This window comes from Malania oleifera, chromosome 1 (assembly GCF_029873635.1).
Source record: "Malania oleifera isolate guangnan ecotype guangnan chromosome 1, ASM2987363v1, whole genome shotgun sequence".
Lineage (NCBI taxonomy): Eukaryota > Viridiplantae > Streptophyta > Magnoliopsida > Santalales > Ximeniaceae > Malania > Malania oleifera.
Window position 1 is genome coordinate 12,771,372 of NC_080417.1, and position 72,089 is coordinate 12,843,460.

The window sequence follows — 72,089 nt, forward strand, 5'->3', positions numbered from 1 at the left end:
ATGTGTCAAACATTTGTGGCAACCCTAAAGAGGAATGCTAAAGCATGGTACCGAACATTGAAGTTTGGCTCCGTTGGGTCTTTCTCTAAAATAGAGCAACAGTTTGTGGGGCATTTTGTCAACAACCGAAAAATGACAAAGAGTTTTTTCCACCTTATAAGCCTTGTTCAATTAGAGAAAGAAAAATTAAGAAAAAATTATTCATCATTACGTTAACGCGGCCCTATAAATCAAAAACTTATATCATGGAGTAGCAGAAGATGCTTAACAGCTCTCCATCCCTGTGACTTTCTAAATTCCTTATAGAAAAAACCCCCAGTTAACATGGGGGAGCTATTGACGTGAGCTAGTATATTACCCTAGAAGATGTCATCACCATAAGAAGGAACAGAACAGACTTGAAAAGGAAAATTTTAAGGGACACAAATGAAATAGTCAGAGAAGGTAAGAAACAAAAAGTTAATAAGCAAGCTAGTTATTTTAAGGATGTGGGATTCACCCCTAAATTCCACTCTTACACCCCCTTGAATGTCTCTTGAACCCATGTGCTGATGCATAGAAAGGAGAAAAACTAACATGGTCTGAACCCACGCACACCCTATTATATAAAAGAAACACATCTAAGTTCCATAGAGTTCATGAGCATAATACAGAGGAATGCATCCACCTAAAATATGAGATTGAGGCTTCAATCCAACAAGGACACTTGTCCAAGTTCATAAAAATAACGATTGTAGGATAGAAGCACGCAATCAACAAAGACCGAGAAATTCTTAGAAAGGGGAACAAGCCATTGGTGAAATCGCTGTGATATTCGAAGGGCTTTCTAGTGAAGGTGATACTGGTGGAGCAAGGAAAAGGTACGCTAAACAAATCTTCTAGGCAAATAACCACACATCGAATAAAAAAAAACTTCAAAAAGATGAAGTTATTATCTTCACAGAAAGGGACATGAAGGGGGTTCAACAATCATGTGATAATGCTCTGGTGGTATCTTTGTCATTGTTAATTATTGGGTAAGGAGAATTTTGATAGATAACTGGAGTTTGGCAGATATAATATTTTGGTCAATTTTGTAGGAGATGAATATAGGGGTGGAGCATTTGAATCCAATCTTGACGCCTCTAGTAGGATTCAAAGGAGATGTGGTCCACCCCTTAGGAACCATCACCTTTCCTCTAGTAATAGAAACACCCCCTCAACAGATCACTCTTATGAAAAACTTCTTGGTGGTCGACTTTCCATCAGTTTATAATATGAAAATTGGTCATCCAACTCTTAATGCAGCCTAGACCATCACCTCCACTTGCCACCTAAAAGTGAAATTTTTTACTCCAAATAGGGTGGGGGAGGTAAGGGAAGACCAAATGGTAGCTCGCAATTGCTATGTGATGGATTTGAAAGGAAAGATGGAGGTGCAAGAGACTTTGACCATAGAAGATATGGACGTGAGAGGCACAAACTCACATATTGGCACCCCAATTGCGGAATTGGTCAGCATTCTATTGGAGGAAAAAGAAAAATAGAAGTGCATCCAACTAAGGTCTCAACTACCTTATTCGCTACAACAACAACTTCTGAAGTTATTACAAGAATACGTAGATATCTTTGTTTGATCTGATGATGACATGTCAGGTATCGACCCCATGATTCTTGAACATAAACTCGAGGTGGACCTTAGCCACTGCCCAATGAAGTAGAAGAAAAGAAACTTCGATCTTGAGTGAGTTAAGGTAATCGATGAAGAAGTGACAAAACTTTTGAAAGTTAACTTCATCAAGGAGGTTTATTACCCAAAATCGCTTAGCAATGTAGCGCTAAAGTACAATATGCCTCGAGGTTGGAGTTTACTACAACCAACAATGATGTAGAATATAAAGCCTGGCTAGCAGGGCTATAACTTTCAACATCTATAAGAGCAAATAAATTGCAAGTGATTAGTGACTCACGACTGGTGGTGGAGCAAGTAAAAGGTGATTTTGAAGCTAAAGAACCAAAGATGATAAGGTACTTGGTCAAAGTACAAGAATATGCAAAAGCTCTCTCAGAGTTCAACATTAGACATATCCCTAGGGCAAAGAGCACAAAGGTTGACACTCTATCAAGGTTAGCCTCCACCTTAAAACCAGACTAGAAGAAAGTAATATATTTAGAGCTGATAAGAAAACCTATTTATAGGGAAGTTACTACAACAACTGCGGTTAAAGAAGAAAGTTGGAAGACTCCAATTTTAAAACACCTTAGAGAAGGGTAATTACCAAAAGACAGGAAAGATACATTGAAGCTTAAAAAAAAGGTTGCCAGATACACAGTAATTGATGAAAGGTGGTTACTGCTAATTTTTTATGTTACCATACTTACGTTGTCCAGATAAAAGTAAAGTAGAGTGTATCTTAAATGAGATCCATGAAGGAATTTTCAAGAACCACTTAAGAGGAAGGGTGATAGCTCATAAGGCTCTACGATAGGGTTGTTATTGGCCCACCATGAGAAGAGATGCTTTGGATTTAGTAAAGCGATATAACAGAATACCAAAGGTGTGCTAACATATCCTATTTACCAGCTTGAAATCTCTCTCTATTGGCCAGCCCATGTCATTTTGCTCAATGGGGAATTGACATATTGGGCCTTTATCTCAAGTCACGGGGCATAGAAAAATTTTAATAGTCGCTATAGATTACTTCACTAAATGGGCTGAAGTTGAGGCACTATCCCATATCGTAGAGAGAAATACCTCTAAATTTCTTTGGTCCTTAGTCATATACCAATATGGGATACTGCACATCTTAGCGGCGGATCATAGAAAGCAATTCGATAACCATTGCTTCAAAATTTTATGCTTTGAGTTAGGCATAACCCTGCATTTTGCATTAGTGGCATACTCACAAAACAATGGACAAGTGGAGAACATGAATAACATAGTCTTGCTTGGACTTAAGATGCATCTTGAGTCTATATAGAGTAGGTGGACAAAGGAGCTCCCTTTGATACTTTGGATATATCGCACCACTCGCAGAATAGCCACTAGACAAACGCCTTTTATTTTAGTCTTTGGATCAAAGGCAATGATTCTAGTAAAAACAAGCATTCCTTCATGGCGAAGGCAACTTTTTAATGTGGAAGAAAATGATAAAGATTTGAGAACAGAATTAGATTTGATAAAGGAAAAATGAGAGTAGGCCCAAATTAGGTGGCATATGAGTAGAAAGTGGCTAAGAATTATAACTCTTAAGTGATGGCTCGAGTGTTCAAGCCTAAAGATTTAGTCCAAAGGAAGGCACTTGTAAGCATAAGAGAACTAGGACCTAACAAGCTCATATCAATTTGAGAAGGACCGTATCAAGTAGCAGTGGAAATCAAGCCAGTGGCTTATAAATTACAGGACTTAGAAGGAAAGGAGATTCACAATACATGGAATTTCGAGATTTTGAAGAAATATTATCAATAATTATGTATTCAATAGGTAATTAAAATTCATCAAATAAATACAATCATTTGATGCAAAAAAATAAAATACTCTTCAGAACTGTATTCCTCTTCCTCCTGGTCATCATCTAATGAAGCCACTCATAAGGCAACAAGATATGGATACTGCTAAGCAAAAAATTGGCCCATCTGATGAGCACCATTAATAAGGCCCCAAAAATGTCCATTTGATGAGCACTGCTCATAAAAAGCAATAAGGGACGGACACAACTTGAAAAAAAATTGGCTCATTTGATGAATACTACTCATGATTGTAATAACCCCAAAAAGAGTTATAGAAGATTAGTAGAGTGATTCTCAAAAATAAAAAATAAAAATTAATTAATTAATTAATCGGATTAAAAAGAAAAATAAAAAATAATAATTAAAATTTATTTTTTATTTTTATTAATAAAAATATATCATTATTAATATTAATTAAATATATTATTATTATTATTCTTACCCTCCTAAAGCTTGAAGCTTCAGGAGGCTTCTATTCTTCTTCTTCTTCTTCTTCTTCTTCTTCTTCTTTTCTTTTCTTATTCCTGCGCAGCTCTGAACTCTCTCTTTTTCTCCTCTCATTCTCTCTCCCTCTCTCCTTAATTTCGTGACGGATTTTCGCCTGATCGAAAATCTAAAGATACCGCTGGACTCCATTCTCCGCTGCCATCATTTCTACCGAAGTGGATAGGTGGTAGGAGCGGTGTAAGTGTATCCCCTAGGGTAAGCCAATTTTCCCTTTTTATTTAATTTCTTACAAATTATAAGCCCAATTGACGAACGGACACTATCACGAGAATCTAGGATGATTCTCTACAAGTCTAGCAGGACGGCATTCTCGTGGGGGTGTCGGACTAAACCCCAAATTTGCGGTATGGGGGTTATTAAAGGGCTTATTTTTAATTAATTAGAATTAATTTAGAAATGCTAAAATATTGAGCATATGGGGCTGAAGTAAGATTTCTAAAATTTAGGGTCTAGGTGAGCGCAGCGAGTGTAATTTTGGAACCCGCAGGAAAAATTCAAAAAATTATGTGGGGGTGTTAAATAATAGTTTAAATATTAATTTGAGGTATATGAAACCTAGGGAATGCTAGATGAGTATTATTTTGGAGAAATAAATTAATTAACCTGGGAAAAATGTAAATTGCAGGAGTTGAATTTCGGGCGCCAAGGGCGTAGGATTTGGGATTCTAGCGAGACTCTCAGTAAGCCAGGTAAGGGGAATAAATTATAACAGTTTTTTATGAAAATTATGGGTTGAGAAATATGTGAAAATGGCGTATGTTATTTTACCTGAAATTTATTATGATATAAATATCAGATGAAATTTGTGTGACATATGATTTATATTGAGAAATGTTTAAACTTACTTAGATGATTTACCCTGTGAAATATGTGACACTGAAATGTGTTTTAATATGAGAATTGAAATGTGGGAAAATGATGAAAGTGAAATGTGCAAGAAATGTATTATCTGAGGAAATGAAGAAATGTGAAATATGGAAATGTGTTTTGAGAAATATTGAGTAATTGTGAAATAAGATATGTATATGATAGTATGAGATGAGATGAATTATGAACTGATAAAATATCATTTAAATAATGAAATGTGTTGAGAATACTGATATTGAAATGTGAATATGTGAAATGAAAATATTGCAATCTTAATTTTGTAATATGAAAATGAGAAATATGGAAATACGTGAAATATGAATGATAAAATGACAATACCACATAATGATTGCAGGTATGTGGTGGTAAACCCTGTTGGATGGTTATGATATTAAGCACGGTACCGTTGCTAGTGGTGTTAGTGCAATCATACGGACTCTTAGAGCGTGTGGCGTGACAGTTGATTGTGTCATTGTGTAGGGTTGTTAGGCCCCCTGAGTCCGAATTAGGGTTATAGGCCGGCCAGTCGTACTACAGACGCGATATGTGATATGATATTTGATCTAACCGGGTCAGCCAACCGCGGTTAGATCCAGCCTTCGGGCCGCACAACCTTGACCATGGGGGGAAGCATGGGGTGGATAGAAAGATCCTCAAGATGGCCATGTGTTACAGACGCGATGTTGGTATTTGATACTAAGGATACTCATGAGTTGGAAAGTAAAATGAAAATGGAAAGTGAAAGAATGATAAAATTGGCTAAAATGAGAAATGAAAGAAAGAATGGAAATTGAGAAATAAAGAATGATAAAATTGAGAAATGGAATCATGTGAGTTGATAATATACATATTTGAGACGAAGTGAAACTCTCCGCCTGAGGGCTTGCTGAGTAAGGTGAGTACCCTGATAGGTATCAAATGTGGTCATACCCAACTGCATAACGTGTTAGGGCAGAGGGAAGCCACCTGTATGGGCAGGTAATGTTCCCTATTCTCAGGAGCTTCGCAGGTAAAAATGTGTTGGAATGATTGATTTTGAGAAATGATTTTTAAAGCTTATAAAAGCTTGTGTTATATATCTATATGATTATGAGAATGTGTATATCAGTGTATTTTCTCAGATGAAATGATGATTTGAAAAGTAAGGTGTATTATAATTGAACTCATATGGACACACACTGTGAATAATTTATTCCTTCTTACTGAGATGTGTCTCACCCAAATTATCTAAATTTTTCAGGAAACAGGAATAGACCAGGTAATAGAGCTCCGTGATAATAGGGAGCTGGAACCCTAATATACAGGGTGAGTTTGGACTAGGGTTGTATTATTTTTGGGTATGAGATAGTATTGTGTATATATGTATATTGATACTCTGGGTATTGTATTCTAACTAATATGTATATACTATCTTCCGCTGTTAGGTTGTATAATAAAATAACTTTTTATCTGATACCCAATGCGAGTCTGGTCGTACGAATGATAGTAGGATTGTTGACGTGGCCGATTTGTGAATGTTATGGATGACATATGATTATTTATTTATTATTAAAAAAAAATATTTGTACAAAAATCGGGCCGTCACAGTTTGGTATCAGAGCCTAGGTTGCTAGGTTCTGTAGACTTTACAGTGGAATACAATACCAGAATATATGAGTGAATTTTAAGGAAAATAGGAGATGGGTAGATTGAAATGTGAGTTAGTGATTGTTAGAGGATAAGGTGAGAATTTAGGATTCTATCTTGCGGCCTAGAGACAGGAGTACCAAGATTGTTTCTGTGTTTTTCCTAGGGTGACGATTTCAGGAAAATCATGGATACTATCGCTAGGTCTTGTTTTTGAGTGGTGGGACTAAATCTTAAATGGGGATTAAGGATGTGGATAGAAAACTAATTTATGAGTTATAGCGGTGTATGGGTTGTGTGATAATAATTATACACTGAGATTAGCGGCTTCCTTTGCAGGATAGATCCGGGGAGCAGTAACACAAATGCGGGAGGTGATGGAGTAGGACCTTCCAGTATGGGTGGTGCAGACTCTGACGCAATATTGCGTAGCGTCACTCAGCAGGTGATGGCTGAGATGGCCAGGAGCTCGGGGGAGCGGAGTTACACGATCGAGCAGTTCACGCGTATGTGACCTCTATCTTTTGCTGGAGGAGCGGACCCACTAGTAGCAGAGAACTAGGTTTAGGACATAAAGGACATATTGGCAGTCCTCTCATGTATAGACGAGCATAGGGTGTTATTTTCCACATTTAAATTGACTGGGGAGGCAAAGCGCTAGTGGAGGTCAGTGAGAGTACTGGAGGAGCAGAGACTGGATCCTATAGCGATGACATGGAGTCGCTTTAGGGAGATTTTCTTCGAGCGGTACTTTCCAGCTACAGTCAGGAACGCAAAGGCATCGGAGTTTCTGTATCTGACATAGGGGTCTATAACGGTGCAACAGTACGCAGCGAGGTTTGTTGAGCTATCCCGGTTCGCCCCGTATATGGTGCCAGATGAGGAGAGGAAGGCGAGGAAGTTTGAGGAGGGCTTAAGGCAGAACTTGTATGAGCAGGTGGTAGGTTTTCAAGCTCAGACCTTCTCGGAGATAGTGGACAAAGCTGTGGTGATTTGAGAGCAGTATACAGAGAGGCGCAGCAGCTCAGAGCCAGAGGAAGAGGCCTGCGCCTTCTGATTTTTAGGCATGGCCCAGTCGAGGGTCGTGGAGGAGATATGATACCAGGGGGAACGACGACAGGGAGGAGGAGATCAAGCAGTATAGGGCAGATAGATGCCCCCTCCTTGTCCCGGATGTTTGAGGAGGCACCCAAGAGCGTGTTGAGCGAGAGAGGTTGTCTGTTATCGGTGCCACCAGCCTGGGCATATCGCGAGAAATTGCCAGGCACCACCAGCGGTAGCGGCTGCTCCTCGACCATACAGAGGAGGCTATTAGGAACCTCGAGATGGACAACAGAGGAATACTGTGCCAGCGCGAGTTTATGCACTAATGCTGGGAGATGCTGAGGCGGCGGGAGATGTGGTGACAGGTACGGTTTCAATACTGTCATTTAAAGTTACTGTTTTGTTTGATTCTGGGGCGACACATTCGTTTATTGCCCGGGATTATGTTAAATTGTGTGGGTTTAAGCCTCAGTAGTTAGAAATTAGTTTGTCTATTGCTACGCCGACTGGGACTATAGGGGTATGTAGAAAGGTACTCAGGGACTGTCTAGTGGATATTCAGGGGAGGTCTTTTTTGGCTAATATGGTGGTTTTAGACATGCATGGGTTTGAGATAATCTTGGGTATGGATTGGCTAGCTGCCCACTATGCTAGCATTGATTGCCATCAGAGAGTGGTAGTATTCAGACCTCCAGAGGGACATGAATACAAATTTGTGGGATCACGTGTGCGCACCCCACCTCAGTTACTATTTGCTATTCAGGCACGTAGGTTTCTATCAGAAGGCTGTCAGGGATATTTAGCCTATGTGAAGGTAGTATCAGAAGGGGAGCTGAGGGTGGAGGATATCCCAGTGGTGAGAGATTTTGCTGATGTATTCCCCGAGGATTTTTCCGGACTACCTCCTGATTGTAAGGTAGAGTTCGTCATTAATCTGGTTCCAAGGATAGCGCCGATTTCAAAGGCGCTGTATAGAATGGCACCAGTAGTGCTAAAAGAATTGAAAGAACAATTGCAAGAACTATTAGATAAAGGGTTTATTCGGCCTAGTGTGTCGCCCTAGGGAGCATCGATTTTGTTTGTGAGGAAGAAGGATAGCTCGATGAGGTTGTGCATCGACTATCGATAAATAAATAAACTAACTATCAAGAATAAATACCCGCTCTCACATATCGATGATTTGTTTGACTAGTTATAGGGGACACAGATCTTTTCGAAGATAGATTTACGCTCTAGGTACCATCAGGTGAAAGTCAGGGCAGAAGATATTTTGAAGACGGCATTCAGAACACGGTATGGTCACTATGAATTTCTAGTTATGTGGGTTGACGAATGCTCCTGCAGTGTTTATGGATCTGATGAACAGGGTTTTTCACCAGTACTTGGATCAGTTTGTGGTAGTATTTATTGATAATATACTGGTGTATTCGAAGAGCCCAGAGGAGCATGAGGAGCATCTAAGTATAGTGCTTCAGGTATTGCAAGAGAAGAAGTTATACGCAAGCTCAATAAGTGTGAGTTCTGGTTGGAACATGTTACCTTCCTTGGATACGTCATATCCACGGGTGGTATTTCTGTTGATCCGAGTAAGATTGAGGCGGTAGTAGACTGGGTATGACCAAAGAACGTGCACGAGATCAGGAGTTTCCTGGGATTGGCTAGGTGTTACCGCAGGTTTGTTAAGTGCTTCTCTAGACTATTAGGCCTGTTGACTAGATTGACTAGGAAAGGAGCGAAGTTTGAGTGGTCTGATGAATGCGAATAGAGCTTCCAGGAATTGAAGTAGCGACTTATCACTGCACCTATGTTGACGATTCCTTCAGAAGAAGAGGGGTTCGTAATTTACAGTGATGTGTCCCATAAAGGGCTCAAATGTGTATTGATGCAGCAGGGGAGAGTGATAGCCTATGTCTCACGACAGTTGCAAGAATATGAGAAGAACTACCATACCCACGATCTGGAGTTGGCGGCAGTTGTTTTCGCGCTGAAGATTTGGAGGCACTATCTATATGGGGGTAAGTGTGAGATATTTATTGACCATAAGAGCTTAAATTATTTCTTCATGTAGAAGGAATTGAATATGAGGCATAGGAGATGGTTGGAGCTAATATTACGACTGCACTATCAACTACCACCCGGGGAAGGCTAATGTGGCTGCTGATGCTTTGAGTTGGAAATTAGTGGATTCATTTGTATCTGCAGTGGAGATTCAGCATCTGATTCAGATGGATCTAGAGAGGCTCAGCATGGAGCTGGTAGAGGGCGATCCCCAAGCGTTCATTACTAACTTGGTTTTGCAGCCGACTCTACAAGAGAGGATTAAAGCAGCCCAGAGGAATGACGTAGAACTAGTAGAGCTTATGGGAAAAGTACAGGATGGTCAGAAACCGAGTTCAACATTTCAGATGATGGAGCCTTGAGGTTCTGTACCACGTTATGCGTTCCTACCGATCCTAAGATTAAGAGGGTCATTCTGGAGGAAGCACATCGATCCCTACATACTGTACATCCAGGTAGCACTAAAATGTACAGGGATCTTCGAGAGTCTTTCTGGTGGAGCAACATGAAGAGGGAGATAGTTCAGTATGTGGACCAGTGTTTGACATGCTAGCAAGTGAAGGCTGAGCTTCAGAAATCGGCGGGATCGTTGCAGCCACTCCACATTCCTGAGTGGAAGTAAGAGCATATAGCGATGGATTTCGTCACAGGATTACCGCTAGCGTTACGTGGACAGGACGCTATTTGGGTAGTGGTGGATCGATTGACGAAGATTGCCCACTTTTTTCCAATCAGTTGAGAAAGTGGATCCAGTTGCCTATCGTTTGGCATTACCACTAGTCCTATCTAGGATCCATGATGTATTCCACGTTTCTATGCTGAGAAAATACGTCTCAGACCCCTCCCATGCGATCAGATATGAAGCACTGGAGTTGGATGATACTTTAGCTTATGAGGAAGTGTCAGTGCAAATTCTTGACTGGAAGGAACAGGAGCTACGCACGAAGAAGATTCCACTGGTAAAAGTTCTGTGGCACAACCATGCCATTGAGGAGGCTTCCTGGAAACTAGAGGATCAGATGCACCAGAGATATCCGCACTTATTCAGTGGAGTTTAGAGTTGAGTCAGTCAGAGTAAAAAGAATAATATTGTGTAGTTTTTATTTGTATAGTGTAACATAGGATAGATAGAGTTTTTAATTTTGAAATATGAATGGCTTTGGGAGAATTTTGGAAAAGTTGTAATCTCCCAAAACCCTTGTTGTAACCAATTCTCCCAAAACCCTTGTTGTAACCACGGTATTATTCCGCCATAAGTGAGGGAAGTTAATAAAAATTGAAAGTGTTTTCGCTAAGAAAGGGAAATAGGGGAATGGCAAATTTCGAGAACGAAATTTTTATGAGGGAAGAATGTAATAACCCCAAAAAGGGTTATAGAAGATTAGTAGAGTAATTCCCAAAAAAATAAATAAATAAATAATTAATTAATTAATTAATCGAATTAAAAAAAAGAAAAAAAATAATTAATTTTTTTATTTTTATTAATAAAAATATATTAGTATTAATATTAATTAAATATATTATTATTATTATTATTATTATTACCCTCCTGAAGCTTCAAGCTTCAGGAGGCTTCTTCTTCTTCTTCTTCTTCTTCTTCTTCTTCTTTTCTTTTCTTATTCCTGCGCAGCTCTGAACTCTCTCTCTCTCTCTCTCTCTCCTCTCATTCTCTCTCCCTCTCTCCTCAATTTTGTGACGGATTTTCGCCTAATCGAAAATCCAAAGATACCGCTGGACTCCATTCTCCGCTGCTATCATTTCTAACGGAGTGGATTGATGATAGGAGTGACACAGACATATCCCTTGGGGTAATCCAATATCCTTTTTTTTTTTTTTCCTTACAAATTATAAGCCCAATTGACGAACGAACACCACCACGAGAATCTAGGGATGATTCTCTACAAATCTAGCAGGACGGAATTCTCGTGAGGGTGTCGGGCTAAAACCCCAAATTTGGGGTACGGGGGGTTATTAAGGGGCTTATTTTTAATTAATTAACATTAATTTAGAAATGCTAAAATATTGAACATCTGGGGTTGAAGTAGGATTTCTGAAATTTAGGGCCTGGGTGAGCACCGCGGGTGTAATTTTGGGACCCACAGGTAAAATTCAGAAAATTAAGTGTGGGTATTAAATAATAGTTTAAATATTAATTTGAGGTATATGAAGCCTAGGGAAGACTAGATGAGTATTATTTTGGAGAAATAAATTAATTAACCTGGGAAAAATGTAAATTGCAGGAGTTGAATTTCGGGCGCTAAGGGCGTAGGATTTGAGATTCTAGCGAGACTCTCAGTAAGCCAGGTAAGGGGAATAAATTATAACAGTATTTTTATGAAAATTATGGGTTGAAAAATATGTGAAAATGGCGTATGTTATTTTACCTGAAATTTATTATGATATAAATATCAGATGAAATTTGTGTGACATATGATTTATATTGAGAAATGTTTAAATTGAATTAGATGTTTTACCCTGTGAAATATGTGATACTGAAATGTGTTTTAATATGAGAATTGAAATGTGGGAAAATGATGAAAGTGAAATGTGTAAGAAATGTATTCTTTTAGAAAATGAAGAAAAGTGAAATGTGGAAATGTGTTTTGAGAAATATTGAGTAATTGTGAAATAAGATATGTATATGATAGTATGAGATGAGATGAATTATGAACTGAAAAAATATCATTTAAATAATGAAATGTGTTGAGAATACTGATATTGAAATGTGAATATGTGAAATGAAAATATTGCAATGTTAATTCTGTAATATGAAAATGAGAAATGTAGAAATACGTGAAATATGAATGATAAAATGCCAATACTGCATAATGATTATGGGTATGTGGTGGTAAACCCTGTTGGATGGTTATGATATTGAGTACAGTACCATTGCTAGTGGTGTTAGTGCAACCACATGGACTCTTGGAACGTGTGGCGTGACAGTCGACTGTGCCATTGTGTAGGGTTGTTGGACCCCTTGAGTCCGGATCAGGGTTATAGGCCGGTCAGTCGTACTACAGACGCGATATGTGATATGATATTTGATCTAACCGGGTCGACCAACCGCGGTTAGATCCAGCCTTCGGGCCGCACAACCTTGACCATGGGGGGAAGCATGGTGTGGATAGAAAGATTCTCAGTGTGACCATGAGTTACAGACGCGATGTTGGTATTTGATACTAAGGATACTTATGAGCCGGAAAGTAAAATGAAAATGGAAAGTGAAAGAATGATAAAATTGGCTAAAATGATAAATGAAAGAAAGAATGGAAATTGAGAAATAAAGAATGATAAAATTGAGAAATGGAATTGTGTGAGTTGATAATATACATATTTGAGACGAAGTGAAACTCTCCACCTGAGAGCTTGTTGAGTAAGGTGAGTGCCCTGATAGGTATTAGATGTGGCCATACCCAGCTGCATAACGTGTTAGGGCAAAGGGAAACTACTTGTATGGACGGGTAATCTTTCCTATTCTCAAGAGCTTCACAGGTAAAAATGTGTTGGAATTATTGATTTTGAGAAATGATTTTTAAAGCTTATAAAAGCTTGTGTTATATATCTATATGATCATGAGAATGTGTATATCAGTGTATTTTCTCAGATGAAATGATAATTTGAAAAGTAAGGTGTATTATAATTGAACTCATATGGTCACACATTATAAATAATTTATTCCTTCTTACTAAGATTTGTCTCACCCAAATTATCTAAATTTTTCAAGAAACAGGGATAGACCAGGTGATAGAGTTCCGTGATAGTAGGGAGCTGGAACCCTTATATATAGGGTGAGTTTGGACTAGGGTTGTATTGTTTTTGGGTATGAGATAGTATTGTGTATATGTGTATATTGATACTTTGGGTATATTACTCTAACTGATATGTATATATTGTCTTCCGCTGTTAGGTTGTATAATAAAATAACTTTTTACCCGGTACCCAATGCGGGTCGGGTCGTACGAATGATAGTAGGATTGTTGACGTGGCCGATTTGTGAATGTTATGGATGACGTGTGATTATTTATTTATTATTGAAAAAAATATATTTGTACGAAAATCGGGGCGTCACAATGATGCCCAAAAATATCCATCTAGTGAGCACCGCTCATGAGGCAATGAGAGATGGAAATTGCTCTACAAAAAATTGGCCTATCTAATAAGCACTGGTCATGAGACCCAAAAATGTCTATCTGATGAGCACTACTCATGAGGCAGTAATAAATAGGCACTGCTCAGCAAAATACAAACCCATTCGATGAGCACCGCTCATAAGGCAATAAGATACAGGTACTGCTAGGTAAAGTATTGATTCATTTGATGAGCATCATTCATAAGACCCAAAAATGGCCATCTGATAACTTAATCCGAATCTTATGATAATAAAAAGACTTATAGTAGTAAATGCAATATACTCTCAAGTCCAAAAAAAAAAAAATCTAAGATTTAAGAGTAAAGGGGCAACTAATATAACCTAAAATAGACCATGACAATCATTAAACTTGACTTTAACTAATGTAAGGTTAAAAAATGAAAAGACATCAAGAGTTAGTGGAAAGGAGGTAACGTCTGTTAATTAAAGCGAGGGGTTAGCACGCAATTTTCACTCCCTAGTAACATATCTGAAATGTAATCCCTGTGATATATTAATAGGGAAAACAATAGAGAGGTATCCCGAATGCCTATAAAAAGGAGGGTAAGACATCTCATTTTATCTCTTATCATTGTCATCCATACTTTTACTATTACAAATATATAATCTTTCTAAATTTTCCAACTTAGGCATCGAAGTGATTTCCTGGAGCACACATCGGGTCCTCCAAACCATTTTTCTCTCATTCTTGGTAGGTGATTGAAGTTGTGATTGATCTAAATTCTCTTGGACAAATTTTGACAACAACAAATACAAAAACAAATATGAAACATTAATAATACTTTCTTTATATTGTCAATAATGCCATTCAAAAATTTATATATTAAAATTTTTATCATTAACTTTTTTTCCTACTGCTAAGATAATTAAAATGAAAAATTGCACCCACGTGGGAAGGAGAGAGTTAAAATGAATAACATAATGTTATGGTGAAACTGATTTCATTTTTATTATAAAATAAAATGGCTTCATTCTTCCAATCATTTGAATGAAGAATGATAGGAGAGGATACGCAGATGTGTCATAATCTCAATGTCTAATATTGAGAGTGGGGGAGTGATTTTGTCTTAGCGACATTTGGGTATTTCTAAGGCATTTTTTTTAAATAAAATAAAATAAAATTTTACCTTGTTTCATAAATTTTGAAACATTTGCACAATAAATTTAGAAAATATATTTTTTTTATTTTCTAAGTTCTTCACATAATTATCAAAAAATGGGAAAAATGATTTTCTAAATTTTTTAAGAAACCAAAATAAAAATAAAAAATTGTTTTCTAAATCTAGAACCGTAAAGTTGTTTTTTTTTTTTTTTTGTATGAAGAGAAAAAAGAAAAACAAAATATATACTTTCAAGTTTTATTTAATTTGGCAAGTGAAATAAGGTTGAGTGATATAATTTTAGTATGAAAATATTGTAATTTATAAAAGAAAAGATGAAGTTATTCTGATAATAAATATGAAAGAATTATTCGCAATTTTCAAAGTAAGAATACCTATTCTTATTCTACATCATGATTGGTTGGAATATAAATCAAAATTTACATTATCATTTGTCTTAAATTGATATTATTTTTTTGTAAATAATTGTATACTTAAATAATAAATATTTTACTTTCATCAAATTTCATTCTATGCATCAAATGCAACATAAATCATGTACAACCAAATTCAAACTTGAGAAATCATTAATTTATAATAAAAAATTATTTTTTTAACCTATTATTATTATTATTATTATTATGTAAGACACTATCTAGTATATGGAAAAAAAAATTCAATTATTTAATAATAGCTATTGTTTTCATTTAACAGAAATTAAGGGGAGGCAAATGCCCTTCTTCCATTGAAGTGGGCTTTGAACACTAATGATGTTTTATTTGCATATCATTTAAAACAATAAGGTGTAGTATTTAACTTCCATTAAAAGTCTCTCTTTGAGACACCCATAAACCAAGTGAGTAACACAACTTTTTAAGAGTGAGCATTCAATGGGTTTGGTTAATTCAGTTAATTAATTGAATTAATCGAAAAATCTCAGTTAACAAATCTCATTAATCGAACAAAACCAAAATTCTATATTAACCCAACTCAAAACCAACCAAACCAAATTTCGGTTAAATCGGTTAACCATTTTCGATTCAATATTTTAATATATAATATATAATTATTTATTATTAATTCATATCATTCAATTAATTCAGTAAAGTAGTAAACTGAATTAATTGAACCAAAAACCAAAATTCAACAAAAATAAAAATCGAACTAAATCGAATAAAAATTTAACTGAACCAAATTGACTGAATTTACCCCATTAATTTGATTTTAACCAAATTATGCTCACCCTACAACTTTTTAAGGATGTAAAATGCAATCTATAAATTGAACTCACCATTCACTCCCAACCTGACAAAATTCATGGCATATGAAACTTCAAATGTGCTACTTAACCCACAACCATACATGAAGTCATCTCAAAATTATTCTGCAAACAACACAAGCCAGAAACGCAATTAATTTAGTGCTAGTGCAAACCAAGATTGACAATAAACTCCCACTGCACACAAAGCTTGATCTCTTGAGTTCACTCCAATGGTATACTTTTCTTCCCTCCCAAACTGCCTTTTGACTTTTCACATCATTAACTTGAAATCGGGGCAAGGGATACAGGATGAAGAAGCAGGTTGCCACTGCCAATCTGAATGAACGAACCTTTTCATCTTCCTTCCTCCATTGCCCCATAGCTTCAACTGGTAACCCTAGAGGCTAGAGTTGCCAATTGCCACAGCACATGCAAATATTATCAATTTAAGTTCTTAACAAAATTAAAAACACACATATTATCGATTTAAGCGAACACTTGATTTTTCCTCTGCAAATGTGTTTCCATTACAACAAAACATGCCATACACATCTAAAGCGAAGCAGCTACAGCCTACAATTCTGAACATGGAATAGGTTCTTAGAGCATGGAAGGACAGATCACATCCTAAATTGTGCTGTGAAAAAAATATCATCCCATGGAATAGTTTTGCATCTAAAGGTGCCTATAATATTTGGATAAGTGACTACATATAAGGTTGATGTTGGTGCGAGGACTGCAGCCCACTGCCCATGTAACCGCCATAATTAGATGGAGGCGGAGGCGCAGCATTATATGCCGTTGAAGTAGTTCTATCATCTTGGGAATAGTAATACAATCTTTGATCATTAACTGGCTGAGCATAATTAGACTGGTTAGGAAGTTGATAGTTTGTGTTTGGACCAGCATGAGGATATCTCTCTGGCATTCCCATGTATGCAGGCCTCTCAGCAAAAGCAGGAGGAGCATGCCTACCAGTCACAGCAGTAGCAGCAGATGGTGCACGGAATCGATTGAACCCTCCTCCAGCTCGTGGCTTCTTTCGATGATTATGTTTCCCAGGGTTCCCAAAGCCCTTCTTGTCATTCTTTGATTTCTCTAGCTGAGAGACCCTTTTCTGTAGTGTGTCAAGTGGGTACTCAGCTTCAAGTTTGCATTCTTCAACGCATCTAATTACATCCCTCAAAGCAGCAAGCTCTTGTGCATTTGTAAGGTTCTGTATTTGTATTAGAAAGCATTGATATGTATATTCAGTAAACCAAAAATTGCTAAGAAAAATCATCATCAAGTCTAACACATGCTTGGAGTTTTACCTGTGCACCACCAGTGCCACCTGAGTTCCCACCTTTTTCTTGCAAGTTTTTCCCGTGGTTCTGCAAGTACATCTCAAGGAGATGCATGGGGGAGAAGCTTTCACTAAGCTGGAATGCATGAATAAAACGTACAGCATCAATTTGTTTGCCCCTGTCAATTAATTCTTGAATAACACCTGCAGAATGGTTGGGAAAAAAACAGTCCAAGTCAAATCCACATCCAACATGGGATACTGTTTCTAACACGGACTACCATACGTTGCTAATCCAACCGACTGTTACCAATGCCTATTTTTCTCAAAGAAATTAACACTCTATGATGCCCTTCAAGGATTAAGAAGATGGACATCTAGAAAAAATGGTCTAGTCTCAGGAACCCATCAGGTCAGTTAATTAGAAGAACACCAACCTGCCATTTTGTGTGCTAACCCAAGAGAACGGCAGAGCTCAGGTGCCTGCCTGCGATGAGCAACTGCAAGAACAACCTTGCAGAGTTCTTCTTCATCAAACTCTGAAGCAATATTAAAAGTAGCAAGGAGCTGCAAAAATGCCTCTGCTTCCAATGAATTTCCATTGGCAGCATCAATACCTGCACCAGCCAACTTAGGCTTCCACTCATCAGCAATTACCTTGGCTTGCTGCCTGGTCTCAGGGTTCAAAAGGTGATCAGCACCTGGATCAGCCCTCGCCAATAAGGCGGCCATGGCCTCCATAAACACAACACAGGATTGGCGCATGCCCAGAAGGGCAGCATCCTTCTTGTCCCCTTGTTGGGTGGTTTCATCAGGAGGGTAGAACCCTTCCAGTGAACCCAGCACCAAATGGGCTGGTTCAGTTGCACTTTCCAGTGCAACAGAAAATTCATCCCGAAAGGCTGATAGATTTTTTCTATTCTCCATAGCAAATTTCAGAAGTCCTTTTGCATCCATATGCTCGCAAAATTGCGTCAGCTCTGGACGAGGCTTAACCCCGACAGTCATGCCTTCAGCATTTTCATCTGTCATATAAGGGGATTTCTCCTTGGAGTCTGTGGGGAGTACATGTGTATCACCAAGAGATCTGCTTACCTTGCTTGCTTTGTTGTCCCCACCATCAAAAGGCTCCAAAGACTTTGGCTGGTAAGTTGCCCGTGCGTCAGCAATGGCAGCAACAGCAGCATCTTTTATCTCCTGAACTCGATCAATGAAGTCTTGCTCTTTCGTGACAACAGCTGCTTCTCTTTCTGCAAGCAAAGTGGTAGTTTCAGATTTTTTGTCCTCAAACTCCTTTTCTTTAAATTCCAGTTCTTCAAATTTCTTCTTCAATGTTGTTTCAAGGTTGCAAAAGTGTTCTTCAATCTCCACCCACTGAACCTTTTCCTCAGGGGCACAATTCAGAGCTTGCAGTTCAAGGAATGCCTTGCCAAGTTGTTCTAACAAAGAAGATGCTATATCATTTCCAACAACTTGTTCTGTATCAGCCATGGCCACACAAAGTGTTGGACCAACCTGCAGCGGAGATTCAATACAATGCATATTAAGACAGGAATGCAACAGCAAACCCAAATGATGTATACCTAAACACTTCACAAAATATGATAAATGAAATAAAAACCTGTGTTACAAGAAACAAGTGCTATTAAAACAAAGAAAAGACTCTTTAAGTTGGAGTGTGTTCTGGCTAAATAAATCAGTCAGTCTCCAATATCAGGCTTTCAGCACATCGACCACTACAATAAAACTGAAACACAAGTAGTGATTGCTTTAACAATAAAATCTTATTTTGGTATAATCAAGAACAAAGCTGTCAAATTAACATGATATTTCAAATCCTGATAATATATGATATATATCAAAAGGCAAATACAAGGATCATCAAGAGAAGGCCAGACAGGACTAATCAAATGGAGTCTTGTAATCAACAGAAATAAAACAGGCTTTAAAATTAATGTACACCGGGATCTTCTTTATCCATAGAAGTGTTGACATGAAAAAAGGCCAAATCTCAATGACCAGCTGTTGCTTTTGGCCAGGGGAATGGAAATAAAATATCATGTGAAGAAGGTGGAAAGCACCACAGGGAAATAGTGACAGAAAGATGTCACCAAATCATATATGTTCTTTTACTTCAGTATCTTATAGATCTACAAACTGCTCAGTTAACTGAAAATTTTACCTGAACTCTACACAGTTCCTTATTACCGTAGCCTTTTACCCCTCCATGAAAGACACTTTTTGTCATTATTTGATATTTTTCTTACCAACAGAGTAGTAAAAGATCTCATTAGTCAGTATAACAACATAGTACACCTGTGGTAGCACCTTGAGACTATAACATGAGGGAAGTGTTCCCCGTGATACTCACCTTTGTCCTTAATAAAATTCTTTGTTTAAACAGAAAATAAAAATTATAATGGGCAGGTGAGAATCATAAGACTGTCTGGTCGCTTGTGAAAGAAACATAATACGTGATTATTAGCAAGCACATCAATTTTTCAGGATCATGTCAAATGGGAAAAATTAATTAAGGGCTTATTTGATATTGTTATTGTTTTTTGTTTTCTGTTTCTATTTCTCCACAGTGAAGAAACAGATTATAAAATGCGTTTGTTTATGTTGTCAACTTTCTGTTTCTGTTGCCGATTTTCAGCTGGTTGACAAAAAACTGAGAAAAAAAAAAACTGAAAACCAGATTTTATGGTTTTTAATTGTTTTGACAACATGTTGCCAAAAATTTTAATATCAAGAAATACTTCATTTTGGATTAAATTATTCATTTTAAAAATTTTTAATTTAAAATCAAAATTAAATGATCATATGAATTTAAATATAATTAAAATAAAAATACACATAAATTTCAAAAAATAGTGATAAAGCCAATTACAAAATAATTTTACTATTTTTCAATTGTTATGTCCAATAAAATTTTTATTGGAAAGTAAAATTTGAAAGTAGAACAATTAGAGTAAAATAATTATAATAAATTTTATTTTTATTATAGTAATTTTTTAAATTTATATTATTTGTAATTTTATTATTTTAATCATATTTTTATAATATTATTTGATTTAAATATGAAAATGAGCATTTTTCAATTAAGTTTTTAATTTGTATTAGTTTTATAAATGTTAACCAAACAGGTTCTTGGTTTTCAGTTTTTAGTTTCTATTTCTAATTTTTGGTTTTCGTTTCTCTAATTTTTGACAATGATGCCAAATGAACCCCTAATATAACAGGCCTCACCTACCAGAACTTGAGTCTGAGTTGCTCTCTCTCTCTCTCTCTCTCACACACACACACACACACTTGCTTACGTATATGACGTTAAAAGGGAGGGGGGGTAATCCTTGATGCTTGATACCTCAGTCAGTTACCTACCAGCATGCCCGTTGTTGCAAGATTGGGTTTCATTTCATGTTCTGGCCCTTACAAATATACAACTCTATCATGAATTATCTATCTAACAAATACATACAAAAAAACATGGATCATCCACCTCTTCTTTTCGCCCAAAAAATAAAAAATAAAATAAAATAAAATAAAATAAAAGGAAAAACGAAAACGAAAGTGGGACAAAAAATTATTTATAATAGTAGAGAATATCAACTCAAAGTGCTATCATTTTCTGTGTGAGCATGGAGGTTGATAAATAGGGTGCTACAAAATATATGAAAACCTAAATAGCTTGATCGCATACTAAATTCTGGAACACATCTCAAACAAAGAATAACCTTCTTCCAAGGAAAAAGGGGGAAGTGGATGGTCTCCAGAAAATAACAACCTTTGCAAACAAGCTACCTACCAAGTAATAAATTATATCCCAATTGCACGTCTATACAAAGCAGCATGAATGATGTAGATTGCATCTCATATAAGTGGAAATTCAAGAATACTCACTCACGAGCACAAGTAACCAAAGCTTAAGAAGCCTCAAATTCAGGATGACAACATTAGAACAAAATAAATAAATATTGTAAAATGTTGTATTACAAAGATAACCTAAAGTCAAGAGAGAGAAGGAAAAAAATGGCTACCATATTTTCCTTAACATTCAAATGATAATCAATAGCCTACCTATCAGAACTAAGATTGCAAGATTTATGTTATTTGATGAGGTTATTGCTGGGTAACATGTTACCAGCAAATCCACGATGATTTATTGATTTTAGAGAGAGATGCTTCCTAGACTGTACAAAAAATTATTGTTCTTCTAAAATTTAGCTCATGTTTAGTCAAGAACATTGAAAATGCTTTACAATAAATAGTTTACACAAAAGCATTATTGATAGTAGATAAGTTCTAATAACTATAGCCATTAGCAATTTAGCACCAGCTGCAATTCTCAGATTTGAGAAACAATCAAGAATAATTTGGCATTTCTTTAACCAAGGAGTAGTACTGCTGTAAAAAATTATCAAAACAAAACTCAAAAACAAAAACTAAAAGCCAAGATAAAGAACCGGCTGGTTATACTCCAAAACTGGGGAAAAAAATAGGGTGAAAAAAACAGACTTCAATAAATCAAACACTAAAATAAATTCTGAGGTTGAATCATTTAAAATATAATTACATCAATGACAATGCAAAATAAAACAAATAAAAATACACTATAGTAAAAATTGGAACTACTTATAATCATAATAGTTACTCTTTTTTTTTGGTACTCGAGGGCAATCCTATTCCGCACAAAGGTTAAAAATTTGTGAAAACCTTTTCTGAATGATTTTGTTATTACAGAAAGTTTTAGAAGTTTAAGGATATGTTTTTTTTTTTAATTTCGTTAATAAATTTGTGACACAGTGATTTAACCTACAAAAACGAATTCTGGATATTCAAGTAGTGCAGCAATAGTTTGCCACAATAAGTGAAAAAAAAAAAACTAATTTTCATTTGTTGCCACAACAATTGAAAACCAACAGCAAAACAGCAGTCCTTCAGTCATTCAGTTACTAAAGTACATTCAACAAAAGACAAGAACTTACAAAAGAACTGAAAATTGAAAAAACCTCTATTTGTTAAGTATGTCAAAAGATAGAGATGAAGATTTATCAATTTTTAATGAAAAAAATTTCAAACACTTAAAATTTCATCTAAAATCAGCAGATTTATTTAATGAAAATCTTCAACTTTGTTGCAATTTCATATGAGAATGGTCAAATCCTCAAATTTGTTTATTAAAGCTTACAAAAGAAAGGTACTATAATAGAGTTTTAATATCTAAGAGTTTAGAAACTCAATTTTCAATTTCAAGGAATTTGTTAGATAGTCAAATTTTCAGCAAAATTTGTTAGAATTTTGAGATTTTGATAAATTTTAGATGGTTCATGCAAATTTTGAAGGAAATTTGTAAGATGGAAATTAACTTCTTTCTCAATTTTTATGGTAGTATAAGGTGAAAATTTTATACAAATTTCAACAATTCATGAAAATTCAAAGCTGCATGAAAAGGATATGATCATCTTCCACAATCACTTACTCAATGAGGTTGACTGTGTCACAGAGAGATGTTAAAGTTAAATAAACTTAATTCATTCAAATCTGAATGGAAAATCTTGCCAAAATTGGATCATATTGTTCTCCATATGCTTTAAGTATCTAGTATAAGGTTCAACCATTGAAATACAACATGTAGAATTGTGACTCAGCATATAAAAAAAAAAGGGTCAACCGCCGTTTCTAAAATCAATGGTAATATGCAATGGTATTTTTTGAGTAGTTATCATAAGAAAAAGGATTTCCCTAGCCAAGTGTAATGCACATACTAACAGACCAACTTCCCCAGTTGAGCATAAGGTCCATGCTACAAGACAAGACCCATTCTAAGGAAAATGTTGGTCGTTGGTTGAGAATGCAATTGTGTTGCGAAATTGTTTAACTATGAATATATAAATTTTACGAGAAAGAATATTCAAATTAGAAGCAACATAAGTCATCAAAGTACATTATAAATCGTAGTACTTCAAATGTATTTATTCAACAACTAGTTAAAGAAACCAACTTAATATGTTACAAATATGCTTCATAACCAACAGAATTTGAAATCCTTTAGCTTTTTTTCCCTGGCCAATAAAGCTGTAAGCATTGGCATCCTCCTTCCCAAACGTCTCAATATGTCCCATCCTTCAGCTTTTCTATTAAAGTTGTATTAAAAAGGACCACATTTGATACTAAAAAGCACATGCTCCATTTGGTACCTTGAAAGGTCAACTGATGAAAAACATCATGCATGTTTTCGTGATTGAAAATTCTCCACTGATAGATATAATCAACAGGCAAATGGCACAAAATATTGTAAAATTTGGTGAAAGGAGAATACCAGTACACAGATTGTCCAATCGAGAATCCGAGATATCAAATAACCGCATACAAAATTATAAAATCCATACAGTAATGACTAATGCCAATACTACAAAAGATGAAAAATTAGATTTGAAAATTGCCATAAATGTAAATATATTAATTGATTGCATAACATTAAGGAGATTGACCCACCCCTTCCCATCCCAACTTCCCACATAAGTTAACAGAGTCCCTTTCACCGTTACGGGATAAACTATATTATAATGATATAAAAGTGTTGAGAATATGAGGAGACGTATAGGCAGCGTCGCTGTTGCCAATTTGCTCGTCTTTGAAAGCAAGAATCAAGAAATCCGTTTCCATTCTCCGGAAACCATAAACGTGTTTGGCGGTCACTGTTCTTCAATCCCCAAAAGGAAAACCAAAACATTGAAAATAGATGGAACAAAGAATCAAAACATCGAAGAAAATAACAGCCAGGTACCTTGAAAAATCAAATCAATACGGCAACAAGAACCCTGGGACTGGCACTGAGGGAGGGGACGAAACTGAAACCCTAGATTCTCCTGTCTCTTACCGTCGGTGTTCACCGTAATAAGCGAAGAACGATTGGATTAACCGATCTAAAATGTGAAGAACGTACTTACTGCTACTCGTTGTTTGTGAGTCCTGCAGCAGAGTGTGGACAGTGGAAATCAAGAACCCTAGAGAGCAAACATGAAATGCGCTCCTGTGGTTTACACACACGTTCTGGCCTCTAGGTCCCTAGGAACTAGGAAGGTATTCATTGATCGGGTGGGCAGCTCGGATCGGGTCGGGTTGTAATATCTTGGCCCGAATTAGTTCCTATACAATAAAACAATTAAGGACTTGTAGTAACTATTTTCAAATAATTATTTTTATCATGCTAATTAAATTTAAAATATTAATAAATTTATCTTACATAATATGTATATAAAAAAAAATTAGTCATGTCATATAAAAAATTTATTCAATGAATTTAATATAAAATAATAATATTATACATATATAATTATTATATAATATTATTTAATAAGTTATATAATAAACATTTTTTTACAATAAAATCATTTTGATAACCATTTACTTGATTATACTTTGCATATTATGTTTTATTATATTTATTATTATTGTGTTTCAACTATGTTGCTAATATTATATCGTGGCATATAATTTATTACATTTAAATAAAAATCTCATGTATTATAACACTATAACATAACTTATTATTTATTATAAATAATCATACAATAAAACAATCATCATAGCATTATATTTTATTACAAAATAGTATTTTATTCTTTTTTTGCTTGTTATATCATTATTAAAGTTTAAGATTATATATTTTCATAAATAATATTAATACTTAATATTTTTTTTAAGGTATACATAATAGTATAATAAATAAATAATCATACCACAATTATATCATAGTATTCTATAATTTAATACTATTTTATTACTTTTTATGTGTTATAATATTATTATATATAATATAAATATTAATAATAAATATTATTTTATTTTATAATAAAAAAATTTATGTTTATATTAGATGATGTCATACTATCATTTTTTTAAAAAAATTATGTAATATTATATATAGTATCATATTATATATAATATCGCATTATAATAGATATGTGACTGTTTATGTAACACCCCGATCCCAACTTACGGCCCGGGTGTTATTGTAGTGACGTATGTGTACTTGATATACTTTTCAACAAATATATATGCAGCAGAAAACATAAACATCCATCAAACTATTACTAGAGTTCTAATTGTTTGATAGATACATACAACTATTCCAACATCCATATACACTATTGTATGATACTCGACGCATCCTTGAGTCTTATAACATTTTACAAGTTTTGAAAACCTATAACATAACCTACAAAATCGAGCTTGTGGAGACACTCACTCAAAAATAGATCGTTACCCTACCCCAATCCTTACTAATCTCAAACTCGATAAGGACCTGAAAAGACAGTTTGTATAAAGGGTGAGACACCTCTCAATAAGAAACGATTAAGCTAATAACAATGTGTGGCCAACATGCTTTAAGTGTTTAACAAAAACACAAACATATATAATTATCGTTTCTGTAATTGTACAATATGTAACCCATTTTTATCATATAAACAACCCCATAGTATATAATAATAATTACATAAATGTACAGATATGCAAGATAGGACATGCCCTCAAACTCTATACCATGTATAAATACCCACAATTGGGGTTGACCGCCCCTATTGTCTCAATACAACCTAGGTACACGATCAAGAGGCAAACTCACACTAAGATCATCCTAGTATCTCAATACAGTCTGAATTCATATAGATAAAAAAATATGGTGCCCTCACTAGCAACGGATCTGTGCCTACACTATCAATCCCCAGGGTTCCTAAAGCATATCGTGCAATTTAAGCAATTTAAACACTCTTTTGAAATCGTTTCACAAAACACATCATTACGTGAAATCCGGCTCATAGCCGTCAAATAGACTTCCTACATTTTCACAACAGTTCCAGTATTTCACAACATCAACACCTACCACACAGTTTTTCACATTCGAAAACAATTCGAAAGTAAATATAAATAGTTAATATCACAGTATGGGTTTTAAACAACAAAAACAACATTTCAAACGGTGAAAAGGTCCAAAATGACAAGTACAATATTCTAAAAATATAACATTTGAATTTGATCGGTTGATTTTGAAAATAAAGTCAGTTTACCGAATCGAGGCCTGAAAACCCTAAAACCGTCGTAACTCAATATCTAAAAGTTATTTCAACATTTCAATCGATTCATAAATCACTGTATTAACATAACCCCCTTACTTGCGTGTGAATTAGAGTTCGAAATGATCCGAAACTCAAGCCCTAACTTTCCGAACCCCAAACCTAAACGATTCAAAACAACGACATGAAAATCCCGAAACCTAATACTCGAAGAACAACACTTCAATATAATCTCGTATACTACAGATTTACCGGACCAAAAGCAAAAACCGACCCTTACCTCGATTTTCGGAAAAAAAACTCGGAAATCCCCAAAATGAAATTCTAATCCATAGAACTTGTGGAGATTCCTTCCTTGATCCACGTAGAAACGTCAGATTGTCAATTCTGGCAACACACGGCCCGAAAATCTTAGAGAGAGAGAGAGAGAGAGAGAGAGAGAGAGAGAGAGAGAGAGAGAGAGAGAGAGAGAATGAGAGAGAATGAGAGTTTATAAAGAAAAACCTAACTTAGCCTCTAAGTAATCAAAATAAATATCTCAAAATATCTCTTTTCAAAATATTTCCTCCAAAATATTTATTATATATATATATATATATTATCGGGTTACTATAATTTATATTTAATATACAATAGTACTATATTTTTTCTATACTATATCATTATTAAATTTTACGATTATATTTTTATAATTTATGATAATAATACATATTTTATTTTATTTTATTTTTAGGATTACAAATAATATAAAAAATCTATAATCATACCACAAGTATATCATAATAAAACATTTAATAATATTCTATACATTTTATATGTTATAATATTATTATATATAAAACAATAATATTAATAATGATGATTTAATATTTATAATAAAATATACATAATAATATTTTAAATGTTAATAATGATATCATAATATTAATATTATTTTTAAAATTTATGTAATATATATTATATTATATTAATATAAATTATTATATTATAATAAATATTGTGTTTCTAGGAATCAAGATTTGATTCTAGAGTAAGAGTCAAGTAGACAAAAGGGGTAGTGTCATTCTTGTATGGAATGGGAATCACAATGAAATTACCGTAAGACAAACGTTGATAATGGTAATCAACAATTTCAATTTTGATTCCTAAACATCAAACATCGCCCAAGTGTATAATTAGTATAGAATAATATAAAAATAATGCATACGTCTTTTTTTGACAATGACCAATAATATTTGGACCTCAATGGTTCAATTAATTCATCAAGCAGGTAGACCCTTTTCTTAATTTTTACCTTTTAATTCATAATCATTAAAGCAATTCAGATGACAACTTTAATCCAATAAAATTAATAAGTATAAGTCCCTAATTATACTAATTCAAAATATAGATAAGGAAGTGGCATTGAGTCCGGAAAAAAATATTAAATAGGCAAAATTTTCCAAAGGACTATGAGTTTAAAATTGTAGAGATGATATTTAGTTTTGAGAAAATGTCGAAGGTTATGATTTTGAATTGGAGAAATGATATTAAATTGGCGAAACAACATTAAGTTCAAAGAAAGTCCCAAATAGGCAAAACTTCCCAAAGGTTACTAGCCCAAAAGAAAGTCTGAGTAGGCAAAATTTCCCTAAGACTACGAGCTTCGAATGGGAAAAACGATATTAAGTAGGGAAAATACTTCAAATGCTTAACGACCAGTTTGAATTAAGGATTTTACTTAAGAAAAGAAAAGGAAAAAAAAAGAACAAGTGAGTTCATTTTTCAATATATTTTCTCAATATATCAAATCCTATTAAAAATGAATAATTGTTCTAATATGATTAAAATTAAGAAAAATAAAATCTTTATGATGCATAAAATTAAAATTTTATTCGTTAATTTAATATATTTTTTATTTTCTTTCTTACTTTCCTTGATAACCAAACATAAAAAAGTAAAATCTTTTCTATTTTCCTTTCATTTTCCTAATATTTTTCAAGTTCCAAACGGGCTGTAGAAGTTTGGACAAAATCCAAAAGCCACATGAGTTGAAAAAACAACATCAAGCCCAAGTAAAAAAAAGGAAAAAAAATCTCCTTGGCCTAAAAAATCAAGCTTTGAACATGTTTTATTTTATTAAATAAATCTAATTAAGACATTCTCAATCTTGTTCAAATTTAGCTCATTTACAACTTAAATTAGATTCTGTTATAGTTTTGATTCAATTAAATCAATTAATAGACCCTAAAATCAATCATTAAACAAATAAGCTTGCGGGTTTTTGCAGAGTCAAGCTTCTAATGACTTTATTGCTACCAATGAATAGAAAGAAAATTATATAGATAATGACCAATTTCATTATATTCCATTTCTTTCTTGGGTACCAAACATTAGCTAACTTTTTAGCATATAACTCAATTCATTTATAACCCTAGAAAGAGGGAAAGAGAGGAGAAAAATGAAAGTCAATAGAGAAGAATTAAATGGCATATGAGTTGTAAGCTTCTAAAAGAGCTAACACACGAGCTCATAAAAATGAACCTGTTTATGGGCAAGGTTAAACAAGCTTGATTATTAAACCAAACCACTAAAATCTTCACAATCGGTTTACAATGAGATGCAAGTGGAATGAGATAGAAAAATTCTACAACAAACATACAAATACAAAGTGATCAATCCCATTACATTTTCCCAAGCACCAAACATAAAATTATATGCAGATGAGTGCGTGTAAAATGTGGCTAATTGTACCATAATTTCAGGGCTTTCTTTCATTTAGAAAGTGCATATAATCGATGCCTGCATAAGGTAGCATATCCATGTGCGGCAACTACATAACAGGCTTCACACACCACCGAGTTGCAATAGGAAAATAGAAAAATGAAAAGAAGATAGGAGGATCTGAAAAATAAGGATGCAAATTTACTTCATATCATTTATAGCTAGCTCAATATTGTCAATTTCACAACCTTACTGAGTCATAGATTTCCAGTTGCCAAGTAAAATCACTGAGGATTATAAATATTCCGACAAAGCAAAGCACAACCACGATCATCGCACAGGAAACAAGCCGCATCCTTATGTTGCAAACCTGCCTTTTTTTGTCCTCCATATACAAGAGAACATTAAACGTTTTCTTGATGTATAGAAACAATCCAGTTGTTTCATAGAGCCCAGGAGAAGAACAATAATCCAATACTTCAAATTTGTACACAACTAGTCCCCAGAGGTATGCATACATATTAAAGGATATGCTTTCTCAACAAAAATATTTGTCGGCATTCTGCAGCCTTTTGTGATTTGGCAGTAAAAAGTGCAAGATGGTTCTAGTATTCAGCATTTGAAATGGGCCTTGGAGATTACTATTCAATTACTTCCACTTGTGAACTCTTGGATTTTACCATGTCACGCCAAGAAGAAAATGTAATGCCCCGGGAAATAAGATAAATGATAAATGCAACATATCCAGCTGTAAAAGCGGATACCAAACAGCCAAACAACAGCCCTCTCATTTCTGAAGAGAAAAAATCCAGCAAAAGATAACCATTGATCACCATCACCAAGGCAGCCACCAGCCATGCAACCATCTACAGAAAAATTCCAAATAAAAATGGTTAATGCACAAACTATTAGTCCCCTTTCAGTTATTTTTTCAGTTGACAAGACGACAGCTCAGGCAGGCAAGCAGGCACTCGAAGCAAATTATACAGATCAATAGACTAAATCAAGAATGTACATAATCAGCTTTTAATCTAGTTCATAAGAAACTATAAATTAAAACAAAAATACTTCAGAGCATTGCCTCAGCAATTAAGCACCTGTCTCTTTGGAAGGTTTCAATAAGAGATTTACTGATGACAAAAATACAAGGGTTTACATCGCAAGCAGATTCACTACTAATTTCACCCAATTTGTAATTTCAATAATAATGTAGCCATGACTGATAACCAGGTAAACTTGACCAAATATGGTCTTCCATTAGGCCTCTCACAAACTGGGAAAATGCAGAATTCAAGCATTTAAGAAGATCAAATCATGGTAGGTTAAAAAGTGATTCAGGCATGTCTTGAACATGGTCAATCATTCCAAACTATTCACTAATTAATGGTGGTGCATCCCCAATATGAGAGCAATTATGTAAATGTTTTACCCGTGATTTGAATAGAAATTACAGTTGGTACATACATCCTCCCACCCCTCAATCTAAATGATAAAAATTAACAGAACTGATTAGACAAACTAAAAAAAAAGTAAACACTAAAAATGAATTTTAAATTATAATAAATGTAACTATAGTTAGGATATTTCAGTTTTTTGGTTTGGATTTTCTTTAAAACTGAAACTGAAAACCAATTTTCTAAAAACCAAAAACTAAAACCAAAAAACCAGACAAAAATGAAAAATGGCTTCATGTCTTTCCAATTTTTGGTTTTTAGCAGTTTTCTCATACTGCAAACTTGAGGTTGAAGCATTAAAGTCATGCTGAAAAATTACTTGCATTTGTCACACTAATTGAGAGTTTGTTATTGAATACTTTTAAAGGCTTACTAAACCAAACATGCAGGCATGCAGCACACCATTTATGAAGACATATTCAACTGTGCTAGCAAAAAAAGAAAAAATTATGCGCATCAGATGAAGACAGGTCCAAGTCCTTGCAGTACCTCTCTGTCCTGGCATCCTTGTGGACTAACATTTTCTACTAAACAACTTCAACAAACCCACCAATGAAGTGATGTAGCAAAGCATATGTATATTTCAAGGAGAGAAATTTGACAAAACAAAGCTTAACGACTGATGGCAATTATAAGTATGTAATTTACCATCAATATTATCACAAAGCTAACATGCGTAAAACACATATAAACCAAGCAATGGACAGAAATAAATACGTTGAACTCGGTTACCAGCGCCACCAGTTAACAGATGCACATGGGCATGAGAGTAAACAAAGTCGTCTCAATGATTTTGATAAAAAAAATACATCATAACCAGTACATACAGCTATCAAATTTTAAGAATTAGAATTGTAAATGGTTTTAAATAAAAATATCAATTTTCCCAGCCACCAACAACACCCGCCTCCCAAAAAAAAACAAAAAGAGAAAGAAATAAAAAGATTATTTCATCCACTCCTCTTAATTAAGCAGCACAATTGTTTACTAGTTTTCATGTTGAAAGCATAAAATATCACTACAGTAACTGCTAAAGGTAGTCAGACAGAAAAAAATATGATAAATTTCATAAAGAAGGAACAAATGAAATGTATGTAGATTGTGTGGGTTCTAAGCACATATTCTTGAAAGCATGGATTTCAGTAAAGTTAATTATTTCTATGAAAAAAATTAATTTTCCCAACAACGTATTAGCTGCTCCAAGAAGATTGTCCAAATGACTCAAACCGTCTAAGTGACATGCAAAAGAATTGAAACAATGACATACCTTTAGAATAGGACCAATTTTAAAAACACCCATGACTTGCTCCTTTGATACCAAACAAAGAAGGGGGATAAGTGCAAAGGGGATCTGAATCGACTGAAGCACATTAAGCCATTCATTTAGAACATCTAATGTGTCCTCCGAGGTATCAAAAATGAGAGCTACCATCATTGTTGGGACAATTGCAAAGCTTCGTGTGATCAATGCCCTCATCCATTTCTTCAACCGCAAGTTTAGGAACCCCCCCATGATAAACTGCCCGGCATAGGTACCAGTTATGGTGCTACTCTGACCAGCTGCTAATAACCCAATACCCCAGATGTACAGAATTGGGAAAAATCCTCCCCCATACTTCTCTTGGAGATACTGCCCTGCATTTACAAGGCCTATACTGTTGGCTTGCTTGGTACCATAGAACCCCTTTGCAAACACTGTTGTGACGAATAGATTGATGATGAAGGATATTATAAGAGCAACAGTGGACTCTATGGAGTAGTAATTGAGGGCTTCCTGAACCCGGCCATTCTTACGGGGATCGATGTTCCTAGATTGTACAAGAGCAGAATGCAAGAACACATTGTGAGGCATAATAATGCAACCCACAACTCCCACAGCCTGTTGTATTGTTCTGGAGCTAAGTTTTGGAACCAAAATACCTACAAAGAGGATCCAATTGGAATGTGTTAGATGCAGGACACTATCTAATTCAAAAAATAAAAAACGAGAACAAATGCAAACTATAAGATTGAAAAAGATCAATTTTGCTTCAGAAAAATTTCTACCAATGAGAAGTTCTATGCCATTAGGCTTTGTTTCTCCGAACATCCATGCAAATGAAATTGCCATTGTTGCAATGAGAACGGCAAAGACGGCTTCCAACTTCCTCACACCATAATTTTCAAGAAATAGAAAGATAAAGCTGTAACAAGGCAATGAAAGAAAGATTCTGGTTAAGATACCGTACAAATTTTCAGTAAGCAAGATGCATGTTTGCAGACTTGCAGTGGTTGGTTGCTAAGAAAACGCAAAGAAAGAAAACTTTTTTTTTTGTTTGTCATTTTGCAAAACTAAAACCAAATCAACATGAAATTATTTTCTCAAACAGACGACTTTTATTAATTCTCCCCTTTTTCCACAGTTCCCCAGAAACATTACGAAGGGCTGCGGCCATCTCTTAGCAAGTGGGGCCTGCCGACCAGGGATTTATCTCTCATTCACTATTCCTATGAAAAAAAAAAGGAAACAGAAAAACAAAGGAAGACACAAAATTAAACGGAGGAAAAGAGGAAGAAGAAGATGATGATGATGATGAAGATGGTTATCGATATTGTTGAATACTTGAGCAGCAGTCACAGTTAATGTCATATCGCGCCGAGAATATAGACTATATAGTAAATAATTTAAGGAACTGCTCTGTATTCGAAAACCTACAAGCTACAGCAAGTTTCTCTCAGAGCAAGCAAAAGATTGATGTCCAAACTGAGGGAACTCAACCTCAAAATCAAATTTAACAAACATAATACTATCTCACTGCAAACTCCTCTGAGAATAAACCACCCAAAAAATTAACAGATAAACCAAAAAGGAAGAAAAAAGCTTTCCAATAAACAAACTTGAACTTTAGGGATACAAACAAATTAAAACTCAATGGCCAGAAAATTAAGAAAAAGTGGATTTGAAAACCGAAAAAAGGGGCGGCTAAATAAAAATACCAATCAAGGGCGGTTATAATGACACCAGACCAAAGAGGCAAGACCCCATGGCTGAGAATCTTAAGAGCAATGGCGCTACCAATAACCTCCTGAATATCAGCCCCAATCAAGGCCAACTCCGCCATGACCCACAACACCAGCGTCGCCCACCTGGGGTACTCCTCCCGGCAGAGCTCCGCCAGGTGACGGCCGGTGGCGACGCCGAGGCGCGCCGCCAGAAGCTGCACCAGCAACCCCATCGCCGTTGCCCACATCAGCAGCCACAGCAGCGAGTACCCCGCGATGGCTCCCGCCTGGAGATCCCCCTCCAGATTCCCCGGATCCAGGAACGCTATGCTCATCAAGAACCCGGGTCCCGTAAACAGCCACAGCTTCCGCCACGAGAACGGCGGCGCCCCAGAGAATTCGTCGTCGGAGTCCCCAATCCCGACCACCACGACCTTCTCGCTGGAATCGTACGCGGCCTCCTTTTGATCGTCTCCATCGGAATCGAGCAGTCTCTGAGACTGCTCTCGTTCTCGCTCCGATTGAGCCATCAGCAATAAGATAATAGTGTACGAGAAGCGCCGGCGAGTTTTACTGCTACTGGTACTCTAATGGTGGGTGCTCTGCTGCTTGCCCTGTTGCTTCTGCCTTTATCGTTAGGAGAGCAGAAGAATGGGGGGTTGAAGAAAATACGAAAACTACCCATGGTCCCTTCCTGATTTATTTATTTATTTATTTCGATTTTTAGGACAATGGGTTTCTACGGTGAAGTTTTTGCGGGGTGTGCAGTGCACGGTATGATGTAGTGCCACGTGGATGCAAAGGACTTGGACCGAATGGTGTTTTCTTTATAGAAAGTGGGGACGGGACGACAGGTGAGTGAGGCCCGGAGAGTGGATAGATGACGAATCAGAGGCCGCCACGTTCCCACCCTACTTTCCATTTTGGTTGCGGTATCTCGAAGCACTGCAGATTTCCATTTTAAAATTTTTACAGACCGCTTTTCTCAAAAAATATATATATAATTTATAAAAAAAGATGAGAACAATTTTATCTAACTTTAGCTTCAAAATTCTTAATAAAATTTTAGTTTTTGTTATAGTAATTGAAATTCGAAAGTTATATTTTTTTACTTTTTTAAATGTAGTATCTTTCAATTATGTTTCTCAAATTTTTATTACTCAATATTATTTTAATTAATTGCAATTTTAATTTTATTTTTAGTGCACAATTTATTGTGATTTAATATTGGTAAAGTAAAACTTATCGGTGCTTGATGGTGAAAATTTTATGGTAATTAAAAAATAATTAATAATTAACCATCGACAAATTTAAGGAAAAAATAACATGTTATAAAATAAAACATTAGAATGTTATTTTTATTAAAAGTTTTTCTTTAAAAAGAAACAAATAATTTGAATTTAAAATTTTAAGTCATTCAATAAATGATTTAGTTTCGATTTGTTTGTTTGGACATCGAAATCATTAAAAAATCACATCAAGAACAGAGATCGAACCGATTAACACCATACTGAGAGAGGATACAATATTATTCAAATATGAGATAAAAAAAAATGTGTCAATTAAAAATTTATATTTTAGTCATTTTGAAAATGAAAGTTGAACAACATTTATTATTCAATTAACACTCTACCGAGAGAGGATGCAATATTATTCAAATAAGGAATTAAAAAAATGTGTCAATTAAAAACATTTATTACTCTAGGTATGAGTAATTTAATATTAGGAATAACTTAATATAGGGCATTTGAGATAAGAGAAAGTAAATTATATTGAAGACTAAACTTTTCTTAATAAATATTTGTTAATTTGTGCAAACACACATCACTCTTACATTATCAACTTGTGACGAACTCGATATGAAAAATTCAAAACTATTTATACCATCGAGACAAATCTTATTTAAAATTTTGTCTTGAACCTCATGTGGAATAGATTAAAAAAATGTTTTAATTGAAGTTCAGGCAAAATTTATTAATTAATTTTTGTCTCTTCCCAATCTGGATCAAATTTTAGGATTTGAAAATCACTCCCATGCCTACCCACATAATCCAAAATCCGAGTCCAAGTTTAGCCCTCCAATTTTGTAGTCTGACGTTTGTGCACGCATGTGTGTATAATACAAATAGATATATTGAAATTGTAACATTATGAACTTTGAGTATCGTTGTATTAGTTAACGTGTTATTCGATACACGAAATCAATACAATGTTATCATGTCTCGTTAAATAGATAATTCACTTATTTTGATTAAAGTGATTGTTACATTAAGATTATGTTTGGTTCATGAAATTTCTATTCTTAACAATAGATTCATTTTAATGGGTTAGTTACAATTTATGTTACATAAATAATAATTTGAAACTTTTTATGAGTGCATAATAAGAAATAAATCAAAAATAATTATTCTTAATTTTCATCATGAGCATGCCTACTCATTTTTTAGTACATCGTCAATAAAATACTTAAGAATATACAGAAAATATTTATTCTCGAACTTCTAAAATTTAAATTTTATTTTATTTTATTTTAAGAAATAATTATTTTACCGAACCAAACGAGTTAAATGTTTATTTGTATCCCAACATCGCAAACACGTGACAACACTGCATTAGTCTTCATATACGGATCAACATGCCTAACTTATTTAAGCACAATGAAAATATTTTTAATATTTTGTGAAGAGGGGTATTCCGGCCATTATCGATTATTCGAGTGGACCCCACTGCATTAATGATTTTGGCAATCTTGTAGGGACGTTTGCGCTTTGGCAGACTTTTGGTTTAGTGGGCGCAAACTGATGCAGCAAAACGGCGTAGCATGGGCTAGTAAAGTTGGGATGGGCCCGGTTGGGGGGCGGGGTGTGCGTTACGGGGCAGGAGGAAAGCGCGGGGAAGGTCGAGTCTGTTGTCTCCAGGTGTGCCGTTGAAGCACGTGGGCGTGTGTCCTTGCCGTGGTGGCCCTCTGGTAGCACGGGCTTTCGTGCTACCCACCAAGGCCACCATTTAGGGTGGAAGATTCCTCCTAGAGCCAAGACTTTTATGCGATTTGATTGATTGAATGGCAATCCTTCCGTGAGACGGCCTCTAATTCTGTTAGGTATTATTACTATTTTTTTTATTTTTATTTTTGTTTCCATAATAAAAAAAAACAGATTATGAAAATACATTTATTTTTATTACTGATTTTTAATTACTTCTTAAAAATTTGAAATCAAGTTTTATAATTTTCAATTGTTTTGGTTGTCAAAAATTTTAATATCAAAAAATATTTTTTTGAGTTAAATTATTTATTTTCTACACTTTTAAATTAAAATTAAATTTTAATGATCATATGAATTTTAATATCATAAAAATAAAAATATACATAAATTTTTAAAAATAATAATAAAGTTAATTAAAAAATACTTTTACTATTTTTCAATTGTCACGTTCAATAAATTTTTTGTTGTATAGTAAAATTTGAAAGTAGAACAATTATAATAAATTTTATTTTTTATAGTATTTTTTAAGGTGTATTATTTGTAATTTTATTATTTTAATCATATTTTTATAATATTTTAATTTAAAGATGAAGATGAGCATTTGTTTAATTAAGTTTTAAATTTATATTAGTTCTATAAATATTAATCAAACAAGTTACTGGTTTCTAATTTTTAGTTTCCTTTTTTTTTTTTGGTTTTTATTTCTCTAATTTTTTGACAATGATGCCAAATGGCTCCTATGAGATTTTATTTTTGTTTTCTATTTTTTAAATTTATTTTTTACCCGATTGTAAAATGCTCGATGAACTAAAAGTCTCTCGAAGAAAAGGTACAATACTCTCTTGAAATTTCAAAAGTTCTATTTACTTATATTGAAGTTTGTCAAAATTTTCATGTAAATTTTCTTTGAAATCTAAATTTTTTTATGAACTTCACTTAAAATTTGGCAAAAATATATAAAATTCTCCTAATGTGTAACAAAAATACAAATTTATGAAAAGAGGGTGTAAATATCCCAAAAAATTAAGGTTATATTTGGTTTATGGAATGTTAGATTAATTTTAATAGGTTAATTATAATTAGTTATAGAATAAATTATGTTACTATAAAATAAATAACAATATAGAGTATTTTATGAGTCCATAATAAGAAATAGATAAGGAATAATTATTTTCAAGTTTCATAGATGCCTATTCCTTTCTTATTACATGTTGAATGAAATAATTAGAAATATATAAGAAATAACTATTTTTTTTATTCCCAAAATTTAAACTATATTCCATCTTACCCCAATGAATAGTTATTCCATCAAACCAAACAAGTCGTTGTTCAGTTGTCATTCTCCCTTTTAATTTTTCAAAAATAAAAAATTAGTAAGAACTTAGCTACTTATTTAATTGATCAACATTTGTATGAAATAAAGGAACAATAATACAAAAACTGTTGTTACTATTTACTTGTGAAAATAATTTAATTTTTATTTATAATTTTTCAATCAATTACGAAAAAACTACCATATTTTAAAATTTTTAAATTTATATAAAAATTTTAATAAACATATTTTTGTTATTTTATTTATTTTTAACTATTACTTTCTATATTATAGTAGGGATTGCGTTGGACTTTGATTTGTGTGGTGTGAGGATTGGTGTAATCCCAAGAGGGGAGTGAATTGGATTTTTAAAAATTAGATCACTTTTTGCCCTATTTTTAAAACACACAATGTTTCAATTTTTGGGTTTTTCAAATTATCACAAGACAATATTTAAAACATATATAATAATCACAACAAAAAAAATGTAAATATACATGTGCGGAAATTTAAAGAGTGTAGGGAAAGAGAAAGCAAACTCGACAATTTTTATGAGGTTTGGCTATCACTGCCTATGTCCTCGCATCAAGACAATTGCTTGAGGATTTTCACTATTCACTCCTTCAAATAAGGCGGAGTCATCTTATACACACTCCTTCAATCGGGCGGAGCCACCTCTCCAAACAATATCCTCTCGTTTGGCACGGTTCAAACCCGAAGTGCAAATATAAATGGAAGTAAGAGTTTTTGCGTATAATGAAAAGCTTCTTTAAAAGCTAATTTGTACAATGAAAAACTTGATGCACTCTCACAAGATATGATTTGAGCTCAATAGAGTAGGGTTTCTCTCTCAAAAGATTTTTGAAATAAATGAGAGTAGATGAGAGAAAATGATTTTTGAGTGAGTAAATATGCATAATAATAATAAATGGTCAAAGATTTAAGTGCAATAAATAATTTTTCCAACAAAGATTTTTGCAATAAATGATATTTGGAGAAACTAGGGTTTTGCTCTCAAAAAGGGTTTTTTAAATGAATGAGTATATGAGAGTAAAATGTCTTTTGATTTTGAGAAGATGAGTATAAGAAATGCCCAAATATGTAAGAACATGTCACGATCGGCTCATTTTCCACATTTTTTTTTTATAATAATATTAACGTCATACATTCCAACTCAGCAGGTCACCATCTACTTGAACCCGTGGGTACTAGGGATATAACAGCATATATAGCAAAAGCCTAGCAGCAGAAGACATTCAATCGCATGCATCTCATCATTTCATATATCACAATACCAGAGATACTACATTCACTGTACTTCCATATATATACATCCAAAAAATGTAATCTAGGGACAATCCCCCACAAAACCTAACTGTCCCTACCAAAAACTTACCCTTCAAAAAGGGCAACAACTACTCTAGATCAGCGGGACTTTTCCCGCTCTCTTATTAGGGGTTCTTGAAAAGTTAATAAGATTTAGGGGTGAGACACCTCTCAGTAAAAGAAATAAACTAATACCAGTGTGTGGCAACATGAGTATTTTGTATTCTACATATATCATACATAACATATTCAATATTGTTTATCAAATTTGGGAAAACATACATATATCATCAAAACATGGCAGAACATACCACATTTTATATACATATCTTATCTCATACAATAATAATAACATAAAAATAATCCTGGTAGGTTAGCTGGCTGTTGTCATGTATTACCATCACATGACTAGGTTGTGTGGCCCGAAGGCGGGACCTGACAATGGTTGGCCGACCACTGCCAAGTCAAAAAAAAGTTTGTAAGTCCGATGGGTCTGCCAGACTTGGTCCGTACACCAAGGGCGATTAGCACACTTCTTATAAACCACATCGACCATCCAATCTCACACCACTCCGTACAGCGGTGTTAACACAAATATCATGATCACGAAGACCATGGACACATAGCAACGGTACCGTGCAAGTGCTAGCCTAGACCAAGCCAACCAGGTTCTGATATCATATAACATATACTAAAACTGTAATACATAGATATCTCATATCATTTATTTTCACATCAATCATATCATTTTGCATATATACGTGTATCATGAAAATCATCGGCTCGTACGCTGGTATTACGCATTTTATCATAGCTCGGCCCGTATGCTGGCAAATCACATAGTACAGCCCGTACGTTGGAAAATCACATAGCTCGGCCCGTACGCCGGCAAATCACATAGCGTAGCCCGTACGTCAGCAAATCACATAGCTCGGCCCGTATGCCGGCAAATCACATAACACAACCCGTACGCTGGCAAATCTCATCCACATAGCACGGCCCGTACGCCGGCAAATCATATATATATATATATATATATATAAATATCTCAACCCGTACGCCAATTTTCCATCATAAAAATCCGTATCATTTACATTCCCAGAAAACAGTATTTCCAACGTTTTATACTCATGCGACACTGACCATATTTTCCATGTATTCAACATAACATTATTTAAACAATATTTTTTTCCCAAATATAACTCATATATATATATATATATATATATATATATAAAACATATTTACTTTCTAGAAATCGAATAATATGTATATATACATACATTTTCTCAAAAAGAATTAGCTTAATTTATCTCCTTACTTGATTCCTGAAAAGCCCCTAAGAAAATCTTCCCCGCACCCGCAGGGCTCTCAACTCAACACCCTAAAAATGAAAACTCGCAGAATTAAAATTCAGTATTTTTATGCGCATATCACTTTCTTCAACTGTCAATAATCCGAATATTGAGTATAAAGTCTTACCTCAACTTGGGGATGATTTCCAACTTCATTTCCCTGACGATCTGCTCTGGCAAACTTGTATAGAACTTCGCCAGGAACGCCGTGGTAGCCTCAAATCTTCGATTCGGCGACTGACAGAGCCAAAATCGAAGAGAGAGAGAGAGAGAGAGAAAATCGAAGAGGAGAGAGAGAGAGTGAGAGTGTTAGCTTCTTAGAGAAGCTTAAAAAATCCGGATTTCCTATATTTATAGAACAGGTTTCGTTGACGAGTCACGTCCTTCGTCGATGAATTCTCATTAATTTCGTCGATGAAATTCAGTCATTCGTCGACGAAATTCAGTCGGCTCAAACCCCCCTCTCACTAATTCTTCGTCGACGAGGCCCCTGTATTCGTCGACGAAGCCCTGCTGATCCCCTTCTCTTAATCCTTCCAAATTTCAATGTTGTTGACTGCTTCCTTTTGTTTCCGGCTTCCATTTCCCTTTATTTTATTATTTAAATACCATTTTATTCGAGTCGTTACATCCTCCCCTCCCTATAAAAATTTCTTCCTCGAAATTTACTATTCCCGCAACTCGTCATCTCTTAACCAGGAAAAAGGGTCTACTCATTTTATTACCTACCCTCACTTATGACGAAAGAATACCATGGTTACATTTCAAGTCTTGGGAGATTACATATATAAAAGAAAACCATTCTCCCAAAACTAAAATATTACTCTAATTATACCATTACATGTACCCGCAAAAGAAAACTATGTAACTATTTACATTTTATCCAATCAAACTTCTTGAAATAGATGCGGATACTTCTGTTCTCCTCGGACTCCTAAGAAGCTTCTTCTATCGCATGATTCCTCCACAAAACTTTTACCTGAAGAATCTTCTTGTTACGTAACTCCTGCACTTTCCTATCCAGAATCTGTACTGGTACCAGGATACACCAGTGAATCACTAAGCTCCAATTCATCATAATTGATGACATGAGAAGGGTCTAGGACGTATTTCCTCAACATAACAACATGGAACACGTTGTGGATCCTGGATAACACAGGTGGTAAAGCTAGCCTGTAGGCTATTGGTCCCATTTTATCTAGAATCTCAAATGAACCGATAAACCTAGGACTAAGTTTACCCTTCTTCCCAAATCGCATAACCCCTTTCATCAGAGCTATCTTCAAGAACACATGATTACCTACATCAAATTTCAGATTCCTGCGGTGATTATCAGCATAACTTTTCTGTCAGCTCTGAGCTGCACTAATCCTGTCCCTGATAAACCGAACTTTATCACACGCTTGTTGCACAAGCTTTGGCCCCACTACTCGCCGCTCACCTACTTCATCCCAAAATAAAGGAGATCGACCTCTCCTTCCATATAAAGCCTCAAACGGTGTCACGCCAATAGTGGACTGGTAACTGTTATTATACGCAAACTCTACTAGTGGCATGAACTGAGTCCAACTACCTCCAAAATCTAATACACACGCTCGGAGCATATCCTCTAGTATTTGTATCGTCCTCTCAGTCTGCCCGTCTGACTAAGGATGGAATGCAGTACTAAATGATAACTGAGACCCTAGAGCCTCCTGCAAACTCCTCAAAAAATGTGATGTAAATCGCGGGTCTCAATCTGACACAATCGATACAGGCACCCCATGAGAATGAATTATCTCCTGAATGTAAATCTCCGCTAAACGGTTAAGGGAATAGCTGATCTTGATAGGTATAAAGTGGGCGGTCTTCGTCAAACGGTCAACAATTATCCAGATAGCATTCTGGCCATGTAATACCATCGGCAGTCCTGACACGAAGTCCATCGATATATGATCCCACTTCCATTCTGGGATAAATAACAGTTGCAACTGCCCTGCCGGCCTCTGGTGCTTAGTCTTTACCTGCTGGCACGTCAAACACTGGGCTACATACTCGGCAATCTCCCTCTTCATACCACTCCACCAGTACGACTCTCGCAGATCTCTGTACATCTTCGTACTACCGGGATGAACTGTATACAAAGATCTGTGAGCTTCCTCTAAAATAGTCTTCCTGATCTCAGTATCAGTAGGAATACATAATCTAGAATGGAACTGCAAAGCTCTGTCATCTACAATACTAAAATCCTCCCCCTGACCCATCTGTACTTTGTCTATCACCTCTACCAATTCCGGATCTTCCTTTTGAGTGAGTTTAATTCTTTCTTGTAGAGTAGGCTGTACTACTAGGCTGACAATACATACTGGAAGATCATTCTCTACCAACTCTATGCCTAGTCTCTCCAGATCCATCATGATCGAATGCTAGATCTCCATAACCGTCAACACTGGTTCCCTGGATTTCCTGCTCAACGCATCAGCTACCACGTTTGCTTTCCCTAGGTGATAACTGATGGTATAATCAAAATCCTTAATCAGCTCCAACCACCTTCTCTACCTTATATTCAGTTCCTTCTACATGAATAAATACTTTAAGCTCTTGTGGTCAGAGAAGATCTCACACTGCTTGCCGTACAGATAATGCCTCCAAATTTTCAACGCGTGTACCACTGCAGCTAATTCAAGATCATGGGTAGGGTAGTTCTTTTCACATTCTTTCAACTGCCGGGATGCATACGCAACTACCCTACCATGTTGCATTAATACACAGCCAAATCCCTTCAAGGACGCATCACTGTAGATGACATACCCCTCACCCCTAGACGGGATGATCAACACTGGCGCTGTGACTAACCTCTGCTTCAGTTCCTGAAAACTCTCCTCATAGCTATCGTCTCACTCAAATCTGACATTTTTCCTCGTCATTCGTGTCAAAGGTCCTGAGAATACTGAGAATCCCTCAACGAAATGACAGTAATAGCCTGCTAGGCCCAAGAAACTCCTAATCTCTTGGATATTTCTCGGTCTAACCCAATTCACCACCGCCTCAATCTTATTGGGATCTACAGAAATACTATCTCCAAATATAACATACCCCAAGAACACGACCTTCTCTAGCCAAAATTCACATTTACTGAACTTGGCGTATAACTTCTTTTCTCGAAGTGTCTGCAAAACCTGCCTCAAGTGCGTATCATGCTCCTCATAGCTCCTCAAATAGACTAGTACATCATCAATAAACACAACAACAAACTAGTCTAGGTACTGGTGAAAGACTCTGTTCATCAAGTCCATAAATATCGTAGGAGCATTCGTCAATCCGAATGGCATAACGAGAAACTCGTAATGCCCATACCAGGTCCTCAAGGCCGTCTTCTGCTTTCACCTTTACCTAATGGTAGCTAAATGTGAGGTCAATCTTCGAATACACCCGTGTACCCTAGAACTGGTCAAACAAATCATCGATACGGGGTAGAGGATACTTGTTCTTGATTGTCACTTTATTAATCTCCCTATAGTCTATACACATTCTCATGGTCCCGTCTTTCTTCTTTACAAACAAAACTGGAGCCCCCCACGGAGATACACTGGGTCGTATGAAGCCCTTATTAAGCAGATCTTGCAACTAATTTTTCAATTCCGCCAACTCTACTAGTGCCATTCGATAAGGTACTTTGGAAATAGGCGCTGTACCTGGAAGTAGATCTATAGGAAAATCTACCTCACGATCGGGTGGCAAGCCTAGTAACTCATATGGGAAAACATCTGTAAACTCCTTTACTATAGGCGTGCTAGCAAGTTTCGATTCATTTTCTGACATCTCTTTCATCACAGCCACAAACCCCTGACACCTACTCAGTAGTAGTCTCCTGGCCTAAATAGCTGAAACTAGCTGAGGCGAGGATTGCACTCGCGACCCTACAAACTTGAATTTTGCTTGCCCCAAGGATCTGAATATTACTTCCCGTGCTTGGCAATCAATGCTGGCAAAATTGGCCACTAGCCAATCCATGCGAAAAATAACATCAAACCCGTGCATGTTTAGCACTATCAGATTAGTAGACAAAGTCTCTCATTGAATATCAATTGGATAACCTCGGAGCACTCTACTACACCTCACTACTGACCTAGTCGGTGTAGATACTAATAGTTCAATATATAACGATTGTGTTTCAGCTTCACATAATTTAAGACACCCCGAAGACACAAACGAGTGTGTAGCTTCTGAATCAAATAATGCAATAACTTTTAAAAAAAACATAGTGACCATACCTGTCACCATGTCACCTGACGTCTTAGCCTCACTCGGCATTATAGTGAACACCTTAGCTGGAGACATATTCCTCTGCTGGCCCCTACGTGGCGCCTGATAACCTCCCCGATATGGTCTAGGAGCTGGAATTGCATCTGGTGGGGTAGGGCAGTCTCGTACCACGTGCCCCAATCTACCGCAGTGATAGCACATCGGAGCTGCATCTGGTGGGGTAGGACAATCTTGCACTATATGACTTGATCTACTGCAGCGATAGCACACTACACCACCAGCTCGACACTCTCCCCAGTGCCTCCTACCACAAGTCTAATAGACTGGAGAACCTTGCCCTGTCTGCACCTAACGTCCTCTCGTCTCCTGTCTTCATCCTCTGCCATGATTACCTCTTTCCTCCACTGGCCCGGTCTATGACCCTGCTGATAGCCGGTAGATGCAAATCTCTTTCTTTGTCCCTGCTCCTCTATATCAAGACACTCACCAATCTCTGCCAAAGCCGCCCTGTTGACTAATTTAGCAAAGTCTTGGATCTGCAGCACCACTACCTGTTTGAATATACTCCGCCTCAAGCCTCTCTTAAACTGCCTCGCCTTCTTCACTTCATTAGGAACAATGTATGGGGAAAAACGAGAGAGCTCGATGAAACGTGTTGCATACTGCTAGACTGATAGTTTTCTCTATTTCAAACTCAAGAACTCCTCTACCTTAGCCTCCCTGACAGTAGTTGGAAAATATCTATCGAAGAATAGCTCTTTAAACCGGTCCCATGTCATGGTTATCGGAGTCACCCTCTACTGCTCCAATAGTTTCATCGTAGTCCACCACCTCTCAGCCTCTCTTGTCAGTCTATAGGTGGCGAAGAGGACCTTCTGCTCCTCAGTACACTGCAGCACAGCTAAGATTTTCTCAGTCTCCTACATCCAGTTCTCGGCAGCTACAGGATCAACTCCACCTAAAAACGCTAGAGGATTCATCTTCGTAAACTTCTCTATAGTGCACCCATAACCTGCAGATGGACCACTCTGCTCCCTCGAGCTCCTAGCGATCTCAGCCATAACCTGCTGAGTCACGCTACGTAATACTGCATTAGAGTCAGTCCCAACTGCATCTGATGGTCCTGCTCCATCATTGCCACTTGCATGGGCACTATTTCCTTCTAGATCCATCCTAGAAACAACAATCACAACTTCGAAATCCTATCCTCATAATTTACCCACCTATCCTCACCACTTATGTCAACATTTCTAATTCATTCCAAATTCTTAATCCTACATTCTAGGAACACAACCTGACAATAGTTTACTATGATTTTCCTAAAATCGTCACCCCAGGAAAAACACAGAAACTACCATAGAGGTCCTGCCTCTAGACTATAGAACAAAACCTCAAATCATTTCCTAAACTTTGGTATTGTTTCTGCTGCATTCTAAAGTCTATAGAACCTAGCAACCTAGGCTCTGATACCAAGCTATCACAACCGGCTCATTTTCCACATTTTTTTTTTTTATAATAATATTAACGTCATACATTTCAGCTCAGCATGTCACCATCTACCTGGACCCGTGGGTACCAGGGATATAACAGCATATATAGTAGAAGCCTAGCAGCTAAAGACATACAATCTCATGCATCTCATCATTTCATATATCACAATACCAGAGATACTACATTCACTGTACTTCCATATATATACATCCCAAAAATGTAATCTAGGGAAAATCCCTCACAAAACCTAACTGTCCCTACCAAAAACTTACCATTCAAAAAGGGCAACAACTGCTCTAGATCAGCGGGACTTTTCCCGCTCTCTTATCAGGGGCTCTTGAAAAGTTAATAAGATTTAGGGGTGAGACACCTCTCATAAGAGAAATAAACTAATACCAGTATGTGGCAACATGAGTATTCTGCGTTCTACAAATACCATACATAACATATTCAATATTGTTTATCAAATCTGGAAAAACATACATATATCATCAAAACATGGCAGAACATACCACATTTTATATACATATCTCATCTCATACAATAATAATAACATAAAAACAATCTTGGTAGGTTAGCTGGCTGTTGTCATGTATTACCCCCACATGACTAGGTTGTGTGGCCCGAAAGCGGGACCTGATAATGGTTGGTCGACCATTGCCAAGTCAAACAGAAGTCTGTAAGTTTGATGGGTCTACCAGACCTTGTCCATACACCAGGGGCGATCAGCACAATTCTTATAAACCACATCGACCATCCAATCTCACACCACTCCGTACAGCAGTGTTAACACAAATATCATGATCACGAAGACCATGGACACATAGTAATGGTACCGTGCAAGTGCTAGCCTAGACCAAGTCAACCAAGTTCTGATATCATATAACATATACTAAAAATGTGATACATAAATATCTCATATAATTTATTTTCACATCAATCATATCATTTTGCATATATATATATATATATATATATATATATATATGTGTGTGTGTGTGTATCATGAAAATCATCTGCCCGTACGCCGGTATTACACATTTTATCATAACTCAACCCGTACGCCGACAAATCACATAGTACAACCCGTACGCTGGCAAGTCACATAGCTCAGCCCGTACGCTGGCAAATCACATAGCACAGCCCGTACGCTAGCAAATCACATAACTCGGCCCATACGCCGGCAAATCACATAGCATAGCCCGTACGCTGGCAAATTACATAGCACAACCCGTATGCGCAAATCTCATCCACATAGCACGGCCCGTACGCCATCAAATCATATATATATAAAAAAATATCTCAGCCCGTACGCTGGTTTTCCATTATAAAATCCGTATTATTCACATTCCCAGAAAACAGTATTTCCAACGTTTTATACTCATGCTACATTGAACATATTTTCCATGTATTCAAGATAACATTATTTAAACAGTATTTTTTTCCCAAATATAACTTTTATATATATATATATATATATAAACATATTTACTTTCTAGAAATCGAATAATATGTATATACACATACATTTTCTCAAAAAGAACTAGTTTAGTTTATTCCCTTACCTGATTCTTGAAAAGCCCCTAAGAATATCTTCCCCGCACCCGCAGGGTTCTCAACTCAACACCCTAAAAATGAAAACTCGCAGAATTAAAATTTAGTATTTTTACACGTATATCACTTTCTTCAACTGTCAATAATCCGAATATTGAGTATAACGTCTTACCTCAACTTGGGGATGATTTCCAACTTCGTTTCCCTAACGATCCGCTTCAGTAAACTTGTAGAGAGCTTCGCCAAGAGCGTCGTAGCCTCAAATCTTTGATCCGGTGACTGACAGAGCCAAAATCAAAGAGAGAGAGAGAGAGAGAGAGAGAGAGAGAGAGAGAGAATCGAAGAGGAGAGAGAGAGAGAGAGAGTGTTAGCTTCTTAGAGAAGCTTAAAAAATCCGGATTTCCCATATTTATAGAACAGGTTTCGTCGACGAGTCACGTCCTTCGTCGACGAATTCTCATTAATTTCGTCGACGAAATTCAGTCGGCTCAAACCCCCCCTCTCGGTAATTCTTCATCAACGAGGCCCCTGTATTCGTTGACAAATTTCCTTAAGTCTTCGTCGATGAATCCCCTGTATTTGTCGACGAAGCCCTGCTAATCCCCTTCTCTTAATCCTTCCAAATTTCAATGTCGTCGACTGCTTCCTTCTGTTTCTGGCTTCCATTTCCCTTTCTTTTATTATTTAAATACCATTTTATTTGAGTCATTACAGAACATGAAAGTATATTGGCAAAAGTTGTTTCGAGGGTTTGGGGTTTGGTATTTATAGGCAAAGACCCCTTTGTGACCGTTTGCCATGAAAAAACTATTATAACTTGAATTTTATGGCCATTTTTTTCGCTCAAAATGGATTTAACCTGAGAGTTCTGGTCAACTAACCCAAGGTCTAGTCGATCAACCCAAAGGCGATTTCCTTTTTCTCACGGTTTGGTCAACTGGACTTATGATCCAATCAACCGAATCTTCCTGGCATGAATGCCGGTTGACTAGGCTTATGATCCGATCAATTGAGCCTTTTACAAAAATGAGTTTTAGCCTTATTTTGAACTTTTCAAACCTTTTGTATGAGTTTAACTTTTTAAGTAAAATATTTTCAATGAAAAGTTTAAGTTCATAGGGCCAGTCTATGGTTGTTATTGAGCTTCTCATCAAATCAAGTAAGACATGCATATACAATATGTGCAATTTAATTTAAATACATTACAACTGAAACAATATATGTCTTCACTCTTTGCTCTTCAAATTGCCATGTAATAAGCTGTGTGACGTGAACTTTAAGAGCCTCATGACATTTATATTGCAATGACCATTTGTGCATTCTGAAACATAAATTTGTTCATACACTAAATGCACAAATGAGATACATATGATTTGTCATTATCAAAACGGGATAGGACTCAAAAAGTTAACAATCTCTCACTTTTTGATGATAACAAATACAATAGAAAAATAAGGTTAGCTTGAAAAGGTTCCCCCTTATAATTTGCATAATTTTAAAATAGACAGTGTAATTCAAGCATATCTATAAAAAAAAAAAAGACAATGAAATATTTCAAGTTGAGAAATTTTGAATTTCAACTCAATATGCATTTAGGTTTGACAATATTGCTAAGACACTTGTGCCATTTAAAATTCAAGAAGCAGGGAGTATTAAAAATGAATTTTGCAATTATTTTGCTCAGATATTTCTCCTCCTTTTGTCATCAACAAAAGAACTAAGCTAAACACAATATCATTTAAGCATTAAAATAATCCCTTAGCTTGAGAAGAGAAGAAACTCCCCCTTTTTGACACAAAAATGGGTTAAGATAGCAGTCTTATAGCTGTTCGAAAAAAAAAATTGGCAATTGTGTACACAATAGCAGTATAAGTGGCCATTTAAGATAAAAAATGATGAACATGGTCACTACTTTGATACTACATAGGGCCTGGTAAACATATTTAAAGTTCAAAAAATTAGTCATCATGTATGTTTGTATATGATCATTGAATCAATCATGCAATACCCTAGTCAACTATCATCATGCAATCACAAAGTCTGCATCAGCCATACAGATGACGTTTAATTCAATCAACATGCAATTATAAGGTTTGCATCAGCCATACAGATGATATTCAAATCAAATAGCATGTAAGCACACATTCTACATCAACCATGCAGATGGTATTAATCAATTTAGTATAACAAATAACAGTTCATGATACCAGATATTTACCATCCATCACATAAATGTGAACATTAAGCAAGTTATAGATAGTAGGATGCAGTGTTGTTCTCATAAAAATAAGTTTATCACAAGTTCTAAAATGTTTAAGAGACAAAAATATTGAGTTTTCCGCTCTCCCTCACTATAGTAGCTTAATCATCACTACATCATATTCTCCCTCAGAAGAACCTGCCTTACTATCACTCATATATTTTTAGGCAACTTTCCTAGTGTGCAATAATCCTAATTCATGTCTAATTTGGATAAATCTATCCTCTTGAAGTGGTTTGGTGAAAATATCGGCCCATTGTTCATCAGTGCACACAAATTCAAATGTCACGTCCCCCTTTTACACATGAATTTCAATGTGCTTGGTTCGTGAGTGTGAGATGGGGTTCTTAGGTATGTTTATTGCACTAGTGTTATCACACTTGATTGGTACAGTATCATAGTGTAATTTGTAGTCCATAAGTTATTATTTCATATAAAGCGTTTGAGCACAACAATTTCTAGCAACTATATACTCAGCCTCGGCTGTGGATAGTGCAACTGAATTCTGTTTCTTGGAAAACCAAGAAACTAGAGATTTTCCTAAGAAATGACACGTACCACTGGTGCTCTTTCAATAAACTTTGCTACTGACAAAGTCAACATTAGAATAACTAACAATCTTAAATGAGGTATACTTAGGGTACCATAAGCCTAAGTCAATGGTTCCAATAAGGTATCTAAGTATCATCTTAACTGCTAGTAGGTATGACTCTTTTGGTGCAATTTGGAATCTAGCACACATACATGCACTAAACATGATGCCCGAACTACTAGCAGTTAGGTATAGCAAACTACCAATCATACTTTGGTAGAGTTTAACATCTACCGGTATACCTTGCTTATCTTTATCTAATTTAGTGAAAGTGCTTATAGGCGTTCCTAAGATTTTACCTTCTTCCATATTAAATTTCTTGAGCTAGTCTCTTACATATTTTGATTGGCTGACAAATGTTCCATGTTTAGCTTGTTTTATCTGAAGTCCTAAAAAGAATGTGAGTTCTCCCATCATGCTCATCTCAAATTCATCTTGCATACATTTAGCAAACTTATTACACATCTCTTCATTAGTTGCTCCAAAGATGATAGCATCTACTTATATTTGAACTAGGAGCATGTTTTCATTTTCAGATTTTATGAAGAGGGTTGTGTCAATTTTACCTCTAGTGAACCCCTAATCAAGGAGAAAACCACTTAGTCTTTCATACCAAACTCTAGGAGCTTGCTTTAGACCATATAAGGCTTTTGACAGTTTAAACACATGGTTTGGACATTTGTGGTTTTCAAAACCTGGAGGTTGCTCAACATACGCTTCCTCATTTATATAGCCATTCAAGAATGCACTTTTAACGTCCATTTGATATAATTTAAAGTCCTTAAAAGATGCATAAGCTAATAACATGCGAATGACTTCCATTCTAGCCACAAGAGCATATGTTTCCTCAAAGTTTATTCCTTCTTCTTGGTTGTAACCTTGAGGACTAATCTGGTTTTATTTTTTATTATAACCTCATTTTCATCCTTTTTGTTTCTATAGACCCATTTGGTTCAAATGATAGTATAATCATCTGGTTTGAGAACCAGGGTCCAGACTTTGTTTCTTTCAAACTAATTTAACTCTTTTTGAATGGACATCACCCAAGATTCATCCTCAATTGCCTCATGCACATTCTTAGGATCTTCCTAAGATAAGAATGCCATGTGACTACACATATTTCTTAGTGATGAATGGGTGGCTACTCCACATGAAGGTTCACCTATGATTTGGTCCTTAGGATGATTTTTCACAAATTTTCCTTAGGTAATTCTTGAACCTCACTTTCTATCTGATTATCTTCAATAAATGTTTCTTTAATTTCAGTGCTCTTTTCAGAATTATTTTCAATGGTCAAGTTTTCTAACCCCTTTATATCTCTAGGTCATTTTCATCAGTCTTTTTAGAAAAGAGATTGGACTCATCAAATACTACATGGATAGATTCTACAACAATTAAAGTTCTTTTGTTAAACACTCTGTAGGCTTTACTATCTAAAGCATATCCTAGGAATATTCCTTCCTTAGATTTTGCATCAAATTTTTCTAGGTTATCTTTATCTCTTAGAACAAAACACTTACATCCAAAGACATGAAAGTAGGAAATATTTGACCTATGACCATTCCAAAATTCATATGGGGTTTTGTTGAGAGTGGGCCTAATTAATACTCTATTCATGACATAGCAAGTGGTACTTAACGCTTCGGCCCAAAAGTATTTGGGAAGGTTGAGTTCATTTAACATTGTCCTACCCATTTCCTGTAGGGATCTATTCTTTCTCTCAACTACTCCATTTTGTTGAGGAGTCTTAGGTGCTGAAAAGTTATGAGATATACCATGCAAATCACAAAAGTTTTCCATATACTTGTTTTTAAACTCTCTTCCTCTATCACTACGGATATGTGTGATGGTATAGCCATTTTCATTTTGGATTTTCCTACACAATTTGGCAAGTCTTTCACATGCTTCATCCTTAGATGCTAGAAATATAACCCATGTGAACCTAAAGTAATTGTCAACAATAACAAATGCATAGGATTTACCTCATAGATTCTGGACTTGATTTTGAATGAATAAATTTAAGTGAAACATTTGCAGTGGCCTACTTGTAGAGATAAATTTCTTCTTTTTAAAACTAGACTTTGTTTGTTAACCAAGTTGACAAACATCACAAATTTTATCTTTTACAAATCCTATCTTAGGTAAGCCTTTAACCAACTCTCCTTTTACTAGTTTTGAAAGCAAGTTCATGCTAGCATGTCCTAATCTCCTATACCAAAGTCAACTAACCTCATTAATTGCAGAAAAGTATTTTACATCTTGTGAGGCTAATTTGTCGAAGCTAATAGTATAAACATTATAACGACAATCAGCAGTAAAAAGTATTTTATGCTTAGATGAATTTTCAATAATGCATTTATCATGTTCAAAAGAAACTCTATACCATTTATCACATAACTGATTGATACTTAACATATTATGCTTCAAACCTTCTACTAACAGAACATTATCTATAATGAGAGAAGGTTCCTTACCGACCTTCCTGACTCCTATGATTTTTCATTTGGTATTATCTCCAAAGGTGACGAATCCTCCATCTTCCGGCGTAATGGATGAGAACTTTGCTTTATCACCTGTCATATGCCTCGAGCATTCACTGTCCAAGTACCATTTATCTCTAGAAGAGGACGTCCCGAAGCATACCTGTAAGAGAAACTTAGGTAACTACTTTTGGTACCCAAATTTTCTTGAGTCCATTAGGGTTAGTACCTGAATCTTCTTTAACTTTACAGACCATCTTAGAGTTAGTGTCTTTATTTTTGAAAGGACAGTCAAATTTAATTTGGCCTTTCTTCTTAAACATAAAACATGTGGTCTGCAAATATGATACTTTTGAGGGAGTCTAAGATTTTGATTCCCTCACAAAATAGTCCATGTAAAGATTTTTCTATTTCCTATTTTCTTTTCAATTAAAACCAAGTCTTTCCTTGTCTAAGGATTTTCTTTGAGCAGGATTTTTTTCAAAATTGTTTTGGTCTTCTGTAAATTTGTAAACAATTTTGGAGTCATCTTCCATTTTTCTTTCTAAATTAGCAATTTTCAACTCCTTCTCTTTTATAAAAGTAAAATGAGACTCTTTTAGATTTTCTAAAAATTTTGATAATTCTTTTTATTTATTTTTCAAATCAGTGTTCTTTTTAGTTATTTTCTCAAGCAATTTATAAACACTAAGATACTCCTACTGCAATTCTTCATATGTAGGCATGCTATTATCATAGGAATCATCACTAGAATAATATGATGAAAAAGAACAAGCTGATTCTATCTTATGATTGCTGTGTGCCATTAGACACAAGTTAGCAACTTCATTGTCACTAGAGTCGCTGTCAGAACTGCTAAAAGTCTGTTTGTACCAAGAGATAGCTTTCATTGTCTTCTTTTTCTTTTTGGATTCCTTGAGTAATGGGCACTCCGACTTGATGTGGCCAACTTTCTTGTAGTTGTAGCACGTCAAAGGAACTCCCTTTTGTTCTTTCCTGCTTGACTCTCCTCTTTCTGTTCATGAGCCCCAATATTTTCTGTCAGATCTTCTGTTCTTTTTAAAGAACTTGCTGAACTTTTTGGTCAGTAAGGCCATGTCCTCGTCGGAGTCCTGATCACTTTCCTCACTAAAGCTACTTGCTGAAGCTTTGAGAGTTGTAACTTTCTTTATTTTGCTCTGCTTATTTAACCTCTCATTGATTGCCATTTCATAAGTGATGAGAGATCCAATGAGGTCGTCCAACGTCATTGCTTTCAAATCTTTTCTTTTAGCTATAGTTGTTGCATTTGGCTCCCAGATTAGGGGTAATCCTCGAAGTACCTTCCTAATCATTTCATAAGTAGGATATGTTTTGCCAAAAGCATTTAAAGAGTTAGTAATGTGTGTGAATCTAGTGTACATGGAATGTATAGATTCATTGGAAGTCATTTTAAAGGCTTCATATTCACTAGTAAGCATATCTATACGACTATCCTTCACATCCTTAGTTCCCTCATATGTTACTTCTAATTTATCTCAAATTTCCTTAGCAGTTTTATATGTCATGGTTATATTAAATTCATTTGCATCTAATGCACAATATAAGGCATTCATAGTACTAGCATTTACTTGTACTAATTTCATGTCATCTTTAGTAAAATCATCTTTAGCTTTAGGAACACTTTTTCCTTCAATAGTTGTCACAGTTATATAATCTCCCTTGGCAACAACCCTCCACACTCTCAAATCTATGTTTTGAAGAAAAATTCTCATTCTTTATTTCCAAAAACTGTAGTTAACACCAAATAAAAGTAGAGGGCATGAAGACGATTTTCCCTCACCAAAAGGGGATACACTAAGATGAGCAATGTGATCTTTAATGAAAATGTATAAACTTTTTGCAACAAGGCTTTGATACCAATTGTGAGGATTGGTGTAATCCCAAAAAGGGGGGGGGGGGGGGGCGAATTGGAATTTAAAAAATCTAGGTCACTTTTTGCCCTATTTTTAAAACACACAATGTTTCAATCTTAGGGTTTTTCAAACTATCACAAGACAATATTTAAAACATATACAATAATCATAATAAAATAAATATAAACATACATGTGCGGAAATTTAAAGAGTGCACGGAAAGAGAAAGCAAACACGGTGATTTTTACGAGGTTCGACTATCCTCGCCTACGTCCTCACCTTAGGACAACCGCTTGAGGATTTCACTATCCACTCCTTCAAACAAGACAGAGTCAACTTAAACACACACCTTCAATTAAGCAAAGCCACTTGTTATACCACTCCTTATAGGCGGAGCCATCTCTCCAAACGATATCCCCCCGTTTGGAACGATTCAAATCCGAACAGCAAATACAAATGGAAATAAGAGTTTTTGTGTACAAAGAAATGCTTATTTAAAAGCTAATTTGTACAATAAAAAACTTGATGTACTCTCACAAGATATGATTTGAGCTCAATAGAGTTAGGGTTTTTCTCTCAAAATATTTTTGAAATAAATGAGAGTAGATAAGAGTAAATGATCTTTGAGTGAGTAAATTATGTATAATAATATATGCTCAAAGATTTAAGTGTAATAAATGATTTTTCCAACAAAGATTTTTGCAATATATGATATTTGGAGAAACTAGGGTTTTGCTCTCAAAAAGGGGTTTTCAAATGAATGAGTATATGAGAGTAAAATGCCTTTTGATTTTGAGAAGATGAGTATAAGAAATGCCCAAATATGTAAGAATATGAAAGTATATTGGCAAAAGTTGTTTTAAGGGTTTTGGGCTTGGTATTTATAGGCAGAGACCCTTTTTGTGACCGTTTTATGACTGTTTGCCATAAAATAATATTGTAATTTGAATTTTATGATTGTTTTTCAGCTCAAAATGACTTTGACCCGAGAGTTCTGATCGACTGACCCGAGGTCCGGTTAATCGGCCTAGAGGCAATTTCCTTTTTCGTGTGGTTCGGTTGGTTATGCTTATGATCCAGTCGGCCGGATCTTCCTAGCACGAATGCTGGTTGACCGAGCTTATGATCCGGTCAACTGAGGCCTTTACAAAAATGAGTTTTAGCCTTATTTTGAACTTCAAAAGCATTTCAAACCTTTTGTATGAGTTTAACTTTTAAGTAAAAGGTTTTCTATGAAAAGTTTGAGTTCCTAGGGTCAGTTTATAATCATTATTGAACTTCTCATCAGATCAAGTAAAACATGCACATACAATTTAATTTAAATGCATTACAATTGAAACAATATATGTCTTCGCTCTTTACTCTTCAAATTGCCATGTAATAAGCTGTGTGATGTGAACTTTAAGAGCTTCATGACTTCCATATTGCAATGACCATTTGTGCCTTATGAAATATAAATATGTTTGTACACTAAATGCACAAATGAAATACATATGATTTGTCATTATTAAAACGAGATATGACTCAAAAAGTTAACATGTGGTTTATGTATTAAGTTTTTAAAAATTCATAAAAATCTAAATTCAAATTCAAAAATTCATGATTTCACTTGTAGTCTTATTTAATTTTTTTAAATTGAAAAATAGGTTATTTTTTTTATAATTATTTTGAAGCCTAAGAAATAAAAAATTGCTTTGCATAACCAAACTCTTTCTTTGTTTTGTATTTTTAAATAAAAATATATTCTTCAAATACTAAAAATTAACTTGAAATTTTTATAATTCTTCATATAACTAAAAAATAAAAATAAAAAAAATTTTTTTAACAACTAAACGAACCCTAAAATTTCTAGGAGATACGTATAATTTTGAAATCTTCCAAACCTTGAGAAGGTTTTTAAAATTTTTATATCTCAAAAGATGTGCACAATTTTTTTTTTTTATATATTAAATTTCAAGAAAGATAGTGTCCTTCACACTACTGATTTCCTTTTAATCTTGATAAAATAGTGTCCTTCACACTACTGATTTCCTTTTAAACTTGATAAAATGACATAACACTCTTATGAGGTTTAAAAATCTTATAGATATCTCTTGAAACTTAATTTTTACCCTTATACGTCGTTCATAATTTTATTGTCAAATAGTTAACTAAAGGTCTGTTTGGTATCGTTATTGTTTTCTATATTCTGTTTCTATTTTTCCACTCTAAAAAAACAGGTTATAAAAACACGTTTGTTTTGGCTGTTAATTTTTATTTCTATTGTCAGTTTTCAACTGTTTGCCAAAAAAGATGAAAATCAAATTTTATAGTTTTCAGTTGTCTTTGCAACCTATTGTTATAAATTTTAATATCCAAAAATAGTTTTATAAGATTAAATTATTATTTTATATACTTTTAAATTAAAATCAAAATTAAATGATCATATGAAATTAAATATAATTAAAAATTTTTTTAAAGATAATAATAAAGCTAATTACAAAGTAATTTTACTATTTTTTAATTATCATGTCCAATAAAATTTTTATTATAAAGTAAATTTTGAAAGTAGAACAATTAAGTAAAATAATTATAATAAAACTTATTTTTATTATTATGATCTTTAATGTGTATTATTCGTAATTTTTATTATTTTAATCATATTTTTATAATATTTTGATTTAAATATGAACATGAATATTTTTTTAATTAAAATTTTAATTTGTATTAGTTTTATAAATGTTTACCAAACAAGTAGCTGGTTTCTAGCTTTTGTTTATATTTCTCGTCTGTGATTTTCGTTTCTCTAATTTTTGATAGTGAAACCAAACAACCCCTAAAATTTGAAAAAAAATTAACTATTTTTCCTAGACATACATGAAATAACATAAATATTATTTTTAAAGATAAAAAATGTAACGCCAAAAATGGGCAAACTTAGTAGGTGGAAAGAAGTCCTAGATATTGTTGTTGCATTTCACCCATTAAGGGCAGAAAGGGATGAAAATCAAATTTTGAAAATTTGTTAACGTTTCATTTGGGAATATGAAGTTTTGATCTTCGATTTGGATTTGAGCGAATTCAAATAAAATTTAATATTATTTCTTAAAAATTCACATAAATTTAAATCTAAAATTTCTCTAATATATAAGATTAAGTTATTTAATGATAAACTAAAAAATAAGACACAAATATTCCAAAAATTAAAAACTTAAAGGAGGTCGTGAACTTTCTAAACCTTAGAAATTTTGGTATGAATTCTGAATTATCTCATCTCTGATCCATTTCTCAATGGAAAGCAATAAATTATTCTCAATTTTGAAAGAATTTAAATACCTTCATTATCAAAAATCTATGACTCATACGTTTACTATAATTCATTTACTTTATTTATATTAAAATTTTGTTTCAAAAAAGAATAATAAAAGGAAAAAAGAAGTAAATTAGAATAATGCTCTTTTATACAGTTGCATGATCGTTACAAGTTCACATGACAACAAGTGAATGGGTGTCGTAAGTAAGCAGATTCCGTTTCTATCTCAACCTCTCTCTTTTATCACATATGCTCATAACGAGTGGGCCCCATGACACCAACCTTTCTTATATATTAAAATAAACAAAATTTGTTCAAATATGAGTATTTTTTTAGTAAAAAATCAAAGATTGTTAATGTTAAATTTGTTGTTTATTAAGTATAGACATATATATATATATATATATATAATTTTTTCTACTTTTCTTGTTAATTAAATATAAAAAATTAATTTTTTATAAATATTTTTCGGTCTCTTAATGTTTTTTAAACTAGCCAAAAATTGTGTTTTGCTCCACCTATAATATTTGCCTTTGAAAGGTAAAATTGTGAAACTCACAAATTAGAATGTACAATGCACATTGCTTGAACTTTCAACATCTACAAATATCATATTATTATTATTATTATTATTATTATTATTATTATTATTATTATTATTACATAGGAATTTTAGCCACCAACAAGCCCTTCGGACCCCCTAATGCGATACCAAACCTACGAATTAGCGTCCTCTGACCTCAGGTCATGTTGATAAGGGTAAATTTTAGAATGCGAACACAGCTTCTGTACATCAGTTGAACGTTCGGCCAACCCGACTTTCGGGATATATCTCCATTACCATCCATGGTCCCGGCTGGCTCACAGAGAACTCTCACTATCCACGGTCTCCGCTGACTCACAGAGTGAATTCTCACCATCCATGGTCCCCGCTGACTTATAGAGTAAACTCTCACCATCTACAGGTACTGCGGGTTTCGTGAGTGTATCTACTTGAAATTAAACCCCCGATGCTCTAATATTATTTGTAACATAAAGTAACGGTAAAAATATACTAATTATAGCATAAAAATAGATATTTAATAAAATTAGTATCATTTTAAGCAAATAACTATGCAAAAATTAGTTTATAACAATGACATGAATTTAATTATTTAAATGTACCTCATTTTAAAAATAAAATATGATATTTTTATACAATAATTATTTCAAAATTTAATCATGTTTAATTTTATAAAACAAAACATGGTGTAAGAGGAGGGTGGTGCATTAATTTTAAAGAAGTTAATATGGAGTAGCTAAAAAGCAAGAAGTGGGGGAGAGTTTTCTGTGGATATATATATAATATTTTTATATTTTTAAAGCTAAAATAAAATTTCAAATAAAAAAATAAAAAAATAAAAAGGATGCTGGTGGTCAAGAGTCCACTCCCCTGTCCCCCTCAACATGTCAACATGATGAGGATATCATAACTCTTATCTCTATGACCACAACAAAAGAGATTGGCTCTTTTTCTTCTTCGTCTTCTTGTGGAAATGTTTGAATCAATTTTTTTTTTTTAACTTCCATCCGTATTTTTAGAAATAAATTAATTTAAGTTAATTACAATTAATTATATAAATTTATATTATTATTATTATAAAATAAATAATAATATAAAATATTTTATGAGTACATGATAAAGAATAGGTAAAAAATAAATATTTTTTGAATTTTATCATGAGAATGTTTATTCTTCTTTTTATTACATATTGAATGAAATATATAAGAAATAACTATTCCCTTAATTCCTAATTACCATCAAATTATTGTGTAAATGATTGTTGGGGTAATTGGAGTTGGCTTGTGTAAAGCAATATTTGCGATCCTAATTTTTCTCTCTCTTAAATTTACTTATATATAAAATGTTTATTATGTCACAATAGAGTTGCAAATGAATCAAGTTGCTAGCGGATGCTAATTCAAGAGTATGCCAAAACTGCCCTCACAGGCATGGCGCGATAGAAAGACATCAGCACGTAAGAAGGAGTATTGGGGGTTTAATTTCAGGTAGATATACTTACGGAACCAGCGGTACCTGTGGATGGAGAGAATTTACTCTGTGAGCTAACGAGGACCATGGATGGTGAGAGTTCGCTCTGTGAGCCAGCGGGGACCGTAAATGGTAATGGAGATGTGTCATGAGAGTCGGGTTGACCGGACATCCAACTAATGCACGGAAGCCGTATCTGCATTCTGGACTTTACTTGATCGGTGAGACCTAGGGGAAGGACGCTGATCCGTACGTTTGGTGCCGCACTAAGGGATCCGAAGAGCTTGTTGGTGGCTGGAGTTCCTATGTAATAAAAAAAAAAAAAAGAGTATGCGAAAACTATCCCTCAATTAATTTTATTTCTTTATTCCCCCCACTTTTCCTTTCCTCTTGCCTAGTCAAAACCTTTGGCATAAGGTAGCTAATTGGTTCTTTGAGACCAATCCTCACCACTCTTCATCACCCCTCGTCCTTGTGTTTTTATTTTTTTAATTGTTCAAAATTTTTTTAGCTACATGTTGGTTGCTTATCTAATAAAGATTAGAAAATATGTATGAAATAGCAGCAAAAAAAAAAAGGGAATTTTCAAAACAAGTTCTCATTCCAAGACTTGAGTTGGACCACAAAAAGTGAAAGCTCCACTTGATAGATTCCAATAAAAGTAGTGGTTCACCTTTGGGGAATTCCTTTTCTTTATTCTTCCAAATAAATCATAATAGCATGTAACATTTATAACATTAAAATTTAAATTTATAATATTTGTCTTTATTTAACACCATCCAATAAAGTTCTAGAATATATATGAAAATTTTCAAAATAAGGTTTTAACCTTCCTTTTGTTTTGTTTTGTTATGTTTTATATTTGTGATTTGATATTGTTAAGTCGTGACTCATATTCAGAAAGTATACACTTGAAGGTTATTATAAATTGCACGAGACCACCTTGTGTGCTTAAACTAATTAAGTGGGGGTGCGTTGGGGGTGTCAGGGGAACGGGGCGAAGCTCCTTGCAGTACAGTATAATATGTTTAAGTTAAGGTGCAATATAATTATATATCATATGAGAGTATTTGAGAGTTTTCGTATGGGGCTATATACACTCTTTGTAACTGAGGAGTGAAACCCTAATTAAGGTAGTTTTTCATTTGATAGTGAAAATTGTGCAGAGACTTCATGGACGTGGGCACATTGCAGAACAATATAAATTAATGTTCTTCTTTTTCCCTTTGATATTCTCTAATTTTCATATTTGCCGTGTGTGTGTGTGCATAATCTTAGGACGTAATTTCACAACAAGTGGTAGCAGAGCACCAAGTTTGTGCTTGTTTTTTCTAGGATTTACGTTTGGATTGCAGCAAGAATGAGCAAGGTGAAGACTAGATTTGAAAAGTTCAAAGGTAAAAGGGAACTTCAACCTATGGTAGATGCGGGTAATCGATTTGTTGGTTCAATAAAAGGTTTACAAGGCTTATGACAGGAGAGAAACTGAAGAAGATGGATGAAAATTATTAGATGAAACTAGAACAGATCGCCTTTAGTACTATTTGATCTTGTTTGGCTGACTTTGCATTATACGATCTGATGGAGGAGAAAACTGCCAAGGGTTTGTAGACAAAACTGGAAAGTCTATATATGTTGAAGAGCAATACTAATAAATTGTTCTTAAAGAAGTCATTGTTGTTCCTTCGTATCCCAAGGGAGGAGATTTGAATCAGCATATGAATCAATTTAATCAAAATCTCAACGATTTTCTCAAAGTAGATGTGAGGATTGAAGATGAAGATAAAACGCTAATATTGTTGTCTTTGCTTCCTTCTTCATTTGAATAATTGATTACGACACTACTCTATGAATTTTCCACTCTAATTTATGAAGAGGTTTCTTAGGTTCTCAGGTTAAACAAGGCTAGAAGAAGACTTAACAAAAAAGACTATGAACTAAAGGGCTTGGTTGCTAAGGCTGAGTATAGAAGAGGGAAATCCAAGGAAAAGTATAAGCAAAGGGGCAGATCAAAGTCTAGGTCAAAGCGCCAAGAACATTGAATGCTTCAAGTGCAAATAGAAGGGGCACTATAAGTAGGATTGTCCTTTTTGGAAGAAAGAAAAAGACAAGAAAGACCGACCTTCAAACTCTGCAAGTGTTGTGATAGATAACTTAGATGATGAAGAGCTATTTTTGGTTTCTTTAGGTAACAATTATTTTCAAGATACTTAGACTATGAATTTTGGTTTCTTCCTTCATTATTGTCCATGTAGGGAGTGGTTTGATACCTACGAAAATGTGATGGTGGGTTGATAGTCCTTGGGGATTATCATTCTTATCTTGTAATTGAAGTTAATATTATGAATGTAAGTGTTGAGAATTTCACTTGTGAGTTTGTCTCATATTGAAAAAAATAAAGTGAAAGATGAATGCTCATATACATGTTTGGGTCCATGATCTAATGAGCTTAAGCTTTTGGTTCAGGTTGATGCTCGCCATTTATATCAAGTCCACCCATAGACTCCTCTGGTCCTAACAAGTGGTATCAAAGCTTACAGTTCATAACTCCGAGTGAGTGACATTATAAAGTCAAGATGTAAAGCTAATTCTCCTAACATATTAACAGTTGGAAGACCAAGTGTGTAACCAAGGCCAATAAGGATCATCTAAGCTTGTAAGATAGATTTGAATATGGACAAGATGTAGTATTGGTTAAGAGGCAAGAGGAATGTAATATAAGAAAGTTAAGATGCTGGGGTAAGGGCCACTTGAGCAATTGTTAATGAATTAAACTTGCTCTCACAAGGGAGACAATTTTTCCTTAAAAGGGAGAGATTGAATCAGACATACTGAATGATCAAGAATGTTTCCGTTTTAGGGGGAGTGGTTGGAACTCACAAGTGAGGGGGAGATAGTTGAGAATTTCACCTATGAGTTTGTCTCACATTGAAAAAATATTGTGGAAGATGGGCTTATATCCTAGGATCCAATAGAATTAAACTTTTGGATCAAATTAATGCTCACCATGTGTATCAAGTCCATCCATGGACTTCTCTGATGCTAACAATTAGGATGTTTGATGGCATTATTAGAACATTACAAAATATTAGACATGTTCTAGAATTGAAAAAGAACATGCTTTCTCTAAGTTACTCAGAAAAGGCTCTGTATGGGCTTTGAGTAACTCCTAGAAGTGGAATTCTAAATGTTTCTAAAGGGTTTTATGGCTGTTATAAAGGGTAAACAAGTTAATACCAATCTATATCGGCTAATAGGCAATACAATTGTGGGTAATGCAACAATCGCTTCATTGGATACCGACACATTTGTAAGTTTTGGTATATATGCCTAGGACATATAAGTGAGCAGGGTATGATGGAACTCCATAAGTTAAAATTGCTAAAAGAGTTGAAGGAGTGCAGAGTCATTTTTTCAGGTATTGTGTTTTGGGTAAATAGTGCAGAGAAAATTCAAGCTATCTTTCCAAAAAAGCAAAGGTATTTTGGATTATATTCACAGTGATATTTAAGGGCCTACAAGGTACTAGTTAGGAATAGAGCTTAGTATTGTTAGCTTCATTGATGATTAATATAGGAAGCTTCGAGTTTATTTCATGAAAGAAACATCATAGGTATTCTTCAAATTCAAGTAGTGGAAGGCAGAGGTTGAGAAACAAACGAGAAAATCAGTGAAGTGTTTCAAGTCATATAATAGGTTGGAGTACAAGTTTGATGAGTTTTTGAACTTTTGCAGGTTTGAGGGATTTGTCAGGCTTTTTGTAGTTCGTCAAACTTTGTCCAAGAATTTTTAGGCAGATGCAATTAATTGGATCATAAAGTAGCCAAGAAAGTTTGCATAGGTCAAGACGTTGACTACTATACATTGAGGATCTTTGGTTATCCAGCATATGCTCACATTAGGGGTGGAAAAACGGGTCAAAACCTGACGAGTAACTCGTGACCCACCTAATTAAATTGGGTTTGGATTTAATATAAGATGACCTGTTTATAAATGGGTCAACCCGAACCCAACCCGTTTAATAAAGGGGTTGGGCGGGTTTGGGTCATGTACCCGCCGTCGAGTGACCTGTTTATATATAGATAATATAATTTAATATAATATAAATATAATATAACCTAAGTTACCTAACCTACGACCATTTCCATTCTATTCAGCATTCACATATTGCAGATCGCAGTTTTGCAGTTCCACCAATTTGCAATCTTCTTCTTTGCTGATCGCCGTTCCACCAATTTGCTTTTTATCTTTAGTTACGACGATTAGGGTTATCTTCAATGACAACAAGCTAGGGTTTTTTTTTTTGCCTTCAGGACTTTCACATTTGGCCATTTCCAATCAGAAACCCTAATCCCTCCTGGCCTCCTTATTCCCCGAATACCCATTTTCCCGTTCCCCCAAACCTCAGGCAAACAACCCAAACGACTCCAAACCCTTACATTATTTGCCAATCGTCGTGACACTGTTTGACTGTTCCAAAGAATCCAATTATTGGTGTAAGGTGCAGTGTGCCCTAAAGATAAAGACCAATCCATGATTCTGATTTCGTGTTTCTTGAAGGCAAAGATGAAGACGATGACTCCAAAGTGTGATCGGCCTCTCGAGTCTTGGCCGAAGTGCGATCGGCCTCTCAGCAAAGTGTGATCACCCTGAATCCATGATTCTCTCTTGACTCTTAGTCTCCTAAGGAGGCAAAGGTGTGAAGGAGTGTTTTTTATTTTATTTTATTTATGTCATTTTATATGAGTTGTTTAATTTTTTTAAATAAATAAATTATTTTTTAAATGGGTTACCCATTTATGAGTCGTGTATTAAACAGGTGTGTTTAGGCTTATAAATTAGTTGCCCAATAATAAACAAGTTAACTCGAACTCGAACTTGTTTAACCCCTACCCATTTATGACCCGCCCAAACCCGGTCCGTTAACCCGTTTTGCCACCCCTAGCTCACATTCTTAGTAAGCTTCGATCTAAACTAGACCCTAAATTCAAGATGTGCATTTTCATTGACTATGTAAAGGGGGTTAAAAGGTTCAAGTTGTGGGATCGAGAGGATAAGAAGGTATTTACAAGCAGAGATGTAATGTTCAATGAGGCATCAATGTTGAGATGCAAAGAAAATGGACAAGGCAGTAAAGTTGACAAGAAGGATCCAGAGATGTAGGTGGAGCTTGGTAAACTTCAAGACTAACAATCAAAGGTGTCCTCAGTTGAATAGCATGATCAGCGACAATCAGATGACCACAATGTCGAACGTATTACTCGTGCATTGCAAAGATATGGTTTCGAGGTTATGGTCTCCTTGCTTTAGTTAGTGATAGTGGAGATCCATATTCTTTTCAAGATACAATTTTTGGTCTAGAGAGATAGGTTTATGGAAGTTATGATGGAAGAGGTGGAGTCTTTGCATAATAATTAGACTTGGGAGTTAGCGGTACTTCCTAGGGAAGGAAAGCAATGGAATGCAAATAGGTGTTTGGGAAGAAAGATGATATTTCAAAAAGAGATGGTAAACAATTCAAGACCATACTTGTGGCAAAAGAGTACTCTTAAAGGGAAGGGATAGACTATGATAATATAATTTCTCCTATTGTTCATGTAGTGACCCAGAGAATTTATAATATTTAAATAATAAAAGGAAGGGAGAAAAGGAAATTAAAAAGGGGCATTTGCGTTCATTGACGACGTGGCATATTGGGCTCGTTGATGAAGGTGTGGTTCATCGACGAGAAAATACCGAGATAGGATTTGGGTGATTCTGAATTTCGTCGACGAGGAGAGAGTTCGTCGACGAACTGTCTTCTTGACCTCGTCGACGAGGTGACGTGACTCGTCGATAAAAGCCAGTGTATAAGTATGCTAAAATCAGATTTTTCAGCAAAAATTATGCGAGAAACTCCTTCTCTCTCTAGATTTTCGTCCCTCATTCCTTCTTTCTAAGATCTCGGGCTAGATTCTCACCGGTTCGACGAATTGAAGCCACCACGACACTCCTGGGGAAGTTCTCTACATATCTATCGGAGTAGATCGTTGGTGGGACTAGTTCGAAATTCATTCCAAATTCAGGGTAAGACTTTCTACTCAATATTTGACTTCTTGATAGTTGTAGGAAGTGTAGTACGCATAGAAATATTGAAGTTTAGTTATGAGAAATGTCATTTTCAGGGTGTTGAATGGGGAACCCTACGGGTGCAGGACTATTTTCTTAAGGGCTTTCAGGAATCAGGTAAGGGGATAAACTAAGTTAATTATTTTATGAAAATGTATGTATGTTATTACAGCATCTAATTTCAAGAAAATAAATATATTTATATATGTTTTATATTTGGGAAATACTGCTGTAAAAGATGATATGTTTAAATATGTATGAAACCCATTCTGTGTGGCATGAGTAGAATTTATGATAAAATACTATTTTCTAGGAATATGATAATGATATGGATATGATTTGTTGGTGTACAGGCCGTGCTATGGATACGATTTACCGACGTATGGGCTGTGCTATAGAAATGATTTGTCGGCGTACGGGCTGAGCTATGTCAAACTATGAAATGCTGGCATACGGGGCCGATGATTTTCATGATGTATATAAATATGCAAATTGATGTGATGTTATTGATTTGGAAATTATAGTATGAAATATCCATGTATCACAGTTTGATTATATATTATATGTTATCAGAACTTGGTTGGCTTAGTTTAGAGTAGCACTTGCACGATACCGCTGCTATGTGTTTGTGATCATCACGATATTGTGTTAACGCTGCTGTACGGAGTGGCATAAGGATGGATAGTTGATGTGGTTTTAAGAAGTGTGAGTGCCTCTTGTGTACGGACCAGGTCTGGCAGACCCATTGGACTTACAAACTGTACTTTTGACTTGACAGTAGTCGCCAACCATTGTCAGGTCCCACCTTCTGGCCATACAACCCAGTTATGTGGGGGTAATACATGACAACAGCCAACTAACCTATCAGGGTTGTTTTCGTATTATTATTATATGAGATGGATTATGCTTAAATAAATCCTGTATGTTCTGCTATGCTGTGATTATACATGGTTTTCCCAGAAATGATATATACAATTTTACTGGTTATGTTTACGTATATGGTTATATGTAGAAACAGAAATACTCATGTTGTTACACACTAGTATTAGTTTATTTCCCTTACTGAGAGGTGCCTCACCCCGAAATTTTATATACATTTCAGGTGTCCTGGATAGGAGAGCGGATAAAGCTCCGCTGAGATAGTATTATTGATCTGCCCTCTTTGAAGGGTAAGTTTTAGTGGGGACGAATGGATTTTGTGGGAAATGTCCCTAGGACTTTTTTTTTGGGGATGTATATACCTAAATACAATGAATGTAGTAACTCTAGTGTTGAGATGGATGATTTTGTATTTATGATATTATGATTTTATGTTTCCTGCTGCTTAGGCTTCCGTTTTGTGTTTCTATTATATCCCTGGTGCCCACGGGTTCGGGTTGATTATGATCTGTTGGATTTATTATACCGATTTATATTATTTAAGGAAAAAAAATATATATATGAAAATTAAGCAGGTCGTTACAGTTCAACATACCTTTATTCGGGTTTTATCATGTGTTGACCTTATAGGTCACGCTCGATTTTGATAATGACAAATACCTGTTGTATTGATGGGTATTTAAGGTTATGTGCAGGTATACTGATTATCAGATCATATTGATAGCACAAAGAGGAATTGGAGCTGAAGACCCAATATATTTTGTATTTTATTTCATTATTATTTAAAGGGTCTGTAATAGTAAATAGGGTTTGACTTGTAATAATTGCATGCATCACCTGCATGATTTAATAGGTAAGCTCAAAAATAAAAAGGAACAGAAATGACCCTAGGATACTTACTCATGCACATATTTATATTGGTCATTTGAATAGGGTGATTGCTTGCTTAAACAGGACCAAATTGCACTAAATGTGCACATTCGATCGACCATACTTGTACGTACAAAAACTTCCTGATCGACCGAATCAAGATCGGGTCAACAGATTGACCATAGCCCGATCGACCGCACTTGTCCACTTCACTTATACCCTGTCGACCAAACTCCCTAGGAGTCAACATAATTGACCTTCTTGTCAACTGTGCCCAAAATGAATAACAACGCCCTGGTTGACCGAGTTCCTATGTGTGAGAACTCAACGGTCTGGTCAATCGAACTAGACAGTTCAAAAAGTTCCCGGTCAATTGAATCGCGCTGAAAGGGAAAAATCGCCATGAACCTCCAAGTCTGGTCGACTGAACTTGTAGTTCATTTAATGTCCGGTTGACTGAACTTAAAGCAACTCGATCAACCGAACTTCATTCGGTCGACCGATGCTCTCGAGTTGCCCCATTTTTTTACTGTGGTTAATATTTTTAAACGGGGTTAATTATATTAAAATATTTTAAAATTTCCTAATAATTCCATGTGTATCTTGATCGGTTATATTTTTGGGGATGTCTATATATACCCCCTCATTTGGAATAATTAGCAATCTTAATTAGGAAAAATCCTTTGAAATTCCAAAATCTATAATACTCATTTTTTAGCCTCCAACACTCATTCTTACCAGATTTTATTACTCAAATATCTTTGTAAGTGTGATTTGAGTGTTATTGTTTTATAGGTTTGCTCTCTTAAGATTGTACTTGTTTGATATTATTTTATTTGAGAGCAAAACTTCAAGTGTTCTTAGGGGACTTCATTGATAAGTCTATCCTAAGAAGACTTCACTTGAGCTTTTAAGTATTGCATTGTCATTGCAATATCTTGATAAATTCTTATTTGATTTTGGTTGCAAAAATATTTTCAAATCATTTTCAAATATTTAGTGTGTTTCATCTTGAGAAATATTTGAAGAGATATTTGTTTATGTGGTGAAAATCTTTGTTGTAATATTCATTGAGTTATATCATTAGTTGAATACAAAGATTAAATCCTCTTTTCAAACCATATATATATTTCTTGAGCTTTATACGTTGAGAAAATCTACTCGTTGAGATATCTGAAGTATTGCTAATATCTTTGTTTGAGCATCGTGATTGAAAATATTTTGTGATACGAAGAACATATTGTTTGTACTCTCACGCATTGATTGCATCGATTATATAACTATTTTAGAGTAGAACTCTAAGACCACATTGAGCTTACTCTATTATATCATTTGGTGGTGTATGTGATTGCATAGATTGGGTACACATCTACTTTACATGGAAGCATAATCACTGTACCAAATTTATTATTGTGAATATATTGTTGTATTCTAGGCACGAGCCTGAAGAGAGAGACTAACCCTGGTAAATAGTCCCGGATTGGCTTAGAGCCGGTTAGGAAAGTTAGGTGCGCCATACTATTAAAGCGTGTTGGTTGAGGTCAGCCCCTTGAATTGACCTGGTTGTAATAAGTGCCGCTCCACCCGTTAAGTGAGCCTTTAGTGGAATCCTCGAGCTTGCGAGCTAGAGGTGGGGACGTAGGCACAGTTGGCCGAACCCCAATAACATATCTTGTGTGCACTTTTTATATTTCTACAATTTACATTCCTACACATGTATGTTATAATTGTGAATGTAGCGCATAATTTAATTTTCTCACGTTATATTTATATACGCATTTGGAACTGCATAGATAGACCCTAGGTCACGTAATACTGGTAATCTAGCTTAACTTAGGAGGAATAAATTTTAAAATTCCAATTCACCCCCCTCTTGGGAATACATTAGTTCTAACAATTGGTATCAGAGTCTCGTTGCACTAGACTTAAATGTTTTTGCAAAAAGATCGCAATGGCTCGATTTGGTGTATCTCTATTCGGCGAAGGACAGTCACCTTCTAGTCCTCTTTTATTTTGTGGTGTAAATTACACCGCTTGGAAAACTAGAATGAGCATATTTGTAAAATCTATGAATTGAAGGGCCTGACAGGTGATTGATAAGAGAATTTGTATGCTTATATAAAATAATACTAATTCGATGCATGCAAATTCATATGCCATGGATTTATTATATTGTGCTTTAGACTCTCATATTTTTCATGAGTTTATGACATGTAGAAGTGCACAGGAGATCTGGGTTAAGCTGGAAAAGAGAAATGGAGAGACCCAGGAAAAAGAAATTACCACTCCAAACGATGATCAGGTAGTGGCTAAACATGAGCAGGTTGCATTAGTAGATGATGAGGTATCTGAATCTTACTCTACCTCATTTACTGATTTATGTAATGAAGCATGTGATAATTCTTATACTGAAACTTGTGATATATCATATGTTGAATCATCAGTTGCCTCTAATGTCTGCTTTGACAATGACGCATGTATTAATTCATGTGATGTTTACTGTGATGATTTTTGTGCCAAATCATGTGATGTGTCAAATACTGAATCATCTGTTGAGTTTCATAATAATTCTGTGAATGACGCATGTGATGATTTTCGTGGAAAATATTATAATATAGTATATGTTAAATCATCTATCAAACTTTGTGATAATGGTGCACATGATTCATGCGGTGTTTAACATGATACAACTTATAATGAATCATAAATTGTTTCCGTTGATGTTGCTATGAATGCATGCAATGATTCATGTGATACTTATGGTGATAAATCTTGCAACATTGAATCATGTGCATCTAGTTCTAGAAGCATGACATCTTATAAGAAATTGCATAAGGAATTCATTAGTGCTCATAAGTTCATTGTTAGGATGTATAAAAAAAAAATATTTCTGAAAAATGAAAATAGAAGGTTGGCTAAACAATTAGAGAAATTAAGAGATTATCATGCCTGTAAGAACCCGAACCGTGATATATGAGTTTATTATGTAAAATAGGGGTAAAAAGGGAATTTTACAGTTTTCGTCGACGAGGCCATAATTCGTCGATGAAGCTAGTGAAGAATTTGTCGACGAAGCTAGTGAAGAATTTATCGACGAAATTCAGAAGCTCGTCGACAAGTAAATGCTGAAAGGTTCAGGGAAAAATTGGAAATATCTGGTTCATTGACGAGGCCATAATTCGTCGACGAAGCTAGTGAAGAATTCGTCGACGAGGACCTAATTCGTCGACGAATCCACTCGGGTCAAAGGCTTATAAAAGATATTTTTGGGTTACTTCATTGCTAAGTTTTGGAAATCCTCTCTCTCTCTCTCTCTCTCTCTCTAGAGTTTGAAGCTCTCTCTCTCTCTCTCTCTCTCTCTCTCTCTCTCTCTCTCTCTCTCTCTCTCTCTCCTTGATTCCTCCACCGTTTGGCACCTGATTTGTAAATCCAACGATACTGCGAGGATCAGTGAAGGATTCTCTACGTTTCTAGCAGATCGGAATCTCGTTGTGGAGGTTTTCGGGTTTCGGGCAAAAATTGAGGTAAGGCTCAGTTTTCATTTCTGATTTGGTATATGTGTAGTAGTACAGATTGTAAGCATGTACTGTACTGTGGTTTGTAGGTTTTGGAGTCTCGGTTCGTAGTTTTGGGGACCGTAAAGTTCGTAATTGGAATTCAGGTTAAGGTAAGGGGATTCTGTTTATATTAATTCATTTTCGAAATCAGGATTGGTAAGCTTGTAGGCTATGATCGTATGTATGTTTTGGCTACTTATTTGGGGAAATCTATACGGTAAAAACACAAGATTTTTGGGTTACAGTTTTGG

At 35.0% G+C, this 72,089-nt stretch overlaps 2 protein-coding genes across 2 annotated transcripts; both read right to left on the reverse strand.

Annotated features, from left to right (window-relative positions):
* Positions 1 to 16,580: 16,580 nt before the first annotated feature.
* Positions 16,581 to 24,489, reverse strand: LOC131155373 (FRIGIDA-like protein 3). Its single transcript, XM_058108450.1, has 4 exons — positions 24,178 to 24,489; positions 17,825 to 18,902; positions 17,416 to 17,591; positions 16,581 to 17,318 (listed from the first exon to the last, which is right to left on the reverse strand). The coding sequence occupies exons 2-4, from the start codon at positions 18,876 to 18,878 to the stop codon at positions 16,809 to 16,811; spliced, it is 1,740 nt and encodes a 579-aa protein (XP_057964433.1). The 5' UTR covers positions 18,879 to 18,902; positions 24,178 to 24,489; the 3' UTR covers positions 16,581 to 16,808.
* Positions 24,490 to 29,358: 4,869 nt separating this feature from the next.
* On the reverse strand, positions 29,359 to 34,314 carry LOC131155378 (metal transporter Nramp3.2). The gene is made up of 4 exons (XM_058108463.1): positions 33,601 to 34,314; positions 32,671 to 32,807; positions 31,892 to 32,544; positions 29,359 to 30,036 (listed from the first exon to the last, which is right to left on the reverse strand). Exons 1-4 carry the CDS (start codon positions 34,134 to 34,136, stop codon positions 29,812 to 29,814), a joined length of 1,551 nt encoding a protein of 516 aa, XP_057964446.1. The 5' UTR covers positions 34,137 to 34,314; the 3' UTR covers positions 29,359 to 29,811.
* Between the last annotated feature and the right edge of the window lie 37,775 nt (positions 34,315 to 72,089).

Bases quoted from the DNA above. Each gene is read 5' to 3' on its own strand.
- LOC131155373 (XM_058108450.1), bottom strand. From the start codon at position 18,878: ATGGCTGATACAGAACAAGTTGTTGGAAATGATATAGCATCTTCTTTG. The intron at 17,592-17,824 runs GTTGGTGTTCTT...ACCATTCTGCAG, and splicing joins GTTAGCACACAAAATGGCAG to GTGTTATTCAAGAATTAATT. The intron at 17,319-17,415 runs GTAAAACTCCAA...ATACAAATACAG, and splicing joins GTGGCACTGGTGGTGCACAG to AACCTTACAAATGCACAAGA.
- LOC131155378 (XM_058108463.1), bottom strand. From the start codon at position 34,136: ATGGCTCAATCGGAGCGAGAACGAGAGCAGTCTCAGAGACTGCTCGAT. The intron at 32,808-33,600 runs GTATTTTTATTT...GCCTTGTTACAG, and splicing joins ATTATAACCGCCCTTGATTG to CTTTATCTTTCTATTTCTTG. The intron at 32,545-32,670 runs GTAGAAATTTTT...TCCTCTTTGTAG, and splicing joins TGGCATAGAACTTCTCATTG to GTATTTTGGTTCCAAAACTT.